Source organism: Olea europaea, chromosome 10 (genome assembly GCF_002742605.1).
Source record: "Olea europaea var. sylvestris chromosome 10, O_europaea_v1, whole genome shotgun sequence".
NCBI lineage: Eukaryota > Viridiplantae > Streptophyta > Magnoliopsida > Lamiales > Oleaceae > Olea > Olea europaea.
In genome coordinates, this window is record NC_036246.1 from 1509544 (window position 1) to 1581632 (window position 72089).

At 32.5% G+C, this 72089-nt stretch overlaps 4 protein-coding genes across 7 annotated transcripts; 3 read left to right on the forward strand and 1 right to left on the reverse strand.

The window, feature by feature from the left end:
• The first annotated feature begins 13328 nt into the window (after nucleotides 1-13328).
• On the forward strand, nucleotides 13329-17883 carry LOC111400815 (uncharacterized membrane protein At3g27390-like). 2 transcript variants are annotated; one of them, XM_023028224.1, is made up of 10 exons: nucleotides 13329-13870; nucleotides 14432-14540; nucleotides 14622-14814; nucleotides 14912-15036; nucleotides 15697-15985; nucleotides 16157-16263; nucleotides 16366-16501; nucleotides 16667-16865; nucleotides 16968-17208; nucleotides 17295-17883. In XM_023028224.1, the coding sequence occupies exons 1-10, from the start codon at nucleotides 13777-13779 to the stop codon at nucleotides 17557-17559; spliced, it is 1758 nt and encodes a 585-aa protein (XP_022883992.1). In that variant the 5' UTR covers nucleotides 13329-13776; the 3' UTR covers nucleotides 17560-17883. The 2 variants fall into 2 exon arrangements, with proteins under 2 accessions (XP_022883992.1, XP_022883993.1); XM_023028225.1 differs by lacking the exon at nucleotides 14432-14540 and having other exon boundaries at nucleotides 13773-13870.
• A 2750-nt stretch (nucleotides 17884-20633) lies between these two features.
• LOC111402586 (early nodulin-like protein 1) lies at nucleotides 20634-21399 on the forward strand. The gene is made up of 2 exons (XM_023030969.1): nucleotides 20634-20894; nucleotides 20973-21399. Exons 1-2 carry the CDS (start codon nucleotides 20696-20698, stop codon nucleotides 21269-21271), a joined length of 498 nt encoding a protein of 165 aa, XP_022886737.1. The 5' UTR covers nucleotides 20634-20695; the 3' UTR covers nucleotides 21272-21399.
• A 799-nt stretch (nucleotides 21400-22198) lies between these two features.
• On the reverse strand, nucleotides 22199-27203 carry LOC111400816 (argininosuccinate synthase, chloroplastic). Of its 3 annotated transcripts, none has more exons than XM_023028228.1 (11): nucleotides 27081-27191; nucleotides 26454-26530; nucleotides 26322-26371; nucleotides 26153-26234; nucleotides 25141-25279; nucleotides 24313-24361; nucleotides 23965-24147; nucleotides 23753-23827; nucleotides 23443-23628; nucleotides 23028-23116; nucleotides 22199-22949 (listed from the first exon to the last, which is right to left on the reverse strand). In XM_023028228.1, the coding sequence occupies exons 2-11, from the start codon at nucleotides 26518-26520 to the stop codon at nucleotides 22397-22399; spliced, it is 1473 nt and encodes a 490-aa protein (XP_022883996.1). In that variant the 5' UTR covers nucleotides 26521-26530; nucleotides 27081-27191; the 3' UTR covers nucleotides 22199-22396. The 3 variants fall into 3 exon arrangements, with proteins under 3 accessions (XP_022883996.1, XP_022883995.1, XP_022883997.1); XM_023028227.1 differs by having other exon boundaries at nucleotides 26322-26377; nucleotides 27081-27190; XM_023028229.1 differs by lacking the exons at nucleotides 26153-26234; nucleotides 26322-26371; nucleotides 26454-26530 and having other exon boundaries at nucleotides 27081-27203.
• Nucleotides 27204-55814: 28611 nt separating this feature from the next.
• LOC111400817 (zinc finger CCCH domain-containing protein 67-like) lies at nucleotides 55815-62587 on the forward strand. Its single transcript, XM_023028230.1, has 6 exons — nucleotides 55815-56304; nucleotides 56405-56464; nucleotides 56972-57088; nucleotides 57205-57540; nucleotides 60495-60740; nucleotides 62017-62587. Exons 1-6 carry the CDS (start codon nucleotides 55987-55989, stop codon nucleotides 62173-62175), a joined length of 1236 nt encoding a protein of 411 aa, XP_022883998.1. The 5' UTR covers nucleotides 55815-55986; the 3' UTR covers nucleotides 62176-62587.
• Nucleotides 62588-72089: the final 9502 nt, after the last annotated feature.

The window sequence follows — 72089 nt, forward strand, 5'->3', positions numbered from 1 at the left end:
TGTCGATGGTATTTGCTAGAAGAAAGTTTTGTTGCACTTTACAAGACACAATTAAAATCATGTAGTGAAGCGGTGAATGTAATTGGAATTGACTCTTCATAGGCTTGTAGCACAAGCGGGTGGCTCACATGATCGAGAAAAGATTGCAGCGTTGGCAATGAAGTTCATCATTCCTTTTATCAAAGATAAATTCATTGTATTATTGTTTACTTAGTAAACAACATTGAGTTTTCTAGTAGAAAGTATAATATTTTAGATTTGATTTATTCAGATATTTGTAGTCCTACTGAGGTGGAGTTCTTAGATAGCAATAAGTATTTTCTTTCTTTTATTGATGGTGCTTCACGAAAGTTGTGGGTGTTTTATTTGAGATCAAAAGATAAGGTTTTTAGCATTTTGAGAAGCTTCATGCTATGGTGGAACGGGGGAAGTGGAAAGATTTGAAGTGCCTTCGAACTGACAATAGAAGAGAATACATGTCTAGAATGTTTGAAGATTACTGCTCAAAGCATGATATTAGACATGAGTAAGCTGTGCCTGATACCCTCCAGCACAATGGCGTGATAGAGAGAATGAACCGCACCATTGTGGAAAAGTTCAAAAGTATGTTAAGAATGGCTGGATTACTAAATCATTTTCGAGTGAAGCCTATTAGAAGGTTTGTTACCTAATCAATCGATCTCCATCAATTCCTTTAGATTTTGAGATTCCAAAAAAGGTGTGGATAGAAAAGAATTTATCTTATTCTCATTTGAAGATTTTTTAATGCAAAGTCTTTGCACGTGTACCTAAAGAACAATGGTTGAAATTAGATGATAAAGGTAGTGCTTACATTTTTATGGCTACTGAGATGCATAATTTGACTATAGACTACAGGACTTAAGAAGAAGAAAATAGTCAGATGTAGAGCTGTGATTTTTCATTAAAAACAGAAGCTGGCAGATTTCGAGAAATCTGGGAATCAAAGACGTGTTGTTGAGGGTGTCACTACCTTTACACCTATCTCTTTGCCTCCCAATGGTACCACTCAAGGGGTAGAGATGGACATTGATAGTCATGCTGATGAGCCAGTAGGGATCGATGATGATAATCTAAAGGATGTTGAGCAGGGGAACAACATACTACATCGAAACGTCAGGTTAGAAGATCTACTATGGAGCATCATCGATCAACCAGGTATCCTGTATCAAATTTTGCATTGGTAACTGATGAGGAGAAGCCAAGATGCTTTCAAGAGCTACAATCTCATACGGACAAACAGAGTTGGGTAAATGCTATGTAAGATGAGATGAATTCTTTGCAGAAGAATAACATTTATGAGTTAGCAAAACTTATTAAAGGCAAAAAGGCTTTGAAAAGTAAATGGGTGTTCAAGTTGAAGAAAAATGGGAAAAAGCTAGTGAAGTATAAAACTCGATTGGTGGTGAAGGGCTTTGGGTGGAAGAAAGGGATTGACTTCGATGAGATATTCTCTTATGTTGACAAAATGACTTCCTTTTGAGTGGTTTTGGGTTTAGTAGTTAGATTGGATCTTGAGCTTAAGCAGTTAGATGTAAAGATCGCCTTTCTCCATTGTAATTTGAAGGAAGAAATTTACATGGTTCGGCCAAAGGAATTTGAAGTAAGAGGAACAAAAGATGTGGTTTGCAGGTTAAAAAGAGTCTGTATGGGTTCAATTAGGCTCCAAGACATTATATAAGAAGTTTAATTCCTTTATGGTTATACCAAGACAAAAAAGCAGATCATTGTGTTTATGTTAGAAAATTCATTGTGGTAACTTTATCATCATTTTGCTATATGTAAATGATATGTTGATAGTGGGACAAGATGTTCAGTTAATTCGCAATTTGAAGGTAGATTTGTTTGAGTCATTTGACATGAAGGATCTTGGATTAGTAGGACAAATTTTGGAGATGCATATTCGTCGTAATAGGAAAGCTAGAAAGTTATGGTTATAACGGGAGAAAAGAAAAAGTGCTAGAAAGCTTTAACATGAAGAATGCTAAACTAATTGGGACACAACTTGGTAGTAACTTAAAATTGAGTAAGATGACTTTTCCTTCTATGAAGAAAGGTAAAGAAAGAATGACAGAAATTCCTTACTCCTCTACGGTTGGAAATTTGATGTATGTAATAGTTTGAACACGGTCAAACATTGCTCATGCACTTGGAGTGGTTAGCAGGTTTCTTGTTATTCCGGATAAAGATCATCGGGAGGCGATAAAATGAATTTTTAGATACTTGAGAGGTACTTCAAAGATGTGATTGACCTTTGGAAGTTCAAAATCAGTTTTCGAGAGCTTTACGGATGCTGATATATGTCATGTTTGAGCTCCATTATTTTCTCATTAAAATGAATAATATGATCGTTATTCATTATATCAAGCCACCACATTTGACTTTTTATCTCTTGTGTGACGCCTATAACGGCTATATTTTTCATTCTCATTTTTACAATAATGTAGCTCAAACAGGGGCATAGCTGGTGATCTTGATAATATAAAATCAACTTCTAGATAACTTGTCACTTATGCAGGGGGAGCTGTGTCGTGACAGTTAAAACTATAAAAATGTGTTGCTTTATCTACAATTAAGACTAAGTATATTGCAGCAACTGAAGCAATGAAAGGATTGTTTTGGAAGAAATGATTTCTTCAAGGTTTGGTTTTAAAGCAAGATGGATATGTAGTTAATTGCGATAGTCAAAGTGCGTTAGACCTAAGTAAGAATGCCACTTATCGTTCTCAAAAGAAGCACATCGATGTATCATTGGCTACGAGAAATAGTGACAAAACAATTGATATTATTAGAAAAGATTCTTATTGAAAATAATTCAAATGATAAGATGACAACGGTTGTGACCGGAGAAAAGCTTGAGCTTTATGTTAAATTGGCAGGCATGGGTTCTATCTAATTTGTTAGAAGATAATCCCCTTCCTTTGTGGGCTAGAGGTAGAGACTGTTATATGAGTTGGCTTCCAGCCCATGAGAAATTAAAGGCCCAATCCACTATTATATGATTGTAGGTCATATATAAAGCAAAATATAAGAAAACTGTGGTTGCAATATAGAGAGGGAAAAAATAAATAGAGACTGCGCTGCTACAAGAGAAAATAGAGACCTTGGCTACTAAACGTTAAATGGGGCCGTCGAAATTTTCTTTGAATTTCGGCTATGGTTTCCATGGAGCAAATTGAAGCTTCTTGAAGGGATTTCTCTCTTATTTTTTTTTTTATTTTTTGGGATCGTATTGGATGATATCTCTAGTAAATTCATACATCAAGAGTGATCCAATGATAAACTTAGCTTAGAGCGTGGCTGTATAAGAGATCTTTTTCCTTCACCTGCCCTATTTGAGTGAGCGTAAGCCAGATTGGGGTTACGTAGAGAGACTTACTTCTAGAGAATCTCTCTCAACAGCTCGATGACGATGCTTCTTTCCTTGGGGCTTCATCAACTAAGTTGTGGTGAATTGTAATTTTTCTCAAAGAATTGAAATTGTTGATTTTCAATTTGTTTATATTAATGTTTTGAGCATAAAATTGAATGTTGTAATCTCTGCTATTATAGTGGGTTTGATTGGAATTGCCTAGTGATTTTTTCCCTTTACACTGAAGGGTTTTTTCACATAAAAATTTTGTGTGTTCTTTCTTTATTGCTCGTTTGGAATATGATTAGCTGTTTGTTTGGATTGTGAATTTATTTTTGCAAAAAGTGAAATTGCCTAACATAATATATGTTTCGCTTCAAAAAGGGCAAACTTTTTTGTCCTCACTCAAGTTGCTTGTTAATTAATTATACTTTATATATTAATTTAATTAGGTAGATCTTAATATCTTATTGTTTTTATATATATTTGTTTATGGTCGTTGGCTAGTATCTACGCATGTGCTGAGAGAGGTGCAAAAACCAACCTCTTCGAGATTTGATTAATTAATTAATAATTATCATTGTTTACTCAATGTAGTTGTGAAATTAATTATTTAAATTTCTGTTTTCACACGAAATGGTTAATAATTATTTAAAATTGGACCTATATTTTATTTTTGTTAGCCGTGGAATAAAACGATAAATTTAAAAAAAAAAAAATTAAAAGCCACAGTTTTATTATTACAACTTATATAAAAATAATTTTATAACTTATTGGAGTACAAAACTATTTGTCGGCAAGATTAATCCTCGAAATTTAAGTAATAGAATCCTTGATTGAGGGCCCGATGTTAATAGGGATAATCTCAAATATTTGCAAATCCATGCATGTTTTGTTAGGCACATGACCGATACTAAAACGACACACAATTACGAGTTAATTATACTTATTAACAGAGGGCTAAGCACAACATAAATCCAAATAAGATTTTCGCCGAGGAAATATTGTGAAAGATATTATGGAATCAAAGTTTGTGAATTCAGTGTGTATTTGTGTCCCACCCCGGTTTTTTTATGTATAGAAGCCCAGGAAAATACACTTTTTAGGCCCAATAAATATGCTTAGTTGAGTTCCCCATCTTGGGCTTGTCCAATTATTTATGAATTCCTACTGGCCCAATTAAACTTGAACATTGGGTCTGGACAAGTGATGAGTTGTCCTATTTAATTAGGAAAAAAAATAGTGGAAATTACAAGAAGGAATGCTTTTTAAAATCCAACTTCATAAATAAGATTTTACTTTTCATCTTTCATATTTCAAATTATAGTTAATAATTTAATATTTATTAAATAAATACAATATTAATAATCAATCAAAATTCATTATAACACATACACACTCTCTCTCTCTCTCTCTCTCTCTCTCTCTAAACTCTCACTTTCTCTCGTTAATTACTCACTGTGTACAATACCACAAGTGCCTATCGTCGTCATTGGAGACACCTCATCGCCTTTTCCTTGAATCAGCAGTGCTCATCGCTTTCTTCTTCTTCTTTTTTAACATGGTTGTAGCTGTAGATCTCTGGCGCGGTGCTGCAGATCTCCCACTGCTTTTATTTCACCTACTCCGACGACTTCTCAGGGAATTCACTCTGGTGAGTCGCACAGTGCAGATCCATTCTTCTTCATTTAAAAAAAAAAATTTGAGTGATGTGGTTATTGACGATTTGGTGGTGTGCGATGCAGTGGTGGGAATAGATATCTTTGGAGGGTGCGATGATGATATGCCACTGTGGTATTGTGGGTGCGATGGCGGTGCGGTGGTTGGGTGAGTGGCGTGGTGTTGTAGTGCGTGGCGGTGGAGGTAGAGGTGTGTGGTTTGGTACGGTGGTGGGAACGGAGAGCTTTGGTGGGTGTGATGGTGGTGCTGCGGGTGCGGTGGTTGGTGTGTGCACTACGTGGTTTGGTACTGTTTGTGATGGTGTTGGCGGCATGGCTTTGGTTGTGTGTAGTGGTGTTGGCCAATTGTCGTGATGTGATAGGGGTGGCATCAATAGTGGTTGTGTTTGACGGTGTTGCTGTGTGCGGTGCCGTGGTGAGGTGATGGTCACAAAATGGTGGTGGGGTCACAAATTATTTGATTGACCATGATCAATAAATTGGTTAATTTGTGACCATTTTTTGAGATTGTGGCTGATAAATTGGATATTTTTGTGACAATAAATAATATGTGAACGGTAACTTGTGACAAATTTGTTATTTGTGACTGATAAATAAATTGTGAGCTATAAATTTTTTTTTTGTGATGAATTAATAAATTGTAACCTGTATAATCTTTAATTTGTGATTGTGAAATAATTTGCAACGTTTAAAATTTTTTATTTGTGATCGAGAAATAGTTTGTGATCAATTAATTTGATAATTTGTGACCAAATAGCATAGAATTGTAACATTGATATTTTAATTGATAATATGTATTTTTCATTAATTATTTCATAAATAAAATTTAATTAATATCCGATTTTTGAAATTTTAAATATTGTTTCTTAGTTTTGAAGTTGATCATAGTTAATCTCTTACATATGAAAATTTTTCAAAAAATTATGGTTTCACTATACAACATTTCGTGCGGTTGGTTTTAGGCTTCCAATCTATTTAAATCTAACCTCATATGATCCAAGTTGTGAATACAAACGTAAAACGTTTTATGTGTTTTAAAGTTGGGGAAACCTACTCAAACAAATATTTTTGACAAATTTTGGGGGACAAGCCAATGTGGTGTCCCCCTATTGGAGGGCCGTCACTCCAGCATCTCTCTTTAAAGTTGGAGGGCAATTTGTCATACCAATTAAAATTTTTCTTCAATTTAATGTTCATATTGCCAACTTCAATTTCGTGAAGAATCTCATATTCATAAATTTAAATTAATTAAGTGTATGTTTGAGCCATATTATTTTGAAAGAATGTATTTTGAAATAATAGTTTGATGGAAAATTTATGGTTAAAAAATGTGAAAAATTTCTGAATTTGCGTATAATATTATTTTATTGATACAAAACTTCATATTGAGAAGTGTAACCTTAACTTTCTCCAAAAATTTGTCCATTCTATCAACATCAGAAAAATAGTAGGGCTACGACTAACTAACCATATAATTTGATAGATTATGGTCCTAAACACGACAAAGTGACATGACTAAGACTTTAAAGTATGCAAAACATTAAACACGTGTGAGCTTTTCAATACACGTGATAAAGTATTATTGGTGGTTGAGCAATTGGTAAACAAAATCTCCAAGCAAAGGCCTATTTCTAGTCCTTTTTTTTTTAACTCATTTTTTGAAACTTATTTTCAACGCTTCATAAAATAATTTTACACATAAATAGAATCTTTTTTCTTATTTTTTAACCACACATTCTAAAAAAATCATTGTTCCATACATTTTTTTACAAAAATGGGTCTCAAACAATAATTTAATTTACTTAAATAATTTTCTTTTACATTAATCAAGCAACTATTAGTAGCTCTCAAGCCTGGTAAATATAATTATACTTTTATTTTACTATAACAGAGATGATAGGAATTTACTCTTCATTTTTGGGCCTAAGTGTTCACGCTTGGCTGATTCACGACTGGTTCAACACTGTACATTAAAGGAAAAGCTCTTCAATGCATTGTACCTTGACTGGTTTGAACCCCATGTCTCACACCCTGTGCAAATAGCACAGCCTTTTATCTATCTGAAGAAAAAAATTGAAGCCAGCGATTTCCGTCCCACTAGCGATGATCCCACTGGAGATGATGAAGACGACGAAGAAGTGCGGTGGGTAAGGAGCTCAAGCGTGACTGTTCACAAACTGTTTCACGTCTTTATATTTTTCAATTCAAAGAAGCAATATTTTCCTCTTCCAATCTTTATCTATTACTTTTGAATTGAAAATTATTATTTAGAGTTGTTTTCCTCTTCCGATCTTCCATTGATTCGTGAATAATTAAAAGTTGTTTCAATTTTCAGCTATTGTGCTCTAAGATTGAGCTTTTTTTTGTTCATCTTTTGGAGTTAATTGATGACTGTAAGTTTTTAGTCAAGAATTCTTGTTGGATTTCACCGTTTTTTATTTATCTTCAGATTCGATTAATTTTCTTGATATTGGTTTTTCCTTCAGTAAGTAAAAAGAAAGAACATTTTTTTCTAAATTGAAAAGGAGATACTCTGATAAAAACTATGAGAAGTGCGAGGAAATACCTCTAGATAGTCATAGCCTAAACATAAGAGCAATTTATAATATTAGACCTAAAAAAATAATCATTAGGTACTCAAAGAAATATAAATCATAAATTTTTAATAAATTTAAATTCAAATATTATACAAAATTTTATTGATCTAAGAAACGCAATAGATAATGAATTAAATTATTTAAAAGAAGATCTAAAAAGTTTCTTTATCGAATATTTAGATCCAAAATTAAAATATAAATATGTTTATATAGATAAAGGAGCAATCAAAATCAAAAAGATATACATAAAATAATTCTTAATCTGGAAATAAGAATTAAAAAATTAAATATAATTATTGAAGAAAAAGTCTTAACAAAAGATGGTGAATTTTATAAATTCTATTGTGATATTTTAAATACTTATGAAGATTTTAATTGGCTCAAAAATCTTAACCCCTCCGCTGCGCACTCTGGTAAAAATGTTATCAGAGTCATGTTACGAACCTAAAATTATGATGAACATAGTAGATGAAGAAAATATAATTGAATTTTTTTTTGAAAAAAGTAGAAAAACATGAAAAATCTAGTTATCCTATTTACCTAAAAACACCACAAATGAAAGTTTTGAAGATATACATAAAAGATTAGAAAATTTAGAACATAATCTACAAGTAGAAAATGCTCTATTAGATAAAAACCTTAAAGGAAAAGATAGAATTATAATTAATTCACCTCAAGATTTTAGAATAACTCAAAAAGAAAATAATAAAGGGAAAAAACATGAAGAAAATCAATATATGATTACAGGCATAAAAGAACTAGAACAAAAATTTTTAGAATCTACTAGTGAAAAGTATGATGAATATAAAAAACAGTTAGAAGAATTAACTGAAAAAATGAAAAATATAAAGATGAATACTAATCCATCATCAAGTCGAAATATAAAATTAGAATTTAGTAGTGATGAAAAATATGATTATCCTTATGGTACTACAATACCACTTAAGGATGATATTAATTAATATAGAAAAATACAGAAAAGATACACTAGAAATATAAGAAAACAATCCATAAAAAAAATAAATCCAATAAAATCCTATAATGAACCAATCCACACAACAGGAGTATGGTTAGATCTAAACTGTGTAGACAAAAATAAAACTATTGAAACATGGATAAAAAGTACAGACTTAGCAATACAATTTAATAAATGGGAAACATATACAGTTTTTGAATTTATAGAACATACATTTAGAGGAATTGTTTTTGAATGGTGGAGAAAGTTACCAGAATCTATAAAAGGAAGAATAAAATATGGAGATAATAGAACTGAAGTATTAGATATAAGAATACTTTAAATGATCAAAATATACAGGAGATATTAAAAAGGTTTGAAAAAATTTTAAGAACAGAATTCTTAGAAGATAGATATGCTTTTAATGAAGAAAAAAGAAAACAAGATGAACATAATGAAGGAATGATAGCAATGAAAATTTTAAAGATATGTGATATGTGTGAATTAAAAAGATATACATGTAAATTTGAAAAATTATACTATATATTAAACCAATGAGATTATTAAGAAAATAAATTTATATTAAGGTCTTATTTTATTAAGTTACAATTCCCATGGGGAATTAAGTTATTAAAAGAATATGAAAAATTATTACCTCTAGGAGAAGAGGAAGGAGTAAAAATAGATAGTTTTGGAAGTAAAATTGAATTTACAAAAAGAATAATAAGCATGTGGTGTAAAGAAGCTCTTGAAAGTAAAAAAACATATAAAATAAGAAAAAATTCCTTATGCTATTACAAAGATATAGACCAAGTTGAACAATTTGGATGCTATAAGAAAAAATACAAACCATATAAGAAATATAAAAGAAAATTCAAAAACTACAAAAAATTTAAGAAAATGAATTTTAAACCACGCAAAAAATATTTCAAGAAAAAAATTGGAATAAAAAACCTAAACTAAGAAATATTAAAAAATGTAGATATTTTATTTGTAATGAAGAATGACACATTGCCCCTCAATGTCCTAAAAAAGAAAGATAGACAGAATATAAAAACTCTTAGAATTTATAAAAAATTCCAAAATGATAGTGATATAGAACCAATTGAATATTTTGAATATCTAAGTAGTGAATGCAGTAGCATTTATGAATTAAATACATCATCATCAGATGAAGATTATGAGGAGATAATATATATGAATCAAGAGATACAACAATCAGAAATAGAAATAGAAACAACTGAAGAAATTGAAGACTCTATAGAAGGTATAAATCAAGAAATTACCTTTGATATTAAAAAATAAACAGGAATCACTAAGAAAATATTAGACCTACAAGAAAAAGATGTATTCCATCAAGAATTCTTAGGAACATTACCAAAAAGTAAATAAAATAATTGTAAGTATGAATTATAAAGAAATGTCTATAAATATAGAAGATACTATAAGAAAAGCAAGGATTCCTATAATTACAAAAGGATGAGTAAAACAAAAATTATCCAAAATTCCGGAGAACGTAAGAAACAAATTAAAATGTATTGAAATAGGAGGAGTCCAGATAATGGTAAAAGGATTCTTTAGAGAAAGTATGAAGATACCAATTGAAATTTATTGTATGGACAACAGAATTTTACAAGATCTTATAGATGCTCTATTAGGAACAATTGTAGGAAACTTAGTCTATCAGAAGATAATATTTACAGTAAAACCAAATTATGCAATATCATTAAATGATGAAAATATTGACCAAAGTTTCAATCTATATTATAGAATTGAAAACTTGAAAATGTTACGAAAAAGTAAGGCTATTAGTATAAGCATAAAATCAATTTTTGCTTTTAGTACTAGCCATCATAACAATCTAAGGAAAATAACTGATAACATTATCATACATAAAGATTTTGAGGAATTAGCACAATATATGCCTCCTAGGAAATACCAAGAACATGAAATCACTATACCAGAACAGATAATTCTTGATTTCCACAAACAAACTAGAGAAATTAATTTTGAAGGAAAACTAATAATAAGAAATAGTGTCAGTCTAAAAGGAGATAATCTTATTGCAAGATTTCCCTCTAAACAAGACTCTAAGATAAGAAAACTTAAGAATTTAAGTATTGCTGAACCATCAAGTTCGGAATATTATATCAAAACAAGATATGTAAATCAAGAAGGATATAAGAAGAATCTTCTTGTTATCATTGACACTGGAGCAGATAAAAGTTATGTAAATGCTAAATTTGTTAGCCATTTAATAGACTTTGAAATACGAGACCATATATATTTAAGGATTATCTAGGAAATAATCTTGAAATAAGAAAATATGTAAAGTTCCATCTTATACTTATAGGAGAAGATCAGAGAGAATATACTAAAGAAATAATACTATATAAAGATGAATTATATGGAGTTGATCGTTCACCTCTACTACTAGGAATGAACTTTCTTGAAAAATATAGTCCTTATAAAATCTGCCAAGTATATTTAAAAATAACAGTTGATGATAATCCAATCATCATATCAAGAATAGATGAAAATATGAAATCATTGTTATCATGGAAAGAGTAATTTGTATTAATCCAATGAGTCCATATATTGAAATTACACTCAATATAAAAAGTTATTGTAGAATCAAATTTCATGCTTACTTAGATACAGGAAGTACAATAAGCTTATGCTTACCAAATGTACTACCATCTGAATACTGGAAATACAATTCAAAGAAGATTGTCACCTCTACAACAGCAGGTGGAAATAAGGTAGTATACAGCAAATATGATAAGCAAGTATCTTTTCTAATTTCCTTTAGAGAAGTATTTGTTGATACAATATATATGTCAAACACAATTGGATGTGATATTTTATTAGGACAAAATTTTCTATTAAAATATGCACCATTTACACAATATATTGATAAATATATGTTCACAACACCCTGTGCACACAAAATATTTATACAAAAAATAAATAAGGCTGTTACAGTAGCATATAGAGACATAAACCAGCAGAGTTCCTCAACCCAGCGTGGTGGATGTTAGAGTACAAAAAAATTTAAACCAATTACAGTCCTAAAAATGACAATAGAAAATAGGTTAGAACAATTGAAAAAAAAATTAAAACATATTCTGAAAATCCATTAGAAAAATGAAATAAAGACAAAGTAAAGGCAAAAATAGAATTAACCAATCCAGACACTATTGTTAGAGTCAAACCCACGAATTATAGTGTAGATGACCAAAAAGAATTTAAAGATCGGATAAAAGAATTGCTAGAAGCCAAATTAATTAGGCCTAATAAAAGTCCACATAGTAGCCCAACCTTTATGGTTAGAAAACATAGTGAGATAAAAAGAGGAAAAGTCAGAATGGTGATAAATTACAAAAAATTAAATGAAGTTACCAAATTTGATGGTACTACTTGCCAAATAAGGACACCTTTATTAAACAAGTACAGAACAAAAAGATATTTTCAAAATTTGATTGTAAGTCAGGATTTTGGCAAATCATGCTTACAGAAGAAAGTAAGTCATTAACTGCATTTAGTACCCCTAATCTTTTAGGACAATACGAATGGAATGTAATGCCATTTGGGTTGAAAAATGCACCACAGATATTCCAAAGAAGAATGGATGAGGTAATCAAATCAATTACTCATTTTTGTATTGCATATGTAGATGATTTACTTATTCATTCAAATAACATAAAAACGAATGTTGCCATCACCCTACACAATATAACAATGTAACTAAAACATGGAAATCAAATGCATTGATCAATCGAATTAAACGAACCAATAGAAGTTGTGTATATGAGATTGGTACAAGCATGTATTCATTCACCACTTGATGATGTGCTTTTACGATCGGTTCAACCTCTCCCAATTGTTGTCATTTTCGTCAACCTCTTTCGATTTTTCATTGCCCTGCAGTAAAAAAACCAATTATAAGGTTACAACTAATTCACAAATCAAATATTGAATTGAAATCACTATTCTTCTTTTCTTTTTTTCAATTCAGATGCATGTAGTTTTCCTTCTTTTCTTTTTTTGTAATTCCCTATTTCCCCATATATGTGAACAAGCTTAAAGAATAGACGATAAATGTGTGATCTCAAAACATTTAAACTATCCCCAAGTTTTGTAACAGAGTAAGACAAATAACAAATTACAAAAATAATAAAAAGAACAAAAAAAATCACTATTATATCATGTGTAAAAGAACAAAAAATTAACAGATTACTTAAACTTCTTTAAGAACTTCCTAAGTTGTTTGGCAAAAGAGTGAGGAATACAATTAAAATCAATGAAGCCTGTAATAGCTTGAACTTGGAACAAAAAGGTTTCTTACTGGCGAAGCCTCCAAGCCGAAAACAATGAAGACGACGACACCAGCTGCAAGTCGAAACTGCTCTTTCTCTCACCGACGAAACCTTCAAGCCGGAAACGACTACGTCTAAACTGGGCGGTAGGTTTCCAAATTTGGGGGCATTTTCTTCGCAGACAATATACTGATGATTTTTTAATAATCCATCTCTTCTCATAAAAGGTTTTGTTGTCTGATCTGTTATTGTATTTGTTAAACCTGACCCAATAATTTATATGTCAACGTTTTTTTTTTTTTGCTTTAAAAAAATTTTAAAATAGCCACCCTTCCACGTTATCGTGTCATTCAGTAGGTAGAGGAAAAGGTGCAAATAGCAATTCCCAAGTAATAAACCCACTCGTTCACATCCTGCAGCGCAGGTCCCACCCGATTTGATGTATAAAATGAATTCTGACAATTTACAGAGTGGATGCACAGAAAACAAACCGGAATCTTTGCTTTTTGCCCTCGAAAAGTACTGTATTCCTTGATTTTAAAATCTCTATAGGAAACTGCTCCCAATCCACAAGTAGTAGTCGTCGTCGTCTTTAGAGCAGTTATTTCCTTAATTTACGAAGTATTATCCTTTCTGTTCTTCAGTTTATTTCAATTTTAACTCCTGTGTTTTAATAAGAATCAATTTTTTGGGTAAAGAAAGACCCACTAGTTGGTTTTCGTTTTCGGGTACTTGTCTGATGCCGGAAGTGAGGTTGAGTGAGGACGAAGCTGCGTTTCTTTCGATGCATTTGAGAGTTTAGATTGATTGCGAAATGGGTGTTTGATGATTGTGTGAGAGATCCGGAAAATAGGGCATGGAACCCCCAAGGAGATTTTGTGATTCTTTGTGGAACTTCATACGGTTCTTGCCTTACTTCACTGGCCTTCTAATTCTTGGCTTTATCAAAGGTTTGTATCAATTGCCCACTCTTTTTTCTGATTTCTTATGTTAATTAGGGTTTATCTAATGTTTAGCATTCTGACTAGGTATACCTGTTCAGCTGCATATAATTTTCCTGTTCTGTTACTCAGTTGTTTCATTCTTTCTTGTGTGTATTGTTCAAATAAGATTTAGCAATGATTTTGTGTGTTTTGCATTGACTCCAGGGATAGTTTGAGGAATTAATGACATAATTTTTCCGTTTTGTTGCCTTTTACTGTAATAATCTGTGCGTTCATGTCAATTGTAAATTTAAGTTTTCGCCAGTCATTGATTTGGCAAAGTTGTATTTTTTGTATTCCAGGAATTTCTTTCATTCACTTATGTTAAATACTGGAAAGTTTGGTAAACAATTATTTCACGAGACAAGCTGAACTATTGACCGCATAGAAGTTTGTTTGTTACTTTACAGTGTGCTAATATTATTAGCATTCTTCTTCGTTATCTTTTCGTGGTGCATGGCACTGGAAAGGTTTTATTGCTGAATAAGATATCAACTTGATGTGGCTTTCTTCATTTTTGTGCTTCAGGTATCATATTATTCCCATTCATATGTCTTATAATGACTATTGGCATATCTGGAATAATTTTGGGTCTTTGGCCAATACACTTTTCCTATACATGTTATTGCATTTTGAGGTAAGTCCAGGAACATTCCAACTTATGCTTGCTTGTGATATTTATACATTGTCATCGAACTTATATTTATTCTTATTTCAGAACAAAACAATTTGGGCCAGTTTTGAAGGTTCTACTTTGCCTATGTACGGCTGTCATCTCAATTTTATGGCCTCCAGTTGGAATAGCGAGTAGCGTTTTAGGGGGAGCAGCATATGGCTTCCTTGCACCAATGTTTGCCACTTTTCAGGCAGTCGGGGAAAGGAAGAGGGATAAAGTTTATCACTGTATTTGTGTACGTGTAAATTGTATGAAGTCTTGGCACATATTTTCTCTTTTTTTAGTGACTTCACGACACTGATTAGTCTTATCTTGTTTGATCATGCATGCAGGATGGAACTTGGGGTACAGTTGAAGGTAGCTTCACCGTCATTAGGGATTTTATGGATGTTTGTTACCATTCGTACTTTTCAATTATGGATGATCTACTGTCCGAAGGAAAGTATTATGAAATTAGGTTTGTTTATGGTCTTTCTCATTGTGTTCCTTGCTTACTCACTCAGTTGCAAACTCCATTTTTCAGTGCTAGCCAAAGTCTTAGACAAGCATAGAGATATATCTATACGCCCATTTTGAATTAGACATTGTTTTAGTTGTAAGTTTGAGGTTGTTCCAGATTTACACCTAGACAAATGAAAGTAGAAAAAAATAGTTTCCTTCTATTTCAGATATATACCTTGCCATGCATTGTTATGGACTTTTATGTTGGAGGTTCAACTTGTAAATTTTATATAGATCACAGAAGGTTCTGATTTAGTTGATCTTCTATCAATTTTTGCCCTTCTCTTTTTCAGCGTCCTTTGGTTTTGTGTTTCATACATTCCAAGAAAATTTTGTATGTTATCCATGGTTTGGTGTAATATTGTAAAGTTGTTCCGACGGTAACTTTTAGTCTTTTACCATAGCAGTAACCAATTCATATTAATGCAATAAAAAATAATTTCCTAACTTCATTCTAAATTCGGTCCTAATGGATGGAAGATAAAATAACGAACCTAAATGATGAAGGTAGTTTGTTCCATTACCTTGCACTTGACTCTGGTATTCGTTTTTATAATATTTTCTTTCAACTTAATGATTCTTGCTCTGTCTTAATGATTCTTGCTCTGTGTCGCAGGTTGCTCTATCTTCCTTTAGCTCTTGCAATCGGAGTACTTGGAGCTATGGTTGATCTACCAGTGATCTCGATTATTGCGTTCTGCAAAAGCCCTTGCATGCTTTTCAAGGGTTGGCATCGTCTGTTTCATGATTGTATAGGTCGAGAAGGGCCATTCTTGGAAACAATATGTGTGCCATTTGCAGGACTAGCAATTTTACTCTGGCCATTGGCCGTTGTTGGGGCGGTTTTGGGTTCCATGGTTTCAAGTATCTTCTTGGGCGCTTATGCAGCTGTAATAGTGTATCAGGTTGAATTGCCTTTAAACTACCCCAGGGGAAAAAATGAGAAATAAAATCGTTTACAAAAGCAAAAAATACAAAAATTCTCTTGGGAAAAATCCAGTAGATTTGCCGCACCAATTTTCCATTTCAATTGCATTTGCTACCGCTAAAATTTTGGTGTTTGCTTTTGATGGTAGGAATGCTCTATTTGGTTTGGACTTTGTTATATTACCGCTTCATTGTCCATTTACGACGAATACAGCAATGATGTTCTAGACATGGCTGAAGGATCCTGCTTCCCTAGGTTCTGACTTTTGCCTTGCATTATGCTTAATACATGTTATTCTTCAGAATATCGACTAATAATCGGCTACTGGATGACATCGTCTATGTGCCATTCCTGCAGACCACGTTACACGAAGAAGGCTCCATCACAAACAAACTCTCGTTCCACTTCTTTCTCAAGGCCCAGCTCTTTCAAAAAGCCACCATCTCGTACAACTTCTCTTCCTGCACCTATGATTGAGTTGAAGCCCCTCGAGGTATGCTTACTGGACAGCACAATAAATTTTAGCTTCTTTTTCTATGTTAATGCGGTCTAATGCTTCTATTACACCTTAGCAAATTATAGTTTGTGAAGCAATGGCAATATGTGATGTAACATTTATTTCTCGTATTGGCACTGATGAGCACTATGATTGTTGTAGTTAGCCGATTCCTTATTCGAGGAGTGTCAACGCCATGGGGAAATTATGGTTTCTAAAGGGATAATAACCCTAAAAGATATTGAAGATGCTAAGAATAAGATAGGAAGTGGAAAGGTGATAACCATTGGTTTACCTGCTTATTGCATTTTCCAGGCACTTCTGCACTCTGTAAAATCTAATTCCACTGGTATATTGTTAAGTAAGTGGTAGCTGTCCTTTAATCCTTATTGAGTTTTCCCATCTCAGTAGTCCATGCTGTGTTGAGGAAGCAATTCTTGTAAAATTTTTCTCCCTCGTGCAGATGACAATACAGAAATAACTACCTCAAATCGGCCAAAGGATACATTCTTCGATTGGTTTCTTAATCCACTATTAATCATTAAAGACCAGATTAAAGCTGACAACCTTTCTGAGGCCGAGGAGGAATACCTTGGCAGATTAGTCTTATTGAGGAGCGATCCTGCACGGTTAAAGAATACAAATATCGGCCCACCACCTGAATCTGAGCTAAGACTAGCTGAACTTGATGCATTAGCTCGAAGGTGAAAGTGAATTTTTTTTTTTCTGTTACTGTAATTTATGATTTTTCTCTCAGTTCTAATTTCCATTTCTTTGTTCTTTCATCAAGACTTCAAGGGATAACTAAGTCTATAACAAGATATCCAACATTTAGGCGCCGTTTTGATGAAAGTATGGAAATCATTTTACAAGAGCTCGTTAAGAAGAACGGCGAGAACTCAAAATCGAGGGGCAGTAGGCCTCAAACAGTTCCCAGGTCAAAAAGCATGTTCGCTCGGATATTAAGCCAGGAGTCTTTTAACAGCAGAAAGGACAACTCGGGTTCTGATCAAGAGGCTCAAACAGTTGTCCAAAGAGATGTAGAAATTGGATAAAGAGATGTACCTAGTTAGAAACAATCATGCTATGCTAACATAAAGGTTCGACATAATGACACACGACATTTTATCATTGGACAGTTTAAAACATAGCCAGCTTTTTCATCAAATCATATGTTGCCACATGCAATTATATCAAGCTTTTTGTCAAATTTTTCTGGCGAAGTAGCTTTATCCAGTTAGAAACATGTCTGTAACTTCTTGTTGTATCAGTTGCTGTTTGTTTTGCTATTGGTAGATGTTTCTCCTTTGTAATTTTCATACTGACTCCTATATTTTCGAGGTTTTCGTAGATAGTATATGTCTCCTTTATTGATTGAATTGTAAATCTGTTTCTGCCTTATCCCCTTATGTTGCTATAAATAGAGAATGTAACAGAAATGGTGGGTGTGGGTCTGAACCAAACTAAAAAATTCTTGAATTGGCGACGGCAAATAGTAATGTCGACTAGCAGAGCCAGTCCTGTGGTTTCTTGGGCCTGAGGCGAACTCTATAAGTTAGGCCCCCCATTAGTTTTACATGACATATTTTTAGCAAAACATAAACCTTAAAGTATAGCTCAAAAAAAAAAAAAAAAAACCATTGAGAATGAAATCGTCCTAAGCCTCCAGCAGACAAGCTCACAAACAAAACACATATACAAATAAATAGCAAAACATGGTTAACTAATAATTATAAAAAAAATCATGAAAATGGAATTGAGCATACCTCAATTTCTATCGTTCTTTCCTCCGGTAGAGCCATCCACAGAGAATTAGAAATATTGGAACTTCACTTCTTGAAACATTCTCCCAGTTGTAAGATTTGAAAAGAAAATGGTATTCTAGCCTTTGTTGCCATATTTGATTGTTCATCTGATTGAATTGAACTATCAATTTGTTCGATCTCTTGAGAATTTCTGACGTATTGACAAATCTCATAAACCTGAATACAATAAAAAAAATTCAAGAAAAGAGAAAACTACTCCTACAAACATACAGAATTAATTAACAGAATAAAAACAAAAAACCCAGATAGACATATAATTGATAGAAATTTAGTACTATACCTTTCTAAAATGGCTTTATCGAACCAACCGACCAAGAAACATCCACTTTTATTTTTGATCAGATTTGAACAGACCTATCGCTAATTTCTCATAGTTATTCGAGCATCACTAAATATCTTATGGAGGGTTTAAAAAAAAAATTCAGAAAAATGAATAATTTGTCAAGTATCCCTTATTACTCTCTAGAACTTTAGATATCCAAAGAAAGTGCACTTAAACCGCTTCTTTTGGAAGTCAATTGGCATGAAATTTATATTTCTAATTACATTTCAATGGTAAACATACATAACAATGCTGCAATGGAACCAAAAAACTTGAGCTATCCATACAAATTACTTACACTTAATGCAAGCAAACCACACATTACAACAACTCCCAAATTTGCAATAACCAGTAGACCATGAAACAATTTACATCAACAATCTTGAGCCATCTAATTCACGATAAAGAAGCCCCGAAATCAAATATCACCCATTGATCGGATACCAAGAAACATTCCCTAACTAAAAGCCATAGGCAATTAACGAAATCATGGTTTTCAATTTCTAAGGTAGCCAGCTATTCACATATTAAAATGTTAATCCCAATAAACAAAAATCCCAAATGAAATAGCTCTAAAATTATAGTTGTAGCAAGCCACAAAAATAATCAATAAATATGTACAAAAAAATTAAAAAATCGATACATACCTGTTGTGCAATTTTTATATGTTGTTACTTCTTTTTCCCGTGTTTTGAGGTAGAATTTCTCATTTCGTGCACTAGCAAAGCTCCTTTCAATTGTCGAGGATGATATAACTATAGCTGATTTGAACAGACCTATCGCTAATTTCTCATTATTTTTACCAACGAAAATCACAAGGTCGGCGTTCAATTTCAGTGGCGGGAGAGAAACTGAGAAAGAGCCATAGGGTTTTAACTTTGCTTTAACCATTTCACAATACAAGATATGGGCCTCATTTAAAATAAATAAGAAGCCCAACACAAAAGGCTTACAAGTTAACATTTGGACTTTAGAAAATGGAGGAAATTAAAAGTTGGCCCAATTATAATACTCATCATCTTCCCTTCCTTTTGAATTCAAGTCTGCGTTCAAGCTTCTGCAATAATGGCGGCTCCATCCAACCTCGATGTTTCCAGCAAGGAATGATTTCCAGAATATTCTTCAACTTCCCAGCAGCCATAGGCGAGTTGGAGAGGAAAATGATTCATTCATTCAATTTACTTTCTTCATTTAACAGAAAAAAAAAAAAAAAACTGAGGCCATGGAAACGAGGCCCCCTTCAGCTTTTGGCCTGAGGCGCAGGCCTCATCTGCCTCGCCTCAGGACCGGCCCTGTCGACTAGAATGGTGTTTTAGCATCAATAGTGATGAATATATTACTCTTTCTCAACTCAATGCCAAGCTCGTCTGGGAGTGTTAAAATTGAAATTTACATACTAGATTTTATTCTTTTATAAAATTAGTGGATGAAAAGTGGATGGCAGTTAAAGATTTTATTGAAATTATGGATACTTCATACGTTATCCATCTTTCATTTCGTACAATTAAGCCATTTAACTTTGATTTGCTCATAATAAATTAACGCAGTGTCACAAATTGATGTTGAATGACTTGACTGGTCAAATATGATCCAATGAACACCACTAAAAGTTTGTTGATCCACGGTGCACTGATCCCATAATTGTCTTGAGCTCAAGCCTCGTACAAATTAATTATATATTCATAAATAATTATTTTTTAATCAAAATATTTTTTTTTCCATGATTCCATGAGTTGACCAAGTAAACAAGTTTCGCCTGAAATTTACCTCCCACTCGGCCACGTCTATCCCAATAACTGACTCTAAACTGCAAAATTCCACTGCACGAACTGTTTTTTAAATTGACAGTACCACATCAAAATCCATTATTCTCTACAAGTTTTCTTCAATAGCTCCTTTTGCATCCAACTCAAAGGAAATCTTTATATTTCAACTCGAAAAGNAATCCATTATTCTCTACAAGTTTTCTTCAATAGCTCCTTTTGCATCCAACTCAAAGGAAATCTTTATATTTCAACTCGAAAAGATTTGGAGAAGCTTCAAATGGCGTCTTACTCCATGAATTTCACAACCCAAATTTTCCTTGCATTGACAATCCTCTCATCTCTTCATGTTTTGCAAGTATCTTGCTTAGAATTTCGAGTCGGAGAGCGAAACGGTTGGGTCGTCCCTCCTGCAAATGAAACCAAACTCTACAATGAATGGGCTTCCAAGGAAAGGTTCATCATTGGAGACACAATTCGTGAGTTCTCTAATATGTTTGCATGTTTACTATACAGTATTTGACAGTATTAAGAAATAAATTTGCGTTGGTTTTCAGGTTTTAAATACAGGAAGGATTCAGTAATGGAAGTCACTGAATCCGAGTACAAGAACTGCAACTCAACACGGCCTAACTTCTTTTCCAATACTGGGAACACAATCTTCACCCTTGACCGCTCTGGATTTTTCTACTTCATAAGTGGAGCAACTGGGCACTGCAGAAAAGGGCAGCGAATGATCATAAGGGTTATGGCACAAGATCAAGATTCAAGTTCTTCTGCAGGTTGCAGAAATATTGCTGTGATCACCTATTATGGACTACTTTTTTTACTAATTAGTATTCAGTTTGTGGCCTAGCTACCTTTCTTTAAATTTCTTTAGGGTTATTAGTTTTGCTTACTGCTACAGAATATTAGGATTGTCTTGTTTTATTCATCCACCATATGATGTTTCTAACTTCTAACATCCTATTTATTGACAATGCATTGATGTATCTTTACTCGTTCTCGATTTACTTTAAATATGTGAAGTTTCCATAGTTTTTAGGAAACAAAAACAAATGAAAGATTAGCAATCTCCATCTCACATCATCATCTTTGCTGTCTTCATGACTACTCAAGTGCATATAACCCTTCCAATTAAGCATGTTTTTTGGAAGTATTTATAAGAGGTTTCGATCATAAACAAAATAGAAATAACGGGTGAATAAGTGAATAAAATTTGTGGGTCGTGAATAAAAAGTATTGAGTGTTTATGAACGCAAGCTAAACAAAGGTGATTGCTCCCATAGTGCAACAAAATAAAGTAGATAGATCAATGGGTGTCACTAATAATCGACCGACTCTTGAAACTTCTTATTATCTAGTATCTAAATCCTCGGCTATCAATAGTGTAAAAATATTCCTTGGTACCAAGCTTAACAAGGTAGGTTATCCAAAGCAAATCTTGAGGGGTATGTCTCATTCTTGATTTGCCTCCATAGGCTAGTCACCACGGGATTCTTATGTGGCATCAGTCCACATCCCATAGGTGACCCTACTTTAAAACTCCATGTAAGGAGAGAAACTTCAATGGGGTGATCGACCACGTGGATGGTGCGACCGCCCAATGCGAGACGCCACCTCGGCGGGTGACCCACATGCCTCGGGGGTGTGTAGTGGGCCACCCACCGAGGTGGCGCATCTTGATAGTGTTGTGACCGCCCTATTGAAATTTCTCTCCGATGTAAGATGGAGACGAAAATATACAATACTTGAACTATTTATGTAGATGCAACAGTTATCATTTTTCAAAAGTTACAGGTGATCTAATAACAACAAATAACAATTTAGCATGCGCATAGTCAAGTTTCATACATGGATATCAGCTAGAAATCAGCTGATTAACTGGAAAACAAACTCCCCACAAATTCAGTGCCTCAATAATTCACGCTATCAAATCTTCCCAGGTTACACTAGGAGCTGCTAACATAGATAAAAACAATTAGATACCCTTCTCAAGCATTGCCCGAACCCGCATTGGCAATCCATAGAGTCGAATAAACCCGGCAGCATCAGCTTGATCATAGATTTTCCCACTCTCAAATGAGGAGATATCTTCCCTGTACAAACTGTATGGACTCTCTCTCCCGGTTACATTTACACTGCCTTTGAACAGTTTGAGAGTCACGGATCCAGTGGTGGTTTTCGTGATTTCCTTCATGAAAGCATCCATCGACTCACGAAGTGGATCAAACCATCGGCCAGCGTAAACTAATTCAGCATACTTGAGGGCAAGTATATCCTTGATTTGCATTGTTTCGCGATCAAGTGTGAGAGACTCTAGTTCACGAATGGCAGTGAAGAGAATGGTTCCGCCAGGAGTTTCATACACCCCACGACTTTTCATTCCAACAAGACGATTTTCAACCATGTCTACACGGCCAATTCCATGCCTCCCTCCGACCGCATTTAGCTCAGAGAGAAGAGATGCCGGGGAAAGCACCTTTCCATTTAGTGAAACAGGGAGTCCGTCAGTTATCCCAATTTTAACATACCTACATAAAATTAAATCATTTGCAAAGACCGACACCCAATATTTAACAGAAAAGCACAAGTGCATAGAAGAAACTCACTCCGGTTGATTGGGTGCATCTTGTGGGTCAACGCTCATCATGTACATGTCCTCCTTTGGCTCATTTGCAGGGTCCTCCAATATATCTCCCTTTAATGAAAATAAAAACAATATAGAAGAATAATCTAAGCCAAAGAACCATATCAACTTTCTGGTTAGATAGCCACTACCATAACAATACGAAAATCAAACATGGTTTCCCTGTCTCTGGACAGCAAAGTGAATTGCTTCGGTAATGTACGTAAAGGTAAGAAAATGGATATAATGACCGAGAATCTTAACATGAATCACGATATTTTAATCTAATTCCACAGGAAAATTACAAACAAGAGGAATATATAGTTTATGAATTGCTGGAATAGTTCAACATATTATTTATTCGCTTTTCTTCTCGCAAAGGTTAAATGTAGTATTACCTCATGACTCAGGTGCCACAGGTTTCTATCTCTGCTATAAATGGATTTCTTTGTCACTGGAACAGGCACATTGTGTTTTTTAGCATATTCAATAGCATCTTCTCTTCCAGTTATTTCCCATTCCCTCCAAGGAGCAACAACATTGAGTTCAGGATTCAGAGCAAAGAATGTAAGCTCAAACCGGACCTGCAATGATAAAGAGGGCTAGGAATGTTCATAAAATTAAAACAAAGAAGCTACGGAATCAAATCGGAAGGCACAAAAAGAGGCTTAGAAGAAGAGGAATATTCAAGAAAATTCTGAAGCATGCCTGATCATTTCCCTTCCCCGTGCATCCATGAGAAACAGCATCGGCTCCAACTTCTCTGGCAACATCAACCATGGCCTGCCAATTTTGGTGCATTAGAATATACAACCAACACAAAAAGAAACGCATAATATTCTGTGCCAAAGGACCAACAAACATCCAACCATTAGCTATCATAAAGTCAAATTTTCATTTATATGATCTTTGAACTACACCTTCGCAATAACAGGGCGAGCCATTGAAGTCCCTAGCAAGTACTTCCTCTCATAGATAGCACCAGCCCGCAAGCAAGGAAATATAAAATCTCTGACAAATTCCTCTTTCAAATCCTTCACCACTAGTTGAGATGCCCCACTAGCCTTGGCCTTCTCTTCCAAACCTTCCAACTCTTGAAGCCCCTAAAATGATTAGCAACTGATTAATACGCATTACTGTTTACTGCTCTATATTTTAACTTCCTCTGCCTATAAAATCTAAACATGAAACTATGCATATTTCAAAGAGAACTCTACACAAATAATTTTTAGCATATGCCAGTTTATAGATTCTGATTTTTGACATACTTGACCAACATCTGCAGTGAAGCAAACAACCTCACAGCCATAATTCTCCCTGAAATATACAACACGGTCAACAAAGATACAACGCTCTGAATAGAAAAGGAAGGTAATAAAGCCCAAAACGAGAAATCAAATTATGTAAAATGTAAGTTTTTGAACATATCAACAATCATGAAGATGTATGAGCAGAAAAGCTATTTATAACAATGAAGCATATACGTACATTCAATAAATCAGATGCAACTCCTCGTCAGATATCCACTCGACGACAACTATCTCTCAAAACTATAAATAAATAAAATATGAGCCTCTACTCATTTATTCTTACAATCTTAGAACTGCCAATTGAGATGTTTATGTATATTGGTTGACACGTCTACTAGAGCTTTCAATAGACCAGTAGAAGAATTTTAAGGGATAACAAAACAACATCTGATCAAATCATCTTATACATTTTAAAAAAGAAAGAATAGAGAATGCANTGAGCAGAAAAGCTATTTATAACAATGAAGCATATACGTACATTCAATAAATCAGATGCAACTCCTCGTCAGATATCCACTCGGCGACAACTATCTCTCAAAACTATAAATAAATAAAATATGAGCCTCTACTCATTTATTCTTACAATCTTAGAACTGCCAATTGAGATGTTTATGTATATTGGTTGACATATCTACTAGAGCTTTCAATAGACAAGTAGAAGAATTTTAAGGGATAACAAAACAACATCTGATCAAATCATCTTATACATTTTAAAAAAGAAAGAATAGAGAATGCAACATTAAATCATAGAAAAATTAAAGTAAAAAGATAGAGTAATCGATGTACCTAAGCCAAGGTACAATTACAGAGGTATCTAAACCACCACTATAGGCCAGAACCACTTTGTTCAACTTCCCGCGCAAAACTTTTCCGTCCATAGCAGAAGTCACTGGCTCAGTATTACTTGCCATAACTGCCTGGATAACTGCATCATTTTAACAAATTCATTAGAGCAATTAAACAAAACCAACTAAAACATAAGAGATGCTAGAAAGTATTTGCTATTAAGATTTGAAGTTTCATCCTAAAAAAGTCAATCTTATTAAGAGGAGTAGCACATATTAAAATTTGGGGTTCTATATTAAAAAATCAATCTTATTAAAAGGAATAGCCCAAACCCTTATAAGTTGGTCTATATTTTCATCTTTATTAGACATGGAATTTATTCCTTAACATTTGCAAGGTGCTATGGATAGAATGCATCAACATAAATTCACTAAGCCCCTATTTGGTGAAAATTAAAATCCACATTTTAATCTAAATCAAAATCAATAATTGATTTCAACCCCATATTTCATGAGGTCCACAACTTTTCAACCACAAGTTCTATCAACTTTTATCAAAATATAATTCAACGTAGAAACCATCCTCAATTTGTCTCCCAAAGCATGCTAATGGAAGCTTATTTGGGGAGCATAAATCATGATTGTTCATTTTCCAAATCATTCGCACTCAAAATGTCTACAAGCCATTAAAAGGATACGGGAAAAAGAAAACCAGTTCAGGTCAAGAGAGATTCAACAAAATGTAAATTTTTAGCTTAAGAAATGATGAATTTTTTAGGAGCATGCAGATTATTGAGTCTACAAGTAACTTCAAAATAGAAAATAAAATGCAGATTATAAAACAAAACTGGTGTAAGAAAAAAAATTAACTAAAGCCATTCATTCCAGTTGATAAAAACCTTTTTCCTAATATTTGACCACCCTGGCGGCAAAATTAAAATTGGAAATTAGGAATCAATCAAGAAAAAGACATGAATAAAACAAGTGGAAGCATTGAGAGGTAAGGCTGGTACCTAGTTTGTTACAGGCAAGACCAAAGTTAGTACTCGTATGAACAATGGCATGACCACAAAACTCACTCGCTTTCACCCCCAGCTGGCATTGCAAACAAAAAGACTCTCAATATTGACTCCCATTAAATCATTCATAAAAGACCAATTTGAATAGTGCTATTTGAAATACCTCTTCCAACGAAGCCTTTCTTGAACAGTGAATTTTATCATAAGTTCGAGCTGGTTCTATATAGAATAAGTTAATCAAATTCATTACCAGGAAAATAGGAAATTTTATGCGTACAGCTGGTATTTAGGGTACCTTTTCTGGAACCATGGAAAAGAAGATTGGTGGAAGAAGACGAAGAAAATGCTTTTAATTGAGCCATCCTCGTATGACTGATACAGGGTATTTTGATTTATCAAACTTCTTCAAATTATATAGATAACAAGAATACTTAAAAAATAAAAAATAAAAACCATCAATCAACACTCTAAACCCACTAAAATATAACCCCATTAACATAAAAGCAGCCAAATCAAAATCCAACCCAATTAACATAAAACCAACCAAATCAATTAGTGACCAACATGCAATGCAACAAGAAAATAAACATTCAATACCAGGGGCGGAGCCACCTGTGGTCTAGTGGGGCAACTGCCCCTACTGGATTTTGGTCCTGGGTATTTCATCTATTACACTTGAGGGACAGCCAGTTTTTAAGGCAATGGAAAACGATAAACAACCGCATCAAAAATTCAAGAGAAGCATTGTTGAAAAAACCACTGCTGCTAGAGAAAGATTGCCATCAAGAAACAACAATTCTGGAAAAATTAAATAAATCATAAGTAGTTGAGTTCAAATTAAATGATTCACAACAAACAAATCGAGTCGATTTCAACATCAACATATGAAGCCCGTTTTAACACTAATACAATCCTATATTACCTTCAAAGTTCGGTGGTGAAGAAGTTGAGGGGAAATGATTGCAGCGGTGCCGACGGGGTGATCACGTGATGTACATGTCCCAATTTTTAATTTAATACCGTGAAAGAAACCTAGGCCTCTCTTCTCCGTTTGCTAAACAGACATGGGTTATCTTTTCATGGGCCTGTCTTTCAATTGGGCTTTATAAATATTTTCCAAAAAATTCATGTATAATCAAGAAATACTATACTTTAATTTATATATTATAACTACTATACATCATAGAAAAGTAAGCAAAAAATACTTAAAATTTTTTTGTAACTGAACCATAAATAATCAAAACTTACTAAACATTCTTCTAAAATTAAGCAAAATTAATGACATCTCACAATTACTCTAATTTAAATGAAACTAATTAACAGCCAATAAATTATAATCAAATTGACTATTTCTTTTTTAAAATTGAGTCCATTAAATTACAAGTCTTCAAATTCAAAAACCCATTTTGTTCAAATCAATTTTAGTCGAGAAACGTGGAATCGAATTTGTTGATAATAAAGCTCTACCGTTTATTTCAAAGATAATACATTTTGCTAGAAAGCTATTTTTTTTTTTTTTTTATTATTATTATTGGCATCTTCCTTTGGGTTGGAAACATTGTTATTCACAAATTTACTTTTAAAATTAGATCAAATAAATTTCGGACAATAAATTAGTACCAATGTGATTACAATTAGAAAGCATGTTTGTGATACATTGTTGAAATAACTTTCTATAACATATGTTCAACTGGATAGGTGATATTATAATAAACCAGAATTCAAAATGGATAAATAATCACAAGATGCCATAGAGTCATGGGATATGTTATATTATATATTTTAATATCAGTATATTATGAGTTTTTGATTGCCGTATGTTCTGCAACTTCTAACTTCTTCTGAAAGCTATTAAGTACTCGTGAATTGCGGTGGAAGATGTTCCAAATAAATAATGTCAAAAAGAGGTGTTCGATATCATAAAAAGATTTTCTATTTGGCCTTGTTCGCCTTCTTCACATTCTTCATACTACTAACCATCCTAACCTTCCTCGAAACGCTATCATGATACATTTGAACATGTTTAATCTCACGTCAAAATTGTTCGCTAAAATCATATACCGCAAGTGCACAAATCACTTTCAAGTAATAAAGTGGACCTTTTGAATCCAAGTATCGTCCCACAGAGATTGTATTAGTTTAAATTTAAATTATCTTCGCCTTAACCGAAACAATAGAAATTCATGATTTTTCGCTAACTAAATTATGATTTAATAACTTACTTATAAATATAAAGTCTAAGTTAACTAAACTAAATGCGTGATTATAATTAAATGCAAGTTTTATAAAAATATGATAAATAAATGCGTATTAGGATCCCGAATCTCTTTTAATCCGAATTTTATAAACTATTTAATTAATTAATATATCACAAAATTATTATAAGGTGGTCGCAAATAAGACTCTATTTTTTTAAACTTTTTCACAAGTTTCTTAATTTTGAAAGTATATCTCGAAACCTTTGGAATTGTGTGTGTGTGTGTGTGTATATATTGGCATATTTTCCCCAAAGGAGAATATAACATGCTGGCCTTTTATTGAATTCTAATTCTTTTCTCACATGGGCCTCAACCAGTTATGTAAAAAAAATTTAAAAAACATAAAGATCAACAGAATACTTAAACTTTACTTTTGACGTATTAGGTGATTAAAAAGTCTAAGTTTAAGCTCCATTAAAATAAAATCATATTTTCCCCAAAGGAGAATATAACATGATGGCCTTTTATTGAATTCTAATTCTTTTCTCACATGGGCCTCAACCAGTTATGTAAAAAAATTTAAAAAAACATATAGATCAACAGAATACTTAAACTTTACTTTTGAAGTATTAGGTGATTAAAAAGTCTTAGTTTAAGCTCCATTAAAATAAGGTTTGGGGAGGGGGAAATGTTTTTTGAAATAGTGATTTTTTGGAGAATGGTAGTTATAAAAATTAGGAGATGTTTTAAATTTACGTGTGACATTATTTTATGTGAATATATATAGTTGAAAATGAGTTTTGAAAGATGCATTTGAAAAAATGGAGCCCAAACTAGGGCTAAAAAATTATTGAATTAGATAATTAGGAATTTAATTCGAAAGTTTCATAATTTTTTTTTTATTTCTGAAATTGTTTCCATAATTATGATAATTTAATGATATGTTCTCTTTTTTATTACTACTAGTTTTTCGCCCGTGCAATGCACGTGCTATTTCATTTTTTATGTAATATTAAGTTATTAACGTGTCAAAATATCTATTCAATTCTCTCAGTAAATCTACAAATTTGATTAATTGTTTAAAATGATAAATAGAAATGTAATCTTCATATATAACACACTTTTGACATTAAAAAAAAAATTTTATTAGGAAATTTTCTAAATGACGTCAAAATTTTTATTAGATTATTTAAACAAATTAATTGATTGAGAGAAAAAAGTAACAATAAGAAAAAAAATTCTAAAAACAATCAAATTTCTTTTATATATAAAAAATTTTTAGATGTTAAAATATTAAGATGAAAAATTAGTTGGCCTCAATTTTGTGTTGCTATAATTGAAATGTGTTTTTTGGGGATAGGATAAATGTTTCCTTGATGCATGGATTAAAAATCAAAATTATTGGAGCTCATAAATAAAACATTATTTTAGTTTGAGTGGTTATTTTACATATAAATGACTTATTTGATAATAATTATGTTCAATATAATTAAATCGTGTAATTAGTCGAATCTTTTTTTTATTGTTCAATATCCAATAATTTTAATGAATTTTTTCATTTACGTATAATATTATTTTATGGAAGATTCTGTGATTAAAAATAAAAGAGAGAAAAATGAGAAAAAAATTTAATAGAGCCAAACACTAGCTGAGCCACAGTATAATATTTTGTCACTTAAATGGAGTTAAGATTTTTATTTAATCACTCAATTTTGATATATTTGAATTTAATCCTCCAAAATTTATATACATTTAAAATATTTAATATCGCTAAATAAATTAATGACATCTTTTTGATTGAGTATTAATTTTTTTCAACATTGTGTTAAGTTTTACTTTGATTTATCGCAACTACTTTTAAGAAATAAACAATATACATGATTTAATATACTCCGTGTTACATTATATAAGGGTAAAATAGATTTGTAAAAAAAATATATCAATCATCAAGGAAAAACGGAAATTATATTGATAAAATTGTCGCAAAAAAATTATAAATATTAATAAAATAATTAATTTTTTTTAAAGAAAAAGGATGAGTTATACATATTTTTTAACACACACGCTTGATATACGTTCAACTATTTTCGATATTCATTTAGATCATTTGATGTATATATTATATAATTCTCGAAATGAATTTCGAGAGAATATAGAATATTTATAAAGATTTATGATATATTTTTATAAAAAAAAACTAAATAAATCACCTAATGAAAATAAAAATAAAAATTGACATGTACATCATCTTAATAAAAAAAAAAAAAAAGAGTTGCCTAACGAAGCAACTCTGTTCATCACGAAGCAAAAATGCTCCTGGCACCCAGGATGCCAGGAGCAAAATTGCTCCGTGATGCACGGAGTTGCTCTATTTTTTATTTTTTGTCAAATTTTTTTTTACTAATTTATTTATTTAGTTTTTAAAAATCTACCTTAAATATTCTATATTCTCTCGAAACTCATTTCGAGAATTATATCATAAATACATCGAATGATCTAAATGAATATCGAAAATAGTTAAACGTATATCAAACATGTGTGTTAAAAAATGCGTATAACACATCTTTTTTTTTAAAAAAATAATTATTTTATTAATGTTTATTATTTTTTCGCAACAATAATTTTTGACGTTATTTAGAAAATTTCCTAATAAACTTTAAAAAAAATTTAATGTCAAAAGAGACATCATTTAAAAAATTAAGAATTTCGATAACATGATGCCAGGAGCAAAATTGCTCCGCATCTCCGTGATGCGCGGAGTTGCTCTATTTTTTATTTTTTGTCAATTTTTTTTTACTAATTGATTTATTTAGTTTTTAAAAATTTACCATAAATCTTCTATATTCTCTCGAAACTCATTTCGAGAATTATATCATAAACACATCGAATGATCTAAATGAATATCGAAAATAGTTAAACGTTAATCAAACGTGTGTATTGAAAAATGCGTACAACACATCTTTTTTTTAAAAAAAATCAATTACTTTATTAGTGTTTATTATTTTTTCGCAACAATAATTTTTGACGTCATTTAGAAAATTTCCTAATAAACTTTAAAAAAAATTTAATGTCAAAAGAGATAGCATTTAAAAAATTAAGAATTTCAATAACATGCTAATTTTATAAATTCATCGAAGATTGTACGATAGTCGAATGCATAAATTTTCTATGTTCTCTCGAAACTCATTTCGAGAACTATATCATAGACGCATTAAATGATCTAAATGAATATAAAAAATAATTAAATGCACATCAAACGTGTGTTTTAAAAAATGCATACAACTCGTCTTTCTTCTTTTAAAAAAAATTTCAATTATTTATTAATGTTTATTATTTTTTTGCGACAATTTTTATAATAAAAATATTATGTGGTATAAAACACAAGATCAATTATCCAAAGAAAAAAAATTGTTGTACCCGTCAGCAAATCATTCTATAAAGTCAACAACGACAGCAATAATGTTACCATATTTCATTATTATTTCCAGACAAACTTTTTTTTTTTGTGAAGAATAGTGCATAACGAGTTCAACTACAGTATAAAATCAGTTTAGTGTGAAACCGCTGCCTCAGGTTGAATAGTAAACGTTAGATCTTCTCTTTTAAAGTAAAGGGGATATAAAAGGGGAGTGAATCGTTAATTTGATTTGTACTGGGAAAAAAATTATTATCTTTCCATTTATGTGATTCAAAGAGAATTTGTGATCACAACTCCACATAGGGAATGAAAAAACTATACGAGCCATTACTGTATGATGCTAAATATCAAGTCAAATATCATTGTGGTCACCTCTGAAACCATTTTAGACAACATGATATGAAAGGGGATATTAGAGTCCTTTAACGGATAGTTAAGTTATAAAAAAAATAATCACTATAGATATAGAATTTAAAATTTTCTTATCTCTCATCTTTGATTATTGAACTCTATTATTTGTTGTTTTCTAAATAGATATAGAATTTAAATTTTTCTTAACAATCAAAATATGTGACAAAAGAAACTAAAAATATAAATGTTCCCTGTCAAGGCGAACGCTGGAAGTTCGAGTCTTGTTAAGGACGCCGCTGAAAGCCCTTCTTTTTGGTCATCTAATAGGTAGGTGTAATCTCCAATGAATGTTTTATCAAGGTTGATTACACTTTCTCAAGTATGCATTTCAAATACCATAGTTACTATTATAGCATATACTCGTATGTCATCTCCGATTTTCTCGAAAAAAAGGTAGAAAAGATATAAATGACAGAAGTAAAAATAGTAAATTGGGTTAAACATTTATGAAAAATAAATAACTAAATAATAATAAATTAATCGTGTCTATAGAGAAAATTAAGAATTTATCTTAAACGAATAAGTTATACTAATTCTTTTTTGTTATGTGATTATTGTGGATTTTAAAATGAATCGACTTGATTAGGTATTTTGTTATTTGGTGTATTTGTTTATGATAATAATTATTGATCACAGTCTAGATTGAACAAAATACTTCTGAAAAAATATTGTCGTCTCATATATGTAACTTTTTTTTCTTAATAATTGCGCTTTTGTGATTTCTTGTATGTGTTTATTAGAGTAAATTTAACCAATAATCACTGAACTTTACACTTGATTACTACTTGCTCACTCATCTTTCACATATTACTGAATGCTCACTCATCTTTTCATATAATTACTCATTCATCACTCGTCTCTTCAAATAATTGGGCGACTTTTACGGCAAATTTTCGACAACTCCGACCACAAAAAATGTCGAATTTTGATATCGTTGGAAAGCCCACGATGTCCTCTTCGATTACCACCCAAAATCTCATTATAACTCCAAGGGATTCGATCGAAAAATTGCCTTAAAAGTTGCCCAAAATTTTTGAAAATCTGCCCAGATTTTCAGATTTTTTGACGACTTTTAAGGCAATATTTCGGCAACTTTCGACCATCAAAACTATCGAATTTTGATACCATTGGAAAGCCCACAATGTCATCTTCAATTACTATCCAAAATTTCCCCATAACTCCAAAGGGTTCGATCGGAATAAACCCACAAAATCAGCACCTTGAAAAGGCGAAAATCTGGACAAAATTCGGGATGCTGACTTTGTGAGTTTATTCCGATCGAATCCTTTGGAGTTATCGGGAAATTTTGGATGGTAATTGAAGAGGACATTGTGGGCTTTCCAATGGTATCAAAATTAGATAGTTTTGATGGTCGAAAGTTGCCGAAAAATTGCCTTAAAAGTCGCCCAAAAATTTTGAAAATCTGCGGGAAATTTTGGATGGTAATTGAAGAGGACATTGTGGGCTTTCCAATGGTATCAAAATTAGATAGTTTTGATGGTCGAAAGTTGTCGAAAAATTGCCTTAAAAGTCGTCCAAAAAATCTGAAAATCTGGGCAGATTTTCAAAATTTTTGGGCGACTCTTAAGGCAATTTTTCGATCGAATCCCTTGGAGTTATAATGAGATTTTGGATGGTAATTGAAGAGGACATCGTGGGCTTTCCAACGATATCAAAATTCGACATTTTTTGTGGTCGGAAGTTGTCGAAAATTTGTCGTAAAAGTCGCCCAATTATTTGAAGAGACGAGTGATGAATGAGTAATTATATGAAAAGATGAGTGAGCATTCAGTAATATGTGAAAGATGAGTGAGCAAGTAGTAATCAAGTGTAAAGTTCAGTGATTATTGGTTAAATTTACTCGTGTTTATTATAATAATTATTGATCACAATTTAGATTGAAGAAAATATTTTTTAATACAAATTGTTGTCTCATATATGCGACTTCTTTTTTTATAATTGTGCCTTCAAATACAATCGACTTCTTAATATTATATTCTCTTAACTGTTTCTTGTATTATATTTAAATTTAACTATGAAAGATAGAGATATCTAAGAATATTTATAATCTTAAATATGGTAGCTGTACGTTACAACGTGGTTGTGACATAAAATGAAGGCCAGTAAATGCAACTAACATTTGCACTCAACAATGTCCTAGGACTGCGAGAAAGAGGCAAAGGGTTCAATGTACTAGTTAGCCTGAAGTATATTTTTGACAAAACTTTATCGAGATTTACAAAAGACTTTAATAACATAGAAAAAAATGTTAAAATTTTTTAGATCAAGATGATTTTGTAACTAAATGTCTCATCTAAGAAGACTAGTCTTTGCCCGTGCAATACACGGACTTGGTTATATTGAAGGAAATGTTAGTGTGTTAAATGTGATTATCGTGAAGTACATTCTAATTTGAACTTCTGAAAAAGAAAAAGGGGAAAAAAGAGCAATTCTAGCATAAAAATCCTTACAATGAACTAAGAAAGATAAATGCCTCTAGCAAATGTACATATCTTATCTCTTACATCACATGAGAATAGTTGGAGCTATTACCAAACAAAATTACTTTCACACATGGGTGGAAATTAAACTTTGTCAACCGCATTTTCTAAACTTTCTCCTTGGTTTGGGATTGACTCTTAGATAAAACTGAATGTTAAAAGAAAATGTCCGAGTGTAGAGGTCAAAGGATACACTGTTTCAAAATTCCTGCATTTTGAAAGAACTTAAAAATGAATTAAAAGTTGAAGACTCTAGTATTGGTCTGAGGATAAAACAACCCGAAATTTACAATTACTTTAGAAACCAAAGCATTGCTAACAACAAATAGAAACTAACCGAAATTAACAACGTTTATAAATGATTTACTTAATTTACCAAATCAAACACTAACGATATCACCATTAGTTTCAATGGCCTCAAAATTAGCCTTCTCCATTGCCAATTTTGTTGTCCGCATTTGCTCCTGCTTTCTCATCACCTCAAAGACCTTCAAAAAATACATAGAACTTACTTTTAGCTATTCCAAATAACCAAGACAACTTTTTACTCATGAGTAATTATTTTTAGGAATATTTATTGGTATACAAAGAAAAATAAAATAAATTATTTATACACTACACAAAGAAAACTCAACAACCAACAAGAAAAAACTTGTTCTAAATAAGTAACCAAAGAAACCTAAGAAATTACATAATAAAATTTGAAAATAAACACTATGAAAACACTTCAGCACATATAGTTAAATAAGAGAAACAATAATCAAATTTGTTAAAAAGAAGAAGAAGAAGAAGAAGAGATGAACAACGAACTAAAGAAACAAAATTGACTTAAATAACTTATCAAACAAAGAATACACTGCTACAGTTATTAATTCCACCAGAGATAAAATATGGTTCAACACTATAGAAACGAATATAAGAAAAATATATATATAAGCTACAGTGATGCACCCACTTGTCTTCAGATTAGGTAGATTTTTCTTTCTTTCTTCTCCATTTTCATACGCTACTGCCTAACTCTTTTTTTCTCTTTGAGTTTCATTGGTTCCTTTCTTTTCTCCATATATGTATACTATTTCTGTTTCTATTATATTTGGGATATCTGTATTTTGTGCTTCAATCACTGCACTTATATTGTATTTGTTCTCTTTGTTTGTTCGATCGTCGACGTATATTTTTTTGGCCTTATTTTAGTTTGCAGGTAGTGGTGAAGAATGTTTTCAACTTCTCTTTAGTTCATGCTAGAGGTTTTTCCTGCGATGATTAATGAGGGGGAAATCTACTTTCATCTGATTTGATTTTTCATTTTTCCTGTATAGTATTGAACTTCGATGTCGATGTTGATTTGTTGTACACAAACTCTGGAGTGAACTGGAAAATAAGAGAGTAAATAGAATTGGGCGTGAAAATAGTAGAATAGATTAACATGGATTAACATGAAAATAAAATATTTTCCGTGTATACAAATTCATTTAGAAGAAAGTAAAGAGGTCTTATAGACGTGTCAAACTTCCACCAACATGGTCTTTTTTGTAGACGATGAACTTTGGGGGTTCACTGTTCAAAAGTTCGAAAACACATGTATCGCCCATTTGTAGTTCTTTTTCTCTAAAAAAATCTGCCCAGCCTATAGTCATACATCTTATTAGACCATTTGCTCACAAATTTGTGGCGAGCTCCCAGTTGTGATATAAAGAATCATAGATTTGAACACTTCGTAGACTTCTTGGTAGGTGATATCTAGAAAACTGTCCTGGTATACACTGGAAAACCATGAATGAATAAATTATTGATCTTTGAATCAAATTTATGTGGAAGAGATGAATGTAGAATGAGATATTGAAGATGACACCTACAATTTCCCGATGGTTGTTGTGATGGGGTGTTAGTGTTATTTCAAATGCAGGGTTATCTGTATGTGAAATGTTGTATTCTTCGGGAACATCAGAGTTATATATGACCTCTAATCCAGAATGGTCAAATATGGTCATATTAAATGTGGAGTTTCAGTTATATTCAAATACCAAAACATGAGCATTCTATAAGTTATGATGGTCAAAAAATTGTTCCCATCCATCGGCAAAATATATTCTTCCATTATCTCTTTCCAATCGTATTGTGACAATTATACTATCATATACAGTTACTCGTACTGTGTCACCAAGTTTGTGTCTCCAATCATTGACAAAGGATCTGGAAAGCATCTATACATATACATTAAAACATTATAAGAGAGAAATTAAGAATGCATCTATTCAAATGTGAAAGGAGAAACTGTTGTGTGACTAATCAGACGGGTATTATGGTTTTGTGGAGAAGTAATGATTCTGAAGAAACGATGTGGCACCTCCATTCTGTCTCGATATAGTACAATGAAAATTTTGTTAGAATAACTCTATTATTTACGTTGTGGAGGCCCTAATATAGATTTTAAGGTAGATTTTGCAGTATAGGCGAGTTAGAAAGTTTGTTAATGGAAGTTTCATGTCTGTAAGATAAACTTTGTATGTGATTTAAAAAAGAAAATATTCTATATGTCATTGTAGAAGAATATCATGAAGTTTGGTAAGAAATTTATGATTTGTGTTCGATTTTTAATAGAAGAATTGAAGATTGGCATTTAGTCCATCTCAATAAATAAGATGTAAGTTAAAACTGTAAAATTTAGTGTTGAAAAAATAGATATGGTAATCAAGAAAGAGTAGATAGACACCTGATTTTCTTTTTGTTGAGCACTGCAAGCAAAGATATGTAAATATTTTATGTGAAGAGTGATTTAAGGTAAATTTTAAAAACATAAGAAGCTATTTAAATTAGAGAATATATACTTCCTCTATTTTTTTCATTGTCTCCAGATTTGACAAGAGGTTCACGGGTTGTAGAAATGGACAATATGTTATCGAAAAAGCCTAATCTTACTCTTCCCAAAAATAAAAGTGAGGAGAAAAAAATTATTGAAATATCATGTGAGTGACTATTTTATCTTAACACATTTCACACATTATTTAATTGCACTCAAAAGATTACGATTGAAAATGTAATTCATATGTAATATGTCTATTATTTATCTACATTTCTATTCATTTGAAGGATTTATATAATATTTGTATAAATACAAAAAATGATTTATATTTTATGTATTTATATTAGGAATCACATCTATTAAAAAAAATTGAGTTGATTAAATGAAATTAAATTTTGATGCTGAGAGTCGGTAAAGGAAAAAGAAAGGAGAAAAAAATGAAATTTGTTTACGGAGACAGTTTGGTGCCTCTGTAATTATGGAGGCTCATATTGAGCCTTCGTAATTACTACAGAGGCACAAACTGCCTCCGTAGTGCTACGGAGGCTCAATTTTGAGCCTCCGTAATTACGGAAACCTTGCCCTTGTGCTTCCGTAATTACGGAAGCATTATTTTTTCCCCTTCTTTTTCTCTTAACTGTTATTACAACAAATAGTTCAATATTATTTTTATTTTGTCGAACATAATTTTATAATTTTATATGAAGTTATATTTTAGTTTAAACATGAGTTTCTTATTTTGTATGAAATTTAACCAATAGTCGGACTTTCTTAACGTTATTTTTAAAATTTTGCAATTTCTATTTATGTGATGATAAAAATTTATAATATATAATATAGAAATAAAAAAATGAATAAGTATATTTAGTTCTTTTTTTTATTCTTCCAACTATAGTACTTAGGCGAGTATAATTTATTTATTACCCTGTCTATGTCATTTTCATTTTACCTTTTGAACGGAAAACGTCGTTGTTTTTCTTTCGTTCGTGCAAACATCTTGTTTTTGTCTCATCCTTCTATTTTCTCCATGTCTTCAATTGCATGTATATTTTGTTCAGCGATAGACCTGTTGTTGTTGGTGGGTTTCTTTTTTTTGATATATTTCCTATTGTTCGGGTCATGGAAGTGTATGCATTTTTTTGACTTCTTTTGTACGATGATATTGTTTTCAATGTGCATACTCTTAGTTATGTTTTCAATTTTATTGAGTTGATTTTTGTGGTTTCTTTCTTTCAGCAATACAATGAGTAAGCAATATTGGATACCTACATCTGCACAACTTCAAGTTCTTGAATCTATATTTAATCAAGAGAATAAAATCTCAAACAAGTCAAGGATCATGCAGATAGTCTCTGAACTATCGTTGCATGGACAAATCTCTGATATAAATGTTTATAATTGGTTTAAGAGTAGACATGCTCGTTTAAGAAGGCTGAACTTATCCACACAAGCACACGATTCTAAACTTGCAATTCAACCAAGGGTACAAAAAAACAAATTGCATAAGAGACATATAGGTATGATTTGTTGTTTAAATGTGATTTCTTGTTGGTTTAATATTTTTTACGTAATTTTAACATAAATATTTGGTATTATAGAAATATCTACAAGTTCTACACATATGTCAGGAAGAAGGATGAGATGTTGTCCTAAATTCACAGCAAGTTTCGTAGATTGAATATATTTTTTTATAATTTTTTTTTTGCATCCGGCTATTTATTTGGTCATGTTGTAATATACTCCCTTTCATTTTGTTTTTATGAAATTATTTTTTAATTCAATTTTTGCACTTCTGTTGTCTTTCAGTAATCTTATACTAATTTTATGATTGTAGATTCTATTGATCAGTACGTCGAATTATAGAAGGATCTTCATGTTGATGAGCATTGGCGTGGAAAAGCAATTTGAAGATGACAATATGCAATCTCAATGTGGTTCACATGTTCCTATCATTTTAGATCGTTTTAAGAGAATTGATATACGAAATATTCCAGTTGAACCTTATATTCTTCCCTCTTGTACAATTTGTAAACATTGTGGTGCAAAAAAATTTTACAAAGAAAGTAAGAGTTTTTGTTGTTGTGATAAAAAAGTTAAATTACAGCTGAACAGTGTTCCCTCTGAGTTGTATGAGCTATTTACTTCTATTTCATGTGAAGCGATTGCTTTTAAAAAAGTTGCTCGTACTTATAACAACCATTTTGCATTCACTTCATTTGGTGTTAAATATGATAAAAATTTGTGCAAAAATAATAGAGGTGTATATACGTTCAAAGTTTAGGGACAGGTATACCATTTTATAAATCCACTTCTACCAATTGATGGAAATCGTACGTATTTGTAGTTATACTTTTACGATACTTATAATGAAATTAGTAATAGACTAAAAATTTCAGATACGTTAAGTGAATCAACTTTGAAAAAGTAAAAGATATCTTAAAGATAAATCCATATTGTCGTTTCTTTCAATCATTAAGTGAAATTTCTGATTTTGATTCATGTTGTATCGTGTTGAGGTCTGATCCAGGTCTCGACCAGAGAGTATATAACATGCCATCATGTGAACAGGTGACTGCATGTGGGTTGATGAGGATCCATCTGCAAGCATAAAGACTCGTGATATATTAATTTATGGACATTCCAATACTACACATAAAGTAAATTACTACTATAGCTGTTATGATCCACTTCAATATCCATTAATATTTACCTATGGAGAACCTAGATGGCATGAAGGTATCGAAAAGGTAAATTTGAATACTTCAATAGTCCATGAAGATTTCATACAAATCAATCACATTGATTTGACTGAACAACTTATAGAGATGGAAGATCGTGGTAAGTTTTATTACCATTGAAGTTTTTTAATCTTTTTAGAGTGCATAAATGTATTGTCATTTCTAGATCTGTCTTTGTGACTTTAATTTTTTTTCGTTTCAGTTATGAAAAGAGGTGAGAAACGAATTACTGTGTCATGCCGTGAATATTATTGCTACAAACTTCAAATTAGACTTTCAAATAAGTCTGTACTCCTTCATACAGGCAGACTTCTACAACAATATATAGTGGATATGTATGTTAAGATTGAAGCTGCGAGATTAGATTATTTTCGTAATAATCAAAAGAATATACGAGGTGAACGTTACCAAGAAATTTTAGATAGTATACAAAATGGTGAGAATAGAGGCTATAAAATTGGCAAATCAATTGTGTTGCCTACAGGGTTTATTAAAGGTCCTATAAATTTAACTAAAAGATATATGGATACAACGTGTTTAGTTCAAAGATATGGAAAATCTGATGTATTTTTAACAATGACATGCAATCCAAATTGGCCTGAAATTAAACAAGAATTGAGGCACAATGATAGTATACAAAATAGGCCAGATTTGTTAGCCCGAATATTTCGAGCAAAACTTGAAGAATTAAAAACAGATTTAATAAAGAGAAAAATTCTAGAGCCTATAGCTACCTATATGTATGTAATTGAATTCCAAAAGAGAGTTCTACCTCATGTTCATTTTCTCCTGGTATTTAAAACGAATTTTAAGATTATTAATTCTACGCAAGTTGACGAAATTGTTTCTTGTGAAATACCAGATCCAAAGAGAAATTCGCACCTGCATGCTACTGTGATAAAAAATATGATGCATGGTCCTTAAGGATAATTAAATCGTACAAATGTGTACATAAAAAATAATCATACTTGTAAAAACAAGTATCCAAGAGAATACATTTTGCATACTTCATTAGGTAGTGATTCATATCCACTTTATAGGCGTCATGATGATAGTGTTACTGTTAAGGTCAGAGGGTCTGTACTAGACAATAGATGGGTTGTACCATATAATCCTTATATTTTAGCTAAGTATGATTGTCACATTAATGTTGAAATATGTTCTTCTGTTAAAGCAGTCAAATATTTATACAAATAGGTATACTAAGGACATGATCGTGTTAATTTTACGGTGAATGAAGAAACTAATGAGCATTATGTTGTTGAGATTTCAAATTATCAAACCGCTAGATGGATATCTGCACTGGAAGCTATATGGAGAATTTTTAGTTTTGATTTATTCGACATATCTCCTTCTGTAGTTTCTTTGCAGTTACATATTGAAAATGCTCAATTGGTTACATATAATGAAACAGATGATTTATCAGAAGTTATAAATAAAGACTCCATCCAACAAACAATGTTAACTTAATTTTTTAGAATGAATATTTCAAATGAAAAGGCACGAACTTTACTTTATAAGGATTTTCCTACATACTTTGTATGGAATACATATTTTCGAATTTGGAGTCCTAGAAAAAAAACAAAATGTTATTGGTAAAATAGTTGCTGCTAATTCATCTAAGGGCGAGAGATACTTTCTAAGAGTTTTATTGAATCATGTTCAAGGGCCCAAGTCTTTTCAAGATTTAAAAACAGTTAATAACATTGTTGTGCCTACTTATCGCGAAGCTGCATTTTTACATGGTCTAATAGGTGGGAATGATTATTGTGAAATGTGTTTAAATGATCACCTATGAAATGCCTATATCATTGCGTCGCCTCTTTGCTAATATGTTAATTTTTTGTAATCCTGCAAATCCTAGGAATTTATGGGTTAAATTTAAAATGTACATGATAAAAGATTTTTTACATGCAAGCATGACAGTATGTGATGCCGAGATTAGGGCTTTAAGATGTATAAATTCATTCTTGGAAGTTTTTGGTACAAACATAAACGATTTTGGTTTGGTAGATTTTGAAATTATTGTGAATGATGCTGATGTGTTAGCAAACATGATTTTAGAAGAGACTACAAATATTAGCCCCTCTTTGATCCCAATTAAATTATATTCCATTACATTCTATTTTTCTCTCTCATATTTTCAACCACACAATTTTCCATAAAATAATATTACACGTAAATCGAAAATTTTTCATTCTTTTTCAACCACTCATTTTTTCAACAAAACACTATTCCCCCCATTTTCATTACCAAAAAGGGGGCCAAACGGGGGCTTAATGTTCAGTGTGACATGTATTTTACAGAGAATTTAAATAAGAAACAACAATCTGTCTATGATGTTATTTTAGACTCTGTTGTAAATAATAAAAATGGAGTTTTTTTATTGATGCTTCAGGAGGTATTGGAAAAACTTTACTGTACAAGGCATTACTTGTCGCAGTATGATCTCGACAACTTATTGCATTAGCAACAGCGTCATCGGGAGTGACTGCTTCTTTATTGCTGGCTGGGCGAACTGGTCATTCACGTTTTAAAATCTCACTTCAAGCAAGTTCTGATATGCGATGTTCAGTAAGTAAACAATCATCACTTGGTCAACTTTTACAAATGACAAAGCTAATTGTGTTGGATGAAGTACCGATGATTAATAGATGTGCTTTTGAAACTTTGGATAAAATGTTAAAAGATATTACTGAATGTGAATTGCCATTTGGTGGAAAGGTTGTGTTCGGAGGAGATTTTCGACAAGTGTTGTCAGTAGTACAAAGAGGAACAAAAGATGATATCATGAATGCCAATTTAGTTTTTTCAAATTTATAGCAATATTTTACACAACTACCATTAACTGAGAATATGAGAGCTAAATTAGATCATTTGTTCTGTGAATATTTACTTAGAATTGAAAATGGAATAGAAAGAGAACATATATGTCACATGAGCAAACTTCCTTCAGATATAATAATAGATTTTGAGAGTGAATTTGAATCATTGAAAAAACTAATTGCTATTGTGTTTCTTAATTTTCACACATATGGTGACAATTTGAATACTATGATGAACAAAGTAATTTTGACTCCAAAAAATGAACATGTGGATGTAATAAATAATATGTTAGTTAAAGAAATTTTGGGAGAGATATTTACATATTTTAGTTTCGATGAAGTAATTGATAAAATAGAAGGATTTATTCGTGAGGACTTTTTGAATAGTCTAACTCCAAATGGTATCCCTCCACATGAATTTTTACTAAAAAGAAATTGTCCTGTTATGTTGCTTAGAAACATTAATCTTTCAGAATGTTTGTGTAATGGAACTAGACTTATTTGTCGAGAATTTAAACGAAATGTTATTTTAGCCGAAATTGGAATAGGTGAATATCGTGAAAAACAAGTATTTTTACCTAGAATTTCATTTATTCCACTTGAAGGAGATAAGTATTCGGTACCATTTAAGAGAACTTAATTTCCCATTCGTCATTGTTTTGCAATGACCATTAACAAAGTTCAAGGTCAAACTTTAGATTTCGTTGGACTATATTTGCCTGAACCTGTTTTCTAGCATGGTCAATTATATGTCGCTTTATCTAAAACAAGAATAAGAGAAAACATAAAAGTTCGAATAAAGCCAATGGATGAAATAAAATCACATTATTGTTGCACAAAAAATGTAGTCTACCTTGAAATTTTGAATTTGATACATGCTACTTAAGAAGTCTATAATTACAAGTTTTGCTTAATTGGACTGTCAATCTATTGTTAGCCTAAAAGAGGATATTTTCTCTGCTAATCCATCTTGTGTCAAGAAGAATAACATTGAGCTATACAAGATTAGTTATTCTTACATGTTATTATGCGTTTCAATTATACTTTATTTGTTAGTATGAAACACGGTGCATATAAAAGGGTCAGATCATTATTTTTAAACATGTCCTTCATAATATTCCACGTTCAACATATCTTTATTTATTTGGGATAGTGACAAGATACGAAAAGAAAGGACAAAAAACACAAGTTTATTACATAATATTTCAATCAGTATATTCTGATTATCCACTACAATTAGGACTTACGGGGATGAAGAAAATATTCGTTATTACAGATATCTACCGCAATCTTTCGTCTATATATGCTCATCCTATCCGACAAAATTGATTCAATTGGATATCCCAAAACAAAGCATTCTATATATTTGAGCACGAAAATTCCACAATTAGGCTTGTGGAAGAAATAGTTTAGTGTTAGAATAAATGACTAAATTTAGGAAATTAAATATTTAGCTAAAAAACAAGCCACTTAAATGCTCACCCATTGTTTGCACAATTTAGGTAAGGTATAATCTCCTGCTCCATTTGTTTATTCCTATGTTTCCTTATATCTCCTCTAGAAGATAAAATCGTTTTCAATAGTGCTTCTATCACAGTCAATGAAACTTTTGTATGTGCTTTTACTTGATTCGGTGTGTGGACGTTATTACTACAATCATATATTTGGAATTTCCATTCAGGAATATTGACAAGGAACAGGTACCAGCTATTGCCCGAATATGAGCACGGAATTAATATATACTTGCATCTCATCCAAGGACAACCAAATATAGGCGTTTTGCCATTCACATAACTTTGCAAAAGAGTTCCATCTGATTCACTTCTGGTGGTTCCCATTCCTATGTTAATATGCCACATCATGTGACGAGCACATTCTGCTTCAAATTTGAAATCCATAATTGTATATTCTTTTGAAACAAGCGGACAACCATCATTCATGAGCCGCCTCAATAGTTTTAACTCTAACTCAATGTTCTGATAAAATAAATAGATATAAATTAGATTATATATATCGACTATGAAATAAAATCTATTGTAATTCATAGACTTTATTTACAACAATATTTATCTCATGTGTTTGATCTATTAGAGTTTTCAACATGTCTCTTCCAAAGACATTGTTACTGCCATCGTCCAAGTATGCACTGTATGCCATAATTTTAATTAATTTCAAATAAATCATAAGAGAACTTGAAGATTTGAGCTAATACAAGTAAAATTAGATTTATTACCCAGATTGATTCTCCGCTATAAAATTTCTAATTTTTATGTATCTTTGCATATGATAGTCTTCGAGAGGACGATTGAAGATGATGAAGAATGTATTTGTTTCCCCTTGTTTTTCTTCTCTTTTATCAACCTTTTAGAGCTTTCAATTTGTTCAACTGTTGATATCTCATTTGGTTTATCGCAAGGAACAACACTTGTATCGAGAGGGACATCTTGTTGCATGGAGCCTATGATGGCTTCCATGTTTGATTTCCATTCAGATAATATGTTCAGTGTTTCCTAATTTTGTTCATCGACGTAGGATCTCATTGAACTTAAACTGGTATCAATATAAGATTGCATACCCTGATATCTATCTTCCTGCCACTTCTGTTGCTGTTCGAAAAATTGCCTTTGGTTGTCAAGAATTATCTGATAATGATATTGCATGTAATCTTTTTGCCATTTTTTTTGCTCCTCAAATAACCGTTTTTGGTTTTCAAGAACCGCATGGTGGTGAGCTCTTGATTCATCGGCAAATTCTGCCTTCAAGTTGCTATATACACAGACACGTCTGATGTTATGTGTTGCCTGTAGATACCCAATGATTCTTTTATTTTATCTTCACTTAAAGAGTTGGAGCCGCTGGGAACAGAGCTAGACCCAAATACAGGTGAAGATGTAGAAGTACCAGGAATCGTCGTTTCTTGTACTTATATATTGTTTGGGATTTTTTTTACTTCATTATCCAATACTCCATTTACAATCCCATCAATGAAAGAGATCTGTACCAAAGACTTTGTAATTCTTCTTCATTAGGCTGAAGCACAGCAATCACTTGAATCTGTAATCAAATTGAAATACTAAAATCGTTTATTTTGAGTTTAATTTTATTTTAAGATAATTGAATGTGAGAGTAATTATACATTCATAAAAACATACATTACGAGTAGACAAAAAAAAGCTTTATCTCTTTTTCAGTTACAAATTGGTTGGGTTTTCACTTGTATATTCTTGGACACTGTGGTTTTTTATATCTACGATGTCCAAATTTTTTTCCGATCTTTGAAAATACTTCATATATCCAATATTGCAAGATAATTAAAAATAAATATTATATGTATAAAAATTTTTTTATGGGAATATCTTGTACATAATAAGTCAATACAATAATAGGTACTGATTACCTGGCATGCAAGTAGATATCCATGTAACACATACTTGCATTCTGTTTGTTCATTCCGTTGCATCCTTTGCATTCTTTCAGATTGTGATGCTTTCAATGAATATAACAAGATCAAATATGTTTTGCGACCCCATGGATATGCAAGGAACTCATCTAGATGCTCAACCATATCAAGAGTTCTATAATCAATTTGTCTTGAAGTGGGCGTCAACACACATTCGACCAACATGACTAAACCAAGTTTCAATTTATCTTCTTCATGTTCGCACGCATGGAATGCTTCATAAAGCATCCTCATACTGATTCGACATGTACGATTAAATTATTAATTTCTAAGATGATCATTTATATCATTAATGTCCATGGATGGTTCATGGCAAGGTAATCCAGTAATAAGACAAAATTATTGCATACCAAATTTGACTACACGATCATCTAACTTTACCCAAATTTCATCATTTTTCCCATAATTCAAAAGCCTCAATAATTTTCATGCACCAACCAACTACTAATCACGGAGGCAATCCTCCGTGATTATGGAGGCCAAGCCTCTGGATTACGGAGGCCAACTCCTAGCCTCCGTAACACGAAGGCCTCCGTAATTATGGAGACCCATTATGGAGGCTTGGGTCTCTATAATCACAGAGTTCTTATAGGTAAACTTGTTGCCCATACACAGATCTGTACAGATCTATGCAAGTTTCTTCGATTGTAAATTTTTAAATAAAATTGTTACCTTTTCCAGCCAATTTCAGAGCTTCTCCTGTTTAAATCTGCTGGGAGTTTCTCTTGAAAATGTATAGATTTCTGGGACTAAAAATATAATAAATGAGCTTTATACCAACCACGAGATAAAAAGCTGTCATATATGAGCTGTATATTATTGTTGTTTTATGCATTTGGTCAACAATCAATGAAATATTTTTATTGTGTTATGAAATACAAACTATTCACACCTTTTATAGAATCTCAAATCTACGTCTTTGTTTGAATTCTTTAATTTCATACACAAAATCATACATCAACATATTCACGCGTATTTAGATATTTATTACAATTCAATTTATTTAAGCTAAATAAATAACTGAATCAAATTTTCCTTCTATTACAATGAAGGTTTGTAGCATGAATACTTTTTCCCTTATGAATACAACTTAATTTAATTCAGAGTCATTCTTGTACCATGTTTAAATATTTTTCAGCCGATGTCTATGTTCAGTCATTATGAATCAATAGAGTATGGGTATGACAAGATTTTACCGTGTAAATCTTGATCTTTTTCCTTTTTCAATCCAAATTTTGACGTCCTTTTATTATATTTATAATAGGGAGAACGAATAAAATATAGTTTTACATATTTTGCTCTAAGTGTAAATCCATGAACTCACGTTATTTTTGTACTATCAGTAAATGAATATTACAAGTAATTTCCATATCTCATGCAGACAACAAGTTATGACAGTATATGGCTAATAATAAGATTTTACTTAGTACATACTTGTATTACTTTTTATAAAAAAATAAAATTAAGAATAGAAGATAAAGTACGGGAAACCAAATATGCTATAATTTTATATGTCTATATATATCTTCTTTTATTTGTCAATTGGATATCTCAAAATTGTTTGCGATAGAAATCTTCCTTTTGTGTGTATTTTGTCTCTATTATTCTGTTACGAAATTGCCACGGTGGAAGAACAGTACTAACTTCTACCAAAAATTATTTCCAACAATCAAAAGTGGAAAGTTAAAGTGATTGTAGTTGAAAAACAATCACCAAAGCCTTCGAGATAAGGCAATGGAAGGTACCAGCATTTGATGTTAATGGATACTCAGGTAACTCTTCTTCATAAATTTTTTCTTCATTTCTTTTTGTTTTTTGTTTTGTTTTTTTTCTTAATCTAAGATCACATATATTACAGTTATTTATATGGTTCCTCATCATTTTTCAGGGTAATACTATTTAGGCTAGCTTATATGATTCCCATATCATTGCTTTTGAGGATCAACTTGTTTTGGGAAAAACTTATACTATTTCGAAAGCTTACGTGAAGAACAATACGACAAACTACAGATATTCGACTGGCTCTCTACAATGGATAGTATCTGGAGAAACTCGTATTGAAGAACTGAAGAAAGATAATCTAGAGTTTGTATTCTTAATGTATCAACTGACACAGTTTCATGAACTCGAACAATACATGGATACAGATGCTGATTTAAGTAAGACAAATTTCATACATATTAAATAATCATATACTGATTCTACAGAAATATAGTTTCCTTCAAATTTGTACTGCTTATGTTCAGAGAAAGAAAATTTGATGGCTCATTTCAAATTTACAGATATACTTGCAGTTGCAGTTGATATGACACTCAAACGATTAATTCAATCCAAAGATGGTAACCAAACTTGGTTGTAAGATATTATACTTCTAGACATGAATTTCAAAACAATGGTGCTTACACTTTGGGATTCATTTGTTGACAGAGAATGCTTACTGATAGTAGACATTATTGACAAAAAACCAATCATCTTTGCAACCTGTCTAAAGGTTACATCATTCTTTGGTATGTTTTATTGTATTATTTAAACTCCTCTTGATGCATATATTACATCATTTACACATTCTCTATATTGATATTATATAGGTTTAAAATTGTCCACGAAAGTTAGTTCCACTTTCTTCATAAATACACCTTTCAACGCAGTAAAACAAATGACAGAATGGTATGTACAAAGTGCTATATTTTATTATTCTTTTTTCCCTCTCGATTATTTTTCACACATTACTATTAGAGTTACTAATTATCTTCATGTCTTTTGATTAGGATAAGAACAAATTTCATTAAAATAGATGATTTTGTATTGAAAAAATTATACAAGGACAAAAGCCCCACAAATCTTTCTCCACCTGTGCGAAGTGAATTCACTCCTATTCAAAATCTTCAGGGACGCCTTCTAGCGGTAATATTAAGGTTACGTATTCAATCTATATTCATTTTCTAATATAGAAATATATATTACAAGATATACTCAATCATATTATTTATTTTTCCTTGTAATTTCTTTAAGTATATCCATACTGGTAACGGCAAAAGTTTTATTGGATAAACGGCACAGCAATAACAGACAAAATTGATAGCAAATCTTGGTACATGGCCTGCAACAACTGTTTAGACGGTCGAATGTTGATTTTGGAGAAACATATCTTTGTATTTTTTGCAAGAATCTCAATTCCAAAGCTATTTCTCCGTAAAATACACTAACAATTAATTACTTTTCATTTTTTACTTCATTTGGTGAAGGTAAAATATTTACTTATGCACAACCTTTCTACTTCTCTTTATTACTCTTGCATCTATTAATACTAATTTCTTTTTCACTTTAGGGTTAGAGCATATGTGCAGCTTTCAGAGGTCACGGGATAAATCAGTGCAAATGCAATTGGTAAACCAACTGAGAAACTATTATTTACAACTTCACAGTCTTTGATGGAGGAAACCAAATTTGTAAAAAATCCAATTTATCTCAAACATTTTGCCATTGAGTACATATTTTAGTAGAATAATATTAATACAATTTAAAATTAACACAGGGTTCAAAGACAAATTTTGAAACAACCATTAAAAAAATGCAGGATACTGAACGAGCTTTCTACTTAAAAGCATCGCAAAATGAACCTAATTCATCAAATTGCAGATTTGATATCATCTCTGTAACAGACTTAGACCATCCAAGTCTAGGACAAGAAATCCAAGAAAATATTGATGATACAAGTCTTGAACCAAAAATCCAAACAAACATTGACAATTAGGTTGTGGTTATTGCAGTTGGAAAAAATGTTGAGAAAAACGTTAGTACAGACTATCAAGAAAATTGGTCACCTCCAGCGAAAACAGCTCTTTTCAAATCTTCCAATGAGAGTTCCAGCTCAAAAATGGCTTCTGATGAAAACATAAGTTCAGACACAAATCCATTTGCTCACAAAGATAAATTAGAATAAATGGTGGTCGAAATATTTTCCATAAAACCAACCTTTTGAAAAGAGTGCTGTGTGGTTTTGTGAAATTTTTGCTATTTCGTTTTGTGAAATTTGTCTTCATTGTAAATTTGATCTTGAAATTCTTCCTGATCAAAAGCTGCTAAAAAAAAAAAGTAATGACAAATGATGTATATGTAATCCTTACATCATTCATCTCGAAAACCAGTCATTATTTATTTTATCTTGGCTGTACTCTGTAATTAACGATGGTAATGAAGTTAATTTTTATTCTCTCTTATCTATCATTGACTGTAATACAGACACACGATTAACTACGATGAATTTACAAATTTACAAATCACAATCAAACACATCAATATGTAAACTATTATCTCAATTATTTGCTGGCTAGTTCCTTGCCAATAATTCCATCTTCCGATATATTTTCAAACATAATCAATACATACACTAACCAAATCATAATTCATGCACAGCTCGTGCATCGCACGTAACATAGACTAGTACTAAAAAATTGTGGCACAAAAATGACATCTTGTTGTCTTCGATCATTTCTTCATTTTCACACGTCATTTCATAGAAACCACCACCTCCACTGCAATATTTCTTTATTTTCATACACCACTTCACTTCACTCAATCCAATACTTACAAAGAAAAGAAACTAAACGATTTAACAAATTAAAGAACAAAAAAAGAATTGCAGGAAAAAATAGAAAAAAAAGGTTATTATAAGCTTTTAATTAAATTGAAATAATTAAAATTAAAAATAAATATTATTTAATTAAAATTGAAAAAATTACGTTTTATCATAAAACGAAAAGAATTAAAAAGAATTTTAAATCGAAAAAAATATTTATAATATGAAGAAAAAAGAAATTTAAAACAATTTCAAAAAAAAAAAATTAATTAAACAAAATAAAGTTACGAAAATTAAATAAAGAATATATAAATAATATTTAATTAAAATTGAAAAAGGTAAGTTTTATTAAATAAATGAATTAAAAAAATTTAAATAAAAAATTATTTATAATATGAACAAAACAAATAAAAAAAATATATAATATGATGGAGAGAAACCTCTCCATAACACGGGCGCAATCATAGTTCAAATTGATGATTACTTTTTACAGCAAAATCTTATTGTAATTCATGTTTGACCTCTATTTCAGTAATGCCTTAGTTCTCAAAATCTATCACTTTACATTGTTTGTGGTGTACAATACTTTCTTTTATGCTATTTTTTAAATTGAAAGTCTAAAATAGACATATTATTTGAGCCCATTTTTCTCAAAAAATGCATGTTGAATAGTGTTGTGATGGAGAACGTGTGGTTAAAAAATAAGGAAATTTTTGGGCTTGCGAGTAATATTATTTTATTAAAAAATGTGTGGTTGAAATTATGTCAAATTACTGTTGAAAAATGTATTTTGAAAAAAAAATGAGGCTCAAACAAAGGCTTTATGAAATCTCAATATTTTTTCCATTCTTTGGTTATGTAAACTGATGCTATAGTTTGGTTCAATGGGCATTTAGAAGATTCAACATGCAGGGATTACAATTTTAAGACGTATTAAAATTGAAGGAAAAAAGAAAATCTCATGTTGAGATTCATTTATTGCACGAAAACACATCTAATGGATACTCATGCTCACATTTTTCTATTCGCTGCCCTTTTTACACAAACATAGTATAGATACATCTGTGACAATTTTACTTTAGTGGACGTATGTATGCATTCCCACTGATAAGTGTTACACAAATTATTCTACATTAGTTACACTCCCTTTAAATACACTTTTTTTTAATAAAAAATTCTTCTATATTAGTTACACTCCCTTTAAGTATGCCTAATTTCAAATTTTTTTTTTGAATAAATATATTCAATTATGGATATTCACATTTTTCTTATATTATTAAGTGAATATTGCAAATTCCGACTTTTGACTCATGGATTTCATCACAATTTTGAGTTGATAAATTTGATGGGATTTCTTATCCATGTTTTATCTACCAGTAATATAATTCAGTATCATTCTCATCTTATACATGAATTACATAAATAACTAACTACAATATGCCAATCAATGAGCAATAAACCTTTAGTTCAAATTTGTAAAAACATTTACTCGAACTTTCAATTTTTTTCCTCCAAAAATCTACAATTTCTACGCTAATAAAAATAAAATAAATACAAATTTCGTTTAATGCACATAACAATGACTAGTTTTTATAAAAAGATCAATTTGTAATTAAATATTATAAGATTTTCATATTTAGAGCCCGTTTAAGAGTGATTTTGAGAATTGATTTTTTGACCGTTAAGAAAAAAGTGGGGTCCACCTTTGAGAGAAGAAGTCAAATATGACGGTTGAAATAGTGAAATAACGGTTAAAAAATAAATTTTTTTAGGGGAAAAAAATCACTCACAAACAGACTCTAAATTTTAACATATTGATTGGTTGTTTACTTTTTAGAGGTACAATATATTAAGCCCCTATATATCTACAATCCTCCAAATTTTTTTCTTTCTAAAATTCATTTTCAACAACACATTTTTACAATAAAATATTTTGTACGTAAATCTAAAACTTTTTTATACTTTTTAATCGCATATTCTTCAAACCAAAACTTATTTTCCCAAAAATCTTTTTTTAATTGGCATCAAACATGGGCTAAGAATGATGAACATTAAGCCCTTGTTCTAAAAAAAATAATATTATAGACAAATTTAAAACTTTTTTTAACCACATATTCTCTATTAATTTATTATTCTAAAACACACTTTTATAATAAAATGGGGCTCAAACAAACTTTAAGTTTATTTGTAAAAACATTTACTCGAACTTTCAAAATTTTTCCTCCAAAAATCTACAATTTCTACGCTAATAAAAACAAAATAAATACAAATTTCTTGTAATGCACGTAACAACGACTAGTTTTTATAAAAAGATCAATTTGTAATTAAATATTATAAGATTTTCATATTAAGAGTCTGTTTAAGAGTGATTTTGAGAAATGATTTTTTTATCGTTAGGAGAAAGGTGGGGTCCACCTTTGAGAGGAGAAGTCAAATATGACGGTTGGAGTAGTGAAATGACGATTAAAAAAAATATTTTTTTTGAAAAAAAAATTATTCCCAAACAGGCTCTAGATTTTAACATATTGATTGGTTGTTTATTTTTTAGAGGTACGATATATTAAATCCCTATATATCTACAATCCTCCAAATTTTTTTCTTTTTAAAATTCATTTTCAACCACACATTTTCACAATAAAATATTTTGTACATAAATCTAAAACTTTTTCATACTTTTTAATCGCATATTCTTCAAACCAAAACTTATTTTCCCCGAAATCTTTTTTTAATTGGCATCAAACATGGGCTAATAATGATGAACATTAAGCCCTTGTTTGATCCTCATTATTTCTAAAATATATTTATCTCTCTTTCTTTTTAACACACATTTTTCTTAAAAAATAATATTACACACATTTAAAACTTTTTTTAACCACATATTCTTTATTAATTTATTATTCTAAAACACACTTTTATAATAAAATGGGGCTCAAACAAACTTTAAGTTTATTTGTAAAAACATTTACTCGAACTTTCAAATTTTTTCCTCCAAAAATCTACAATTTCTACGCTAATTAAAACAAAATAAATACAAATTTCGTGTAATGCACGTAACAACGACTAGTTTTTATAAAAAGATCAATTTGTAATTAAATATTATAAGATTTTCATATTAAGAGCATGTTTAAGAGTGATTTTGAAAATTGATTTTTTTACAGTTAGGAAAAAGGTGGAGTCCACCTTTGAGAGAAGAAGTCAAATATGACGACTGAAATATTGAAATAACGATCAAAAAATCAATTTTTTTGAAAAAAAATCACTTCCAAACAGGCTCTAAATTTTAACATATTGATTGGTTGTTTACTTTTTAGAGGTACGATATATTAAGCCCCTATATATCTACAATCCTCCAAATTTTTTTCTTTCTAAAATTCATTTTCAACCACACATTTTCACAATAAAATATTTTATACGTAAATCTAAAACTTTTTCATACTTTTTAATCGCATATTCTTCAAACCAAAACTTATTTTTCCAAAAATCATTTTTTAATTGGCATCAAACATGGGCTAATAATGATGAACATTAAGCCTTTGATCTTCATTATCTCTAAAATATATTTTTCTATCTTTCTTTTTAACACACATTTTTCTAAAAAAATAATATTACACACAAATTTAATACTTTTTTTAACTACATATTTTCTATTAATTTATTATTCTAAAACACACTTTTATAATAAAATGGGGCTCAAACAAACTTTAAGTTTATTTTTTCAAAGAATACTGTAATTTATATATATGTATTCTGTATTTGATATATACTTATTTAATTAAGTTTGGCTTAAATTTTAGTCTTACAAAAAATTATTACATGGAAAAGGGAAAATGAATGGTGAGGATTGAACCTCCACGTGCTATACAAGAACTTCTCACAGCCGCACTGGACTCATGAGAATTTTATTTTAGATGAAAGTCTTCATATGAATTTTAAAATGCTTACAAAAATCTTAAAATGAAAGATTATAGAAATTTACTGAAGACATTTATTAATTTCATACAAATCTATAAAATACATCATTTAAAAAAAAGTCTATAAAAATTATAATTAAATACACCCTCTTAAGTTTTCAATTGGGAATACCTAAATTTTAATGATTTCATTGAGAATATATGAATTTTGAAGGATTTTTAAAATTTACTAAAGTGTGAGTTAAAGACATCCCTATAATATATTTAAGATAGAATTACATTCAAATCTTATAAATCCTATTAAAATTTTATTGAAATTTGTGATAATCTATAGATATCAAGAAATTAATTGAACTCTGTGTTGACGACACCTTCCTTAAATTTCGAATAAATTTAAGACTTGTTCGGCAGTGATTATGAAATTGATTTTTTGACCGTTAAAGAAAAAAGTGGATCCTACCTATAAATGAAGGAGTAAAAAAATGATGATTGAAATAGTGAAATAATGATAAAATATTGAATTTTTGAAGTGAAAAATTGCTACACAATGGAGCTTAATTTATTCTTGTTGCACGACTTGCAGAAATTTTTTATTTTAATATATTTATGCAAAAAAGGAATTAATTTGACTCATGTTTATAAACGCATAAACCATTTTTATCCACATGTTTGAAGGATTTACAAGTACTAATCTACCCACTTAGCTACTCTTATTTCTATTTGTTTATACATAACTCGAGAAATTAAAAGCAAATCTAGAGAAGTTGAGACCTAAAATAAATCCCAATAATCTAAAGTTGATTTCTCTTTACTTCTATCCCAAACTAACCACGAACCACAAAAAAAGTATCTTTACTGGCTAGTAAACATGGCCAAGCGAACCCTATGTATGTCCAGTATATTACCCACGCACGGCGCACTCACCCTCTACAGTCGTCTAGGACTCTAGGGTCTCTCTCTGGTTAATGCAGTAGAAGTAGAAAAATGGGGACTTTCGGGGACGACGGCATACTTCCGAATACGAAATCCGAGTCCGAGGAACCGGAGCAGGGGTTTTCATCTACTGATTCGCACATCGAAGATGCTTTGTTAGAGAAATTGGAAAATGTAGTGCTAAAAGCCGATGAATATGATACGGAAAACGATGGACAAAAGGACTCCGGTTGTCTCGATGGTAGTGGATTGCTGCCTCTGCGGCCGTATGCAGGTGATTGCCTCCATTTTATTCGGACGGGGTCGTGTAAGTTTGGACTCGATTGCAGGTACAATCACCCCGACATAAGGACTCAGACTCAGACTCAGGTATGATTGCGATTTTAGCTAGGGCTTTTTTGTATTTTGAAAGTCTATGTATTTTTCGTATCAGATTATTAATGCTATGATGATTTTCTGTATGTTGAAGGCTGCTATCGATCTAGACAAGGATGTAGTTCCTGAAGATTCTGGCCCGATTGAGTGCAAGGTTAATAGATTTATCATTTTCCTTATCCATATGTAATTATCAAGTTTATTAAACTTCGTATATAGTTCTAATCAATGTTTAAAACGGAACACTTGGGAAATGATGCAGAAGGCTCAGTTGAGCCTCTGTCAATTGAAGGGTAAGCCTTGACAAATGGCACTCAAGGCGTAAAGTTTGTGTTTAAAAAGCCTAATGTGAGGAATCTATCAAGGCATAAGCCTTACACATTTTTTAAACCAATGATACCAATCTCATTTTTTTTGAGGGGGTAATGGATTTTTCTGAAGTTATTATTTAGGCAAAATAATGTTCGCAGTTATGCTTTCCTTTTTCTTCTACTGACATTCATCTTCGGTGGTTGCTTTAACTTGCAATCAATTTTTCGTTCATGTTAAAAGCTGACCATTGCATATACGATACATCTATTGTCTCTGCTTACCTATTCCCTGGCTTGAAATAGATTTTTTTACAGCGACTGTAAATATAGTTACTTTGTTACTTTTTCAGTATTACCGAACAGCCGAAGGGTGCAAGTATGGAAAATCTTGCAGATACTGGCACCATGGAGAAGAGTCTCAAAATATTGTTCCCGAGCTTAACTTTTTAGGTTTGCCAATACGATCGGTACTGCTGCATCTTATAGCTCTTACAGTGGTTGTTTCAAAAATAGATCATATAGCATTTGCTGTCGCATACTTGAGGTTCTTATTTGAAGCTAATTGCATTTTACTTTTGATTAGGGAGAAAAAGAGTGCCCCTTCTACATGCGTAATGGTACCTGCGGATATGGATCTCGTTGCGTATTTAACCACCCTGATCCTACTCCAATTACAGGGATGGGATCTCCCAACTCATCAGTGGATGACAAATATGAAAGACAGTTAAGCCATCCTTTGGAAAAGCATAATGGTCTTCCAATTCATTTTTCAGGAGCTTCACAACCAGATCAAACATCCAGGTTTTTATACTCATTTTCTGATAACACCATTTCCTACCCGAACAGCCACTCATCTTACGTGACACCACATACACCTCCTCAGCAGATGCAAAAACAATCAGAATGGAATGGATATCAGGTTGCTCATTCTTTTTCTCTCACTGAAGCTTTCTACTTTTATTTCTTTGATAAAATTGCTACTTTTATTTCTGATTCGGTTTCAGGAAATGATTTCTCAGCTTCACCTTGATATCATTCACGTTTCCTTTTCTTCTCTTCATGCTATGTGCATTTTCAGTTTCGTGGTGCAATCTCATACTTGCTTATGTTCCCAAATTCATGATTATAGTAGATGCATAAATGAAAGCCAATGTTTAGTGGGACAGAGAGGGACATGTAAAGGCATTGTGGATACACTCATATGGTAAATCTGATTAGTCCTTGGTATGATGTCTTTATCAACTTCAATCTGTGCGACAAGCAGCTCAACAGCATAAATGTTTTCTCATTTATATATGAGTTAATGAAAACTGCTTATGCTTTCCTGCATCTTTAAGAAAATGATAGGGGTATATTTGGCAATTTGCACACATATTGGAATTTACTAATTCTCTCTATAGAAAGAAAATCAGTAGACGCCTCTTTTTATTTGTCTGCGCGTAGACAGAAAACAACGAGGAATGAGTCTAAAAACACAATTTAATCCTCCTAGTTGATGTATTGCAATTCTGCAATGGCATCAAGTGGACACTACTCTCACACTAAGAGGGAACCTGATGCATCACCAACTGGAATAATTAGGGGAGAATGAAACAGATAGATAAGAAGAGGAAATTAAGGAAGAATGATAGAAGAAGAAGATTCAACGGAAGAAATAGAAGAAAGTAGAAGAGAGGATTTTCGCCACAAGCCACCAAAAGTTTTATTCACTCATTAATCATTTTAATTTCACGACAAACTAAACTTAAAGAGACCGGGCTTGGGCCAAACCCTTTATACTAGCCCAAATACATAAATAAAATTCAACACAAATAAATAAAAGTCCAACTAGAAATGAATAACATGGATGTTCTCATCAACTCTCCTTGGGTGGGAGAAAACTCAACCCTGTCGAGTGGATAGGTCACGAGAGGCTGTAGTCAATCTCCCAACCACAAGTTGAGTGGTTAGGCAAGTTTTCTCCGATGTCTGTAGAAATGTGTTGGTGGAGTTCTAAATCTGGTGTCATCACCAACTCTCCCTGGGTGGATGGAAGGTGATCTAGGCCAAGGGAGATCCTGCTGACTCCAATAGAGCTCCAATAAATCTAGATCCAATTGCTGTAGTCTCTCTTTAGAGATCTATGTATAGTCAGAATCTGGTCGATCAACCCAACGAATAAGGAAGCGTTGAACATCTCCATCATTAGTTAACGCAGCCTCTTCAATTAAAATAGTATCAATTTTATCTTTGTATGCTGTGAGAGGTAGTATTGGATTAAAAGTAGCAAAAGAATTAGGGTCAAGGTCCATAGAAGGAGGTAAAAGAGGATCATTGGAGGGGTTGAAATGACTTTTATAAGCAATTAAGTCTCAAAAGTAAAGTGGTATCCAAGGTGTGGTGGGATGTAACATATGCATTTGGACCAATTTGTTTTAAAATTTTAAGAGGACCAGCATTACAGGCTTGCAATTTGGAGGTCGGTCCAGGTAGACGCCGTACTAGCCTAATTCGGATCATAACATAATCCTCAATATTAATCTCAACATGTGGTTTATGCAAATCAACTTGGAGTTTATATCTTGCATTACTGGCTTCTTGAAAATAGAGGGCTTTTATTATTGTCAATTTGTAAAGAATATGGCAAAGGATGAACGGCAGCAAGGAATTGAATTCGCAACATGTATAGCAATCTGAAATTTCTCTCTCTCTCTCTCTTTAGAAACTGATGAAAATACTAAAAATAACTGAATTTTTTTGGGCGTGAACAGTGCTCATAAACAATACCTTTTTTTTCGTCAACTAAGAAAGAGAATTGAAATAAAAAAGAGAGAAAACTGTTGCCTCACACAAATTCTTTTGTTTGCACTATTCTTCAAGGTTTTTTGAGAAGGAAATAGGAAGAATTTTGGATTGTAGGTTAAGAATTACTCAAGATTCGGCTCTGATATCAAATTTGATGCAGCACCAACTGGAATAATTAGGGGAGAACGAAACAAATAGGTAAGAAGAGGAAATTAAGGAAGAATGATAGAAGAATAATTCAATAGAAGAAATCGAAAAAAGTAGAAGAGAGGATTTTTGCCACAAGCCACTAAAAGTTTTATTCAATCATCAGTCGTTTTAACTTCACGACAACTAAACTTAAATAGCAAAATTAAACCCTAAAGAGGTCGGGTTTGGGCCAAACCCCTTATACAAGCCCAATTACATAAATAAGATCCAACACATAAATAAATAAAAGTCGAACTAGAAAATAAATAAAATGGATGTCCTCATTCGAACCACACTGAATCCTGTCTTACTTTCAGTTTCTGTTTGGTGTTACTAATTGCTCTCGGTAGAATAGATGAACGAACTCTCTAATTGTTTAGCACCGCCGTCGAGTATTTTCTAACAGCAGCTATTGTTAAACAAGGGTTAGTTGATTGCTTTTTTAATTTTTCCTTCTCTTTTCTAAGAAATTTATGGTCCTGATACGATACAAATTCTGCTAAGTTGAAGAATTTATACCTTATTCTCTTTGTCTGCAATTATAACTGACTACTTAGAGAGAAAAATAGGGGCTTTCATTCACATATTTTGTGTAATAAATAATTTTTAGCATTATGACAGTGGATGAGTTTAAGGCTAGCTCGATTACCCGGGATGAACATGTCCAGTTTTACAGTATGCCTAGAGTTATCCTTAGTCTCCCTCCTAATTGTGATATTTGTTTATTTATATTTTGGGGCATTATAATCGGGCTTCGTTTCGTTTCATTCTCAACCCCCCCCCCCCCCCCTCTCTCTTTTACCCTCTTCCACCCTTCTGTTCTACATGTATTCTATTGTTGTTCAAACAGTTGGCGGTGACATGTTGTATGCCTACTTATGCTTTTGTCAATATACTCAGGCTCCAAATTCCCATCAGAGTGGGAATTATAGTGCAACTCCTTCTGCAGATGGTTCCCTGAGAAAATCATACATTTCTATGCAAGATGAAGAATTTCCTGAACGTCCAGGTCGGCCCGACTGTGATTATTTCATGAAAACTGGGAACTGCAAATTTAGATCAGCATGTCGATACCACCATCCAAAGGATAGGAAACCTAAGCCTGATGAACGTGTCCTTTCTGAGAAAGGCCTGCCATTGAGACCTGTAAGTTTATTTATGTTCTCCTTTCAACTTATTTTGGGTGTTAATATTACTGTTTTTGAGTCCCTTTTTTGGTATCATCAAGTGTTTGAAAGGTTGCTAAAAACAGCAGCATTATCTATTACTTAGATTCTGGTTCTGAGGCTTTGGGTGGGGCAATGGAAGGCAACCTTATGTTGATAAAAGCAAGTATATTTGTGGGAGAGAAGTTATAAGAGTTTGTATTAGCATTATTTCGTAAAGATACAGACAAAAATATATTTATAGAAAGTTCTTCCTCGAATAGGCTTCATTGCAAAAGTGAACCGTGTGCTTCAATCTGTAAATAGGTATGTCTATATCGATAGTGGGATATTTTCTCAAATAGGTTAAGAATTGGGGTTTAGAAATACCTCAGAAGAAGTATAGGTGCAGCATGTAAATCTCATGTGAACTCAAAAGAGGAAAATTTGAATGCTCATGTAGCTAAAAACCCCTTTCATAATCTCCTTAAGACCAATTCCCTCTTACGATTAGCATCAAGATAGGCTACACTAGGATACTTAGCTCTTGTTTGAGCCTCATTTTTTTAAAAATTCATTTTTTCAAACTCATTTTCAACCACACATTTCCAATAAAATAATATTACACGCAAATTCAAAAAATTTCTTAATTTTTAACCACACATTTTTCATCAATCTACTATTTCAAAATACATTTTCTTCTCAAAATGGGGCTCAAACAAGGGCTTAATTTGATACGATAGACATGTAAACTAAAGAAGTTACTTACACTTATTTCTTTTTTAAATTTAGCCAAGTAAGCTTTATTTTTTCAGCAGATGATTTTATTTATTTATTTTGTTAAAGACATTCAATTTGAACAAAAACTACTTCAAAAATTGAGTGGTGCAAAACTTCTCTTCTCGATTTTGATGAAATCTGCGATGTTTGAGAGTGAACAAATAAATAAATATATTTATGATTGTATTTGTGTTATGTTTTGATTATTATTATTTGGATAATTAGCTCATAAGAACGAACTCAAGAGACTTCGGATGTAAAAGATCTATATGCTGTTTTATGAAAAATGAAAGGGAAAAAGACAGAAGATATGCCTGTTTTTGTATTTTTGCACAATTGAATGCCCAGCTATGACTATTAAATGACTAAAACATCTATTTTCTACATAAGGTTACTCAACCTGGTCATAAAGGGAATTCTTGGATTATTATCTTTTCAATTTGGTTATTTGGCTTTCTGTGTTCATAGTTTTTCGTTCAACTTTAATCTCTGTATAGGGTAGAAGTATTTGCCGACATTATGAACGTCATGGTGATTGCAAGTTTGGGAGTGCATGTCTTTTTGACCATCCCATTAGCCATGGCTTGTCAGCATATACTGATTGGCATGTTTCAAAGACTTCTGCTGACTCTGATGCTGGATCCTGGGGTGATTAAAATCGCTGAAGCTGGAAATTTTCGGCACTGTAATTTTATGGTTTCCTACGGGAAACAAACCTGTTTACTTCCAATGACCCTGATAGACTATTTTATATAGTTTTACTTAGAACTACATCAAACGAAGAAAGATAGACTGATGTTAGGACAATTTTGCGGCATATCATTTGGAATGTAGAAATCGAGGTAAAACATTACTCATGTAATGTTTCATTGAGGTTTCTGTAGGGAGAGACTGCTCCCTAAATTTATCTTGTTTGCATAGTTTACAGTACATGTGAAACTTGTTCTATTATCTTCCCAGTGTAGTTGGTCAGAAGAGTGTTTTTAAATATCTGAAGAACTCGTGTAACAGATACCTTAATGTAAAATTACAACTGCCTTTCATTCCCCTAACGTCGTATTGTAATCAGCTCACTTTGATATTATTGTTTTCCCGATTTATAGCTCCAAATGCAGAAACAGCAAAAGCCACTTCTGCATTATGATAACAAAATCTTACTAAACATGTCACAAATGTCTAGAAGATTGAGATGTCCAACATTATCCTTTTGCGGGGTAATGAGAAACATTTTCGACCATCGATGCTCCAGCAGCATTTCCGGTGGCTCTCGTTTAATATCTGGCCTTGGCAAATATGACAGTGAATCCATCTGCCGAGGCTGGATTATTCACATCTCATTCACCAAATTTCAACTTTGCTTTTACACTCCGCTCACAATGAGGGATATTTGTGGGCCCCTCAACATGTGAGGGCTGTACATACCGTGGTGTACAAATGGCTTTTTCCACCAAATTTTAGCAATGACCGACCTTGTTGCGGGGGAAAATTTTACGTAATATTTTAATGAATTCGTTCTAGAAAGAAACCTCAGACGTAGAATTTGAGGATAATAACGATTTACAGACAACAAAATACATATGATCGTCAAACGAAATAAGAATTGACATTCAGTGCAATAAACATTTGATTATATGCAACATAATAATAATATTGCGAAAAAAGGGAAAAAACTTAAAGACGTCAGTAAAGATAAATGTTCTGCGAAATGAATTTCAAGAGAGATTGAGAACGAGTCTTTAGGAGGAAAAGGGGGAGAGACATAGACATGGACGTGGCAATATAAATAGAGAATGAGATGAGGAATTTGTATTAGTTGTTAAGCCCAACTATTCCAACCTATAAATATTATTAAATGGAAGCTTCATAGGTACGCTAATTTTGGTAAGACAAAATGGTGCCATGCCATTATTGACGCCTACACGGTGGGTGCCAGATTAGATCAATCTATAACCTATAATATATTAAAATAGGGTAAATTATATTACCACTACAAATTTTACTAAACACACCACAATTTGTCCAAGGTTCATCAAATCCTTCAACAAATTGGTATCAAAATTACGTTTATATTACTTATAAAGTATTTTAAAATAACGTGCAATGCATATTCAACTTTGACTAGTTTGTTTAAAAGTCAATTGTTTAAGAATAGATAGGAGAGAGGCGTATATTGGAAGTTTAAAACCATGAAAAATAAATTAATTGGGTTCATGACGACGAATCGTTCATGATTTTTGTATTTGAAAAGGTGGGACCATGTTCCTCGTTTTAAATTTGTGATGACAGTATTGGAAGACAATAGAGCTGTTGAGTTGGATAATCAAAATAAACAACAGCATAGTCAGCAAGAGACACATCAGCAATTGACAACAACTCAACAAGAAGGAAAGAAGAATTCTCTAGAAGAAAAGAAGGAAGAAGTTTGCACTATATAAAAGTTTGTTATGATACTGGTATTCTGTTTTGTATATTCGTTGCTGCACATGTATATAATATTCATTTTATTCTTTACAGCCATGAGAATATTCTTGTAAAATAGGCCTATATACTGGCCTTGGGTGCAGAAGATTGATAAGAGAAAATTAATAGAACCCTTTTCCATTCTCTTCAATTACTCTTGCAGAAGTTGATTATATTGTTTTCTTGCATTTCTAAAATGGTATCAGAGCAAGTGATGGAGGATTCAGACGTTGGAAACCCAAATTCAAATCAATCCCAAAGCTAAAATCCAAACACCAACCAGTCAGATAACTCTAATACTGTTATACACGATCCTGCCCATCCTAGTAGCCCATATTTCATTGGTAGCAATGATAGTACTGGCGCCATGCTTGTCACTCATACCTTGGATGCCAATAACCATCACTTATGGGCCAGATCAATGAAGAGGGCATTATGTATCAAGAACAAGTTAGGATTCATCGACGACAGCATACGTGAACCAACGACCCAAATGACTCTCTCATGGAGTATTGGCTACACTGTAACGACATTGTAATTACCTGGATGCTAAACACAATGTCCATTGACATCAAGCGTAGTACCACACATGCTGAGACAGCACACCAACTTTAGATTGAATTGGAGCAACATTTTGCTCAGCAAAATGCGCCTCGAATTTTCGAAATCAAACAAGCCTTATCCATGCTGTTACAGAATCAAGAACCTGTGAGTCTTTATTTTTCAAAACTAAAAACCCTTGAATTATGAAACTATTCCTAGTTGTAACTGTGGGGGTTTAAGGACTGTTGTTCAGAATCAACAGAGGGATTGGGTGATGAAGTTCTTGATGGGTTTGAATGATTCGTACAAGGGAATTAAGGCACAAATTTTGTTAATCGAACCCTTCCCTAACCTAAATGAGGTTTATTCAATAGCACAACAAGAGGAGAAAAGGAGAGAAATATCGACTGAGTATGTACGTGAGTCGATGGCTTCTTCTTTCCAGAGTGAGTTTCAAAGAGAAGGGAAAATAGAACGTTTCTAAGCAGAAAAGGGACACATATTATTGTACTTAGTGTAAAATCTCAGGGCATTCAATTGAAAGATGTTTCAAAGCCAATCCATAGAAACCAATTTGCTCACAGTGTAAGATTCCTGGTCATTCTGCAGATAAGTGTTTCAAGCTCAATGGATACTGATCAGGCCACAAATCCAATGTAAAGAATAGATACTCAGCAAATCAAGCAACTGCGTCCTTGTCTCTTGCACAGGAAATGGTGAATGATAAATCACAAGTGTTCTTAAGTCAAGGGCATATTTCATAGCTCATGGCTCTCCTCAAACCAACCACAAATCCTCAACATTTGATCCACTCAGCCAATAATGCTCAGAGTATTGTCACTCCTTCTTCATCTGATGAAAGTAAACACCAACTTTCTGGTATATCTTTATGTATGTCTGTTGTTAAGTCAAAGCCTTCTAACATCTTAGATGTTCCTTGGATTTTAGATACGAAGGCGACAGATCATATAACCTGTTCCACGGCACTATTCTCTGCCATTCAGGCAGAAGTTTTTTATTTAATTGCTTTAGCAAATGGCAACAGGGTTCCTGTTACCCATATGGGAATAATGAACATTACAAATACTTTGAATCCTCGAGATGTCTTCCGTGTTCCTAGCTTATCATTTAATCTAATTTCTGCCAAGAAAATAACTCAAATGTTTAACTGTTTTCTGCTTTTCTTCTCTCATTAAATCCAGGACCTTTCAGCCTGGAAAACAATTGGCATGGGTGAAGTCAGAGAAGGTCTGTACCATATGATGCTAGAGGAGATTTCTTCTTCAGCTTTGTTAGACCTCTTGAACAAACTATATACTATACCTTCCATTTCTGCTTTAGTGACCAGTAATTCTCAAAACTTTGATGTTTGGCATTATAGATTAGGGCACACTTCCTATTCTGTTCTTAATGTTGATGGTGAAATTTGTTTTTCGAAGTCTTCTAATGACAAATCTTGCTCTATATGTCCCTTATCTAAGTTGCACAAATTGCACAAATAAAATAGAGTTGAATTTAAAAATGAAGCAAAAATTTTCTTTTCAACGCAAGTCATTGGCATTTGCACCACACATAACACAACGATCATTTTCATAATAATGTCTGTCAAGATTAGGACATGATTTAAAAGTAAGGTTCTATGTCATAATTAATTTAAATGTATCAATCGATCCTCATGTGATCGAAATTATCAATTCGAACGTTAAAATCACATACGACTTTTACATAAAATAAAGCTATAAGCCAAAATCATTAAACAATCGAACATATTTTTTTCATTTCAACTGTAGCTAGCGACTTTGATGGTTTTCGCACATGAGGACCAAATTCATGGATTTATACAGATTGTGGACTTATAAATGATAAGTGCATTTTATATACTTATTTATGTTACAAAATATTAATAATTTTTATAAATATATGGAATATATCATAATCCTATATAAATTATGTTCTGCAGGACAACATCGATGAATATGGCAGAATTAAGGAAAAATAAGAGAAAAAGACCAAAATGAAAGAAAATAAAAGTCTAGGGACCAAAGTGTAAATAATAAAAAGATGACCCGAAAGTAGGAATGAAGATGTCAAAGAGTCAATGACAAATTTAGTGAAGACATGGAGTATTAGAAGAGGAAGAAGAAATGAGAAAAGAGGTCCAAAAAAGGATAAAACAGAGTTAGGGGACTAAAATGCAACTTTTGAAAGTTTGTCACTACTATGCTGTTGCATAGTATGAATTTGCATGCGGTCGCATGGCCTGTTGCAGAAACTTTCAAGGATGATTTTTTATTGAACTATGCTATAGCATTGATTGGTACTATACTATTGCATAGTTCATTTTCGATGCGAAAAATTTGGTTTCTGTTTCGCGCGGGTAGTCGCTAACAATTAAAAAGGGATCAGACGATTGTGTAAGGAACAAATCTCTTGAGACAAATTCCCAAAAAGGGGTGTTTTATTGGCGATAACTTTACAATTAAAACTAAACAAAATGCCTTCAAGGGGCGCAAGCACACGAGTACTGAAAAGAAATGTTTAAGTTTAAACTAAGAAATTGAAATTACATATTTTTTGTTTGAGAGTGTTTGATTCGGAGTCTTTTGCTCTATATCTTCTCTTCCTTTTATATTTCCTTGATGATTTCTTCGTGATCAACCGCTTAGAAATTGCTCGATTACTTTATAACTACCCACTTTCTTTATGGTGGCTAACTTGTCGTGGAACTGCCGTCTCTAACTGCTGCCACTACTCTTTGTCGTTCAACCGTCTTCAATTGAACTCCTTGAATCGCGGAACGTGATAAGGTTACTCAATAACTGCTTCAATAACTGCACTTCTGGATAACCATAACATCTTATGTTTGCTAAGATCTTGGGCAATTCGAAGGTCTGGGCAAGAACAGGGTCATAGCTTTGGGCGACTGTAAGGTACTTCATTCGCTCAGATCTTGGGCGTCTTGAAAGCTTGGGCGATGATGTTACCGTGTTCGTGGGCTTCCACTGTATTCATTAATAATCCCATCTGGGCCTTTATCCTGAATTGTCCAGTTGGGCTTCATTTTTTGGACTATTTGATTTGGGAATTCCCCAATTGAGTTTCATTTCTTGGGCTATTTGATTTGGGCTGCACTTTTAGTGTGTCAACAATTACCCCCCAATATGGCAGAATTAATACAAATTATTAATCTTTGCCATATTTACTTTGTGTTTCCCAGCAACATTTGAAATTCCCAAGAATTTCAATCATTATTTCCTTCCATAGTCTAAAAAAGTGCGACGCTACAAACCCTTATAAACCCCAAAGACACGCCATTTCGTTGTACCACTAAATCACGCCTCATTATTTCGCGCTTCTTTCTCGCAATACCACTGTTTATCTTCTTGCTTCTCGCTATGTTTTTCAAGCAAACTTTAACAAAACTGTATTTCGTTCCCAATGGCTGCTCCACAAACCCAATCTGACGACTCTTTTAGCTTTGAAGATTTTCAGAAAATCCTCGCTCAGCCATATGTAAATCCAAACTTCCTTACATCAGCCAATGCCGAACTTAATGAGTTCTAGCTGGGTCCTTCATTCAACAACGCCGAAACCGTCGAACAAGTGGCTGTGGGCCAGCTGTTCCCTTGTACTCAAGGTCCTCCATTCCTGAACTCTTTGCCGCTGAGGCCGATTCGCGAAAAAGGTATTCGCACTTGGCCTAAATCTGATGTTGTTTTCCGTAGATGGCATGCTCACCTTGTGGGCCATGGTCCTACCAAGGCAATTTTTGGTCGTGCTAGGATTTCTGATTTATTAGAAATCTCTCTTCAACCCCCAATTTTTGACCCAGTACTTTTTCCTATTTCTTTAAGTTTTTGGTCTTCTGAATATAATACTTTTGTTTTTCCTCTTGGTCCCATGTCTATTACTTTAAGGGATGTTGGAGCCCTGATAAATTTTCCACCTTTGGGCGACACCATTTTCCCTGGTATTTTGATTTTCTGTGTTGCCCCAAAATTTGACAAAAAACTCACCGAGTCCTATTCAAGCCTGCAAGGTTGTTATAATCACTCAAACGCTGAGCCTTCTCACGCTGAGCGTGTGGCCTTTCTTCAGATTTGGCTTTGTAAATATATTCTGTGTGTGCCCAGTATGAAGCCTTCTATGAGCTATTTACCCATAGCGCACGAATTGGCGCGTGGTAGGCCTTTGAATTTGTGTTCCTTCTTTTTGGTTGCCATCTATAGAGGCATGGCTTCTCTTCAATTTCAATTGAAGAATGGTGCATCTTTCACTGGCAGTGGGCCTCTTTGGTTCACTCAACTGTGATTGAGAGCCTATTTTCCATCACTTGGTGCTCTATCCATGTCCCTTCATTCTGCTAGTTGCTATGGGTTAGCCATTGACCCATTGAACCCTGTAAATATGTCCAGAAGGGACATTTTTTCATTCTTTTATACTTTAAATTCAATTCCTTCCTTCTTTCCCTTTTCTGCTCATTTAACTCCATATTATGTGCAACTTCCATCCACTCTGGATAGTGCGACCACCTCTCTGCTCGTTTGGGTTCAATTTTTGACTGGGAGGGAGTTGTTCCATGATATTTTAACTGGAACCAATGCCAAAGCTGGGGTTGAAATATGCTCCCCAATTTTTTGCTCACCAACTTGGTTTTGGCCAAACTTGGCCTGTTCCCCCTTGTTATTCAAAAAACTTGATAGACCGCTTTCACACCATTAATAAGGCAGAGGCACAAGCTATAGATGCTCACAATATTCTTTTGGCGAGTAACTTTTCATTAACCCCCTTCAATCCTAGCCGTGCCGTTCACTCCCTTTTTGAACAACTCTGGCCATCAGTGAAGCGCAGATTGTTTGCAACTGATGCCAATCGTGTTTTCCATTCACTGGATCAGCCAAGCATTCCTTCCACTTCTCCTATTTTGGTCACCCCTATGTCCATTAGGAATCCTTCCTCCTCTGCTCGTGCTAAACAATCTGTTCGTCCCTCTACTTCTCTACCTGCCAAACTTACTGCAGCTAAGAGTGCCCCAAGTCGCAAATGGTCAGCTTCAGCATCTCCCATTTTGGAGGATGATGATGATGACACTCTTCTCATCGTCAGGTGAAAGGTAATTGAATTCTGTTTACTCACAAGCATACCTTTCTATGTGCTAATGGTTTTCTTGAATTTCTCAGAAAAGTTCAGCCTCTCCTTTGAAGGCTTTGATGTTGGCAGCTTCTGTTCCATCATCCTCTGCTGGAGCTGCTTCGTCTAAACCAGCTGATGAAGGGACTACGCTTAAAGAGAAACCTTCAGTCTCGGAACCTTCATCACAACCAATGGACAAGCCACCTTCTTCCCAGGGCGTCGACCCCCCAACGTCGAACGAGAAGGTAATACATTTTTTGATGTTTTACCTTTGCTTGTGCTATTGGTTTCTGATTTGTTGCTTCTTTAATCATGCAGAGGCTCCCATGGGTCTACTCGTTGTGGCAGAGTCTTCTCATCTAGACAAGGGGAAGTCTCCACAGGTGGTGGAGCCAACTGGTGATATGCTACCTCCCAAGATTGCTGATGAGGTAACCTTTTGCTTCACTTTTATTTTCACTTTGTTTATTGTAGTGAAAACCTTCAATGTTGGCATTTTTTTTGCAGGATGCTGATGAGATTGTGTGTTCCATCTAAGACATGTTCACTTCCTGGGGGCAAGTCAAGACGTCTCGCCCTACTTCAACTGGTCGTCCTTCTACTTCTTCAGAGGAAGATATGAAGTTCCTCAAGCAGTCGATATTTGAGTATGTATCTTTTATGGACATGAACATCGGTCAGGCTATTGCTGCCAGACATAAGGATAAGCTTGAGCATTGGAGTGCAAAGTTGGCGCAAGCACTGACACTTCCGTCGCTCAATATTTCTGCTGATTTTAAAGCGACGTTGAAAGTTGTCCACTCTGACATCCTCTCTTTGCTGGCAAAAAACGTTGAACTGAAGGCCAAGAGTACTCAATATCTTCGCACTGCATCTGAAAGAGAGTCTTTGCTTCTGGAGATCAACAAAGCTGAGGATGAATTGAAAGAAATCTCTTCCGAAGTTATGATTGAAGACTCTTTGATGACCAGTTTGGCTGCACAGATGAAGGAGCTTCAAGCAAGGATGGATGACTGCAAGGCGAGAATGGCTGCTAAAAAGCGTAATGCTTCCCAAGGAATTGAGCGAACCAAGTCTTTGGTCGAGCAGTACAAGAAGCTGGAGGTTGATGATGATTTTGTAGCTGAATTGAATGTCACTTCTTCTTAGCAGAGCGAGGATTGGAGGAGACTTAGGGAAAGAATTCTTTCGGTCTGGGGTGAATTGTAATTAAGACATCTGATGCCTTAACTTTTCTTTTTGTAACTTCGTATTAACTTTCCTCTTGTAACCTCGTACTGATAGCCATTGCCAATTTTGAATGTAACAGCAGCCATTGTCATTAATGAACGACTGATTTGTCTTCTTGTGTATTTATTGACGTTTGTCCTTAATCGTCAATCCCCCAAGCATTTAACTGCTTTATGCTAAGATTCATGTATATCTTCTCTTGGTATTTCTATCTATTTTTCCCAAGACTTTGGGCCACTTGATTCCAATTACTAGGCACGAACGTGACCGTTCATATTCTGTCTCTTCACCTTCACGGCCCTATAAATGCACGCATATTTCGCACTTTTCATTTTTATTTTCATTCTTTTCTTCAAAAACTAATTTACTGCCATCATTTGGCATTTCAACGATTGATCCAGAATTTTCGTCTTCCATAGAAGTGGATCATTTGATCCGCCCGTCTTGCTTTCTGTTTTGATGTCACTTTTGGTATGGGAGATATAGAAAATATTCTTTGGCCAACAAAATTCTTCCCATCGTCTCCATGTTCTTTACAAGGAGTTTAATGATGGAAGGCAATTTTTGAGGATGCCTGCAAGCCACCTTGCTTGCTAAGAATGCTTCTCAGTCTTCTTGTCCGTTATTGCATGAATGTGATTAGGCGGGCGATGTGAGGGTGCTTCTCGAGCTCTCAGCTTGCCTTTGCAGCAGTGCTATCAGGATGGCAATTAAGGCCAATTCATCCTCTTACTTGGCGATCGACCGAGAGATTAGTTTGCTCTCAATTGTAGCCTATAGAGCATTTAGTATTTTGTATCTTGCAACTTTGTAATGAATGTTTGATAATAAATAAATTTATTTGAACGTATTTCGCTTTGACCCTTTTTTTATCTACGATCGTTCAACGCGATTTGATTACGCTTTTATTTGTTCACTTTCCCATAAGGAAGGAACATATTTTTTTAAATATTTGCCATTAATGAACATTATGTGCTTGGTGCCATCTAAATCTTCCAAATGATAGGCTCCATTAGGCAACACACTATTTATTTTACAGTTAAACCTCGATAAAGTAATGTTCGATAAAGTAATAACCTCGATTATATAATAATTTCTTTCGATCCCGACTTGGGCCAATGGACTAAAGTAATAACCTCGCTAAATGCATTAAGTAATAAAAAAATTGAATCCTTAAGGGCCCAATAAAAATATAAAGTAATAA

Bases quoted from the DNA above. Each gene is read 5' to 3' on its own strand.
- LOC111400815 (XM_023028224.1), top strand. From the start codon at position 13,777: ATGGAACCCCCAAGGAGATTTTGTGATTCTTTGTGGAACTTCATACGG. The intron at 13,871-14,431 runs GTTTGTATCAAT...TTTGTGCTTCAG, and splicing joins AATTCTTGGCTTTATCAAAG to GTATCATATTATTCCCATTC. The intron at 14,815-14,911 runs GTACGTGTAAAT...TCATGCATGCAG, and splicing joins AAGTTTATCACTGTATTTGT to GATGGAACTTGGGGTACAGT.
- LOC111402586 (XM_023030969.1), top strand. From the start codon at position 20,696: ATGGCGTCTTACTCCATGAATTTCACAACCCAAATTTTCCTTGCATTG. The intron at 20,895-20,972 runs GTGAGTTCTCTA...GTTGGTTTTCAG, and splicing joins CATCATTGGAGACACAATTC to GTTTTAAATACAGGAAGGAT.
- LOC111400816 (XM_023028227.1), bottom strand. From the start codon at position 26,520: ATGGCTCAATTAAAAGCATTTTCTTCGTCTTCTTCCACCAATCTTCTT. The intron at 25,280-26,152 runs GTACCAGCCTTA...AAAATGATGCAG, and splicing joins TCTTGCCTGTAACAAACTAG to TTATCCAGGCAGTTATGGCA. The intron at 23,629-23,752 runs GCATGCTTCAGA...TTATCATTGCAG, and splicing joins CGGGGAAGGGAAATGATCAG to GTCCGGTTTGAGCTTACATT.
- LOC111400817 (XM_023028230.1), top strand. From the start codon at position 55,987: ATGGGGACTTTCGGGGACGACGGCATACTTCCGAATACGAAATCCGAG. The intron at 56,465-56,971 runs GTTAATAGATTT...TTACTTTTTCAG, and splicing joins CTGGCCCGATTGAGTGCAAG to TATTACCGAACAGCCGAAGG. The intron at 60,741-62,016 runs GTAAGTTTATTT...ATCTCTGTATAG, and splicing joins AAGGCCTGCCATTGAGACCT to GGTAGAAGTATTTGCCGACA.